The 54128-nt window shown below is 43.4% G+C and overlaps 7 protein-coding genes across 12 annotated transcripts; 3 read left to right on the forward strand and 4 right to left on the reverse strand.

Annotated features, from left to right (window-relative positions):
• Window positions 1-348: 348 nt before the first annotated feature.
• On the forward strand, window positions 349-3765 carry psenen (presenilin enhancer, gamma-secretase subunit). Its single transcript, XM_056286373.1, has 4 exons — window positions 349-482; window positions 961-1051; window positions 2080-2184; window positions 3164-3765. The coding sequence occupies exons 2-4, from the start codon at window positions 991-993 to the stop codon at window positions 3301-3303; spliced, it is 306 nt and encodes a 101-aa protein (XP_056142348.1). The 5' UTR covers window positions 349-482; window positions 961-990; the 3' UTR covers window positions 3304-3765.
• A 1180-nt stretch (window positions 3766-4945) lies between these two features.
• On the forward strand, window positions 4946-6723 carry hspb6 (heat shock protein, alpha-crystallin-related, b6). Of its 2 annotated transcripts, XM_056286371.1 has the most exons (4): window positions 4946-5093; window positions 5346-5512; window positions 5875-5997; window positions 6121-6721. In XM_056286371.1, exons 2-4 carry the CDS (start codon window positions 5357-5359, stop codon window positions 6289-6291), a joined length of 450 nt encoding a protein of 149 aa, XP_056142346.1. In that variant the 5' UTR covers window positions 4946-5093; window positions 5346-5356; the 3' UTR covers window positions 6292-6721. The 2 variants fall into 2 exon arrangements, with proteins under 2 accessions (XP_056142346.1, XP_056142347.1); XM_056286372.1 differs by lacking the exon at window positions 4946-5093 and having other exon boundaries at window positions 5226-5512; window positions 6121-6723.
• Window positions 6667-15664, reverse strand: proser3 (proline and serine rich 3). Its single transcript, XM_056286349.1, has 14 exons — window positions 15563-15664; window positions 15421-15469; window positions 15200-15308; window positions 14746-15035; window positions 14117-14265; window positions 13899-13993; window positions 13259-13344; window positions 12186-12319; window positions 11749-11999; window positions 8151-8659; window positions 7839-8055; window positions 7349-7520; window positions 6943-7024; window positions 6667-6780 (listed from the first exon to the last, which is right to left on the reverse strand). Exons 2-14 carry the CDS (start codon window positions 15429-15431, stop codon window positions 6741-6743), a joined length of 2145 nt encoding a protein of 714 aa, XP_056142324.1. The 5' UTR covers window positions 15432-15469; window positions 15563-15664; the 3' UTR covers window positions 6667-6740.
• On the forward strand, window positions 14658-25924 carry lin37 (lin-37 DREAM MuvB core complex component). Of its 5 annotated transcripts, none has more exons than XM_056286364.1 (10): window positions 14736-14777; window positions 16333-16403; window positions 16759-16834; window positions 16918-16968; window positions 17108-17137; window positions 18436-18521; window positions 18661-18821; window positions 23151-23282; window positions 23412-23515; window positions 25215-25921. In XM_056286364.1, exons 2-10 carry the CDS (start codon window positions 16370-16372, stop codon window positions 25291-25293), a joined length of 753 nt encoding a protein of 250 aa, XP_056142339.1. In that variant the 5' UTR covers window positions 14736-14777; window positions 16333-16369; the 3' UTR covers window positions 25294-25921. The 5 variants fall into 5 exon arrangements, with proteins under 5 accessions (XP_056142337.1, XP_056142341.1, XP_056142339.1 ...); XM_056286365.1 differs by lacking the exon at window positions 14736-14777 and adding an exon at window positions 15646-15711; XM_056286363.1 differs by lacking the exon at window positions 14736-14777 and adding an exon at window positions 15919-16029.
• Window positions 25925-26035: 111 nt separating this feature from the next.
• Window positions 26036-31095, reverse strand: LOC130118052 (chemerin-like receptor 1). The gene is made up of 3 exons (XM_056286356.1): window positions 31064-31095; window positions 30653-30739; window positions 26036-29018 (listed from the first exon to the last, which is right to left on the reverse strand). The coding sequence occupies exons 1-3, from the start codon at window positions 31071-31073 to the stop codon at window positions 27922-27924; spliced, it is 1194 nt and encodes a 397-aa protein (XP_056142331.1). The 5' UTR covers window positions 31074-31095; the 3' UTR covers window positions 26036-27921.
• Window positions 31096-31380: 285 nt separating this feature from the next.
• Window positions 31381-36365, reverse strand: LOC130118056 (chymotrypsin-like protease CTRL-1). The gene is made up of 7 exons (XM_056286361.1): window positions 36244-36365; window positions 35961-36064; window positions 35642-35721; window positions 34022-34103; window positions 33722-33902; window positions 32229-32359; window positions 31381-31850 (listed from the first exon to the last, which is right to left on the reverse strand). The coding sequence occupies exons 1-7, from the start codon at window positions 36293-36295 to the stop codon at window positions 31689-31691; spliced, it is 792 nt and encodes a 263-aa protein (XP_056142336.1). The 5' UTR covers window positions 36296-36365; the 3' UTR covers window positions 31381-31688.
• Window positions 36366-40042: 3677 nt separating this feature from the next.
• Window positions 40043-45171, reverse strand: hsc70 (heat shock cognate 70). Its single transcript, XM_056286350.1, has 9 exons — window positions 45046-45171; window positions 43378-43586; window positions 42950-43155; window positions 42692-42844; window positions 42048-42603; window positions 41704-41906; window positions 40994-41192; window positions 40534-40766; window positions 40043-40344 (listed from the first exon to the last, which is right to left on the reverse strand). Exons 2-9 carry the CDS (start codon window positions 43580-43582, stop codon window positions 40162-40164), a joined length of 1938 nt encoding a protein of 645 aa, XP_056142325.1. The 5' UTR covers window positions 43583-43586; window positions 45046-45171; the 3' UTR covers window positions 40043-40161.
• Window positions 45172-54128: the final 8957 nt, after the last annotated feature.

Here is a 54128-nt window from a genome sequence, read left to right on the forward strand (position 1 = left end):
GCAAATGTGCAGCGCCTCCAGTTCCTCTTTCCATTCATTGCCTTGGTCAGGGGCACAGGAAGGAGTATTAACCCTAACATGCATGTCTTTTTGGGGCACAGTAACTTCACTGTTATGGGATGGATGAAACATAAAAATATACCCTGAGATTTGGGATAGTTCACACTATAACAAAAACACTTTTTTTTAATATATCTTAATACCTGATGTATTCTCCCGGAACCAGTTGTCATAATGGGTGGCAACATTTAACTGCATTCAAAATCCCGCAAACCTAACCTAATTAGACAAACTGGAATATTGGGTCGTTTTAAAAAAACCTCGCATAAATTGCCGTTTGACTTTTATTTTGAAAATTATACACAGGAAGTGGCTAAGTCGTTTCTGCTGACTTTGTGCCGTTCCTTGTGTTGACGTCCTGATTTTGGCGTCTGCGTTGGCTTTCTTCGACAAGTACAGGAAGTTAACTCCGAGCTTGGAAAGTATGTGGTAAAATATTTTGGAGATTAATTTTCCCCTCAACCCATACACATTGTCTAGAGTTAAATGCCTCCCTGTAAAGGCGGTGACGGCGAGCTATAGAGCCAGTTGGGGTTAGTGCAAGCTAATGTTGTTTCGCTATGCTAATGGCAAGCCTGTGTGGCTGGCTGGCGTTGGTGTGGCGAGTCATCTCACTGCTCGTTTCGCATCCGGTCCGTAGCGTTGTCTTATAACGTGAGAATGGCGCTATGGTTTGGATCGCTTCAGCAGCGTTGAGATGGGAAGGCCTTTTCAGTTTTGCATTGTTTTTAGTGCAAGGCGGTGGTGTTGCGTCATTCATGGAGAAAACGCAGCCATGCTCAACACTTTTGGGGGGGGGGGGCAATGTGTAGTTGCATCTATCCAAAAATGCCGTTCAAGATGGATGCTGTTATTGGTTCATACGTTACTATTCCCCCCCCCCCCTTTCTATCTCACCAGGGATTTCAGCTGGGATCATAACGCATCGCCATGAATTTGGAACGGCTCCCCAATGAGGAGAAACTCAGCCTATGCAGAAAATATTATTTAGGTGATGTGTGAATTTAAATCTGTCAAGTGTCAAGTAGTAGTTGTTTACATACAAGATCTTCCTTCCTTCCTTCTCGCCCTTTGTTTTACGTATCAGTGTGAGTAATCTAGATGTCTGGCTATTTTGTTCCTATTCGAGATGTCCCTATCAAGTGTTTTTTGCCCTTGTTACTATCCGATACGAGTATTTGATATCGGGTTTCTGCCCATATCAATTCCAGGAATCAAGAATCCTGATTCCTGGAATTGATTTTGGAATCGGAATTTTCAATTCCCAATGCGGTATTTACATTTTCCTGCACAATACAGCTCCACAGTGCACGTCTCGCGTACAGTAAAGCGAGTAAAACCAGTCCAATGTAGGTAAGATGTGCTTGACAATTTACTCGCTCTGCATAAAGACAAAATAGCATCATTGCTGTCTGTTAATTGATTTCATTTCTTTAACAAAATAAGCAAAATAAACTAAAAAACAATATAAAAACACTGACCAAAAAGAAAGGACACTCCAAAGAGAAACGTGTGAAGTCATTGTATTCCTCCAAATGATTTCTTTTGAAGTGTCTTACCATGTTAGATCATGTTAGTCTTGTTGGAAGTAGCTCAGATACTACGGCCCTGTGAAACTGTCGCTGCGGACATTACACGTGTTTGTTGGGCTGCTTTCATCTTCCAGTTTAAAGGAGTTTTACACTGCAGACTTTTTAGCCTCTTGTGGTTGTTGACCTTTTAAAACCAGGCCTCACCATTTCAAGCTGTGGATAATGTCAGTTTATGACACCTACATAGAGCGCAATTGGGTGTTTACAACACCGATGTAACAGCTGGCATACAAGGCAGTGAGATAAACAAAGGATCGGAATTCAAGGCTTCATACGTCTGATGCTGATCAATTAAAATAAGCCTTGGTTGGCTGTGATACCGATCTCTCATGTCAGATCGGAACATCCCTAGTTTTTGTTATATTCATTATCTTGAGTGTAAAATAAATTACACAGTCTCTGGATTTTTTTTCTCTTTTGTTCACAGGGGGATTTGCATTCCTTCCATTCCTCTGGCTAGTCAATGTAGTATGGTTTTTCCGAGAGGCCTTTGTTAAGCCAGCCTACACCGAGCAACTGCAGATCAAAACATGTGAGCATCCTAACTGCTACCAAAATGGCTTTGTGCTCTTCTAAACTGAGAAAACCTTGTGAATTAATTTTGTATGTGAGAATAAATCAGAAAAAAAAGTTTCTTCTTTTTGAAAGAACCATTTAAATTTGTTGTAGAATAAACCTGTAGTTGATGTAAATTTGACAGTTTATAAGCAAGTAAAGCCTAAACAAATTTCCCATTTTGGTTTCCATGAGATTGGACAAGTCAATCAAAATTTGTAAATATGAACTCTGTAGTGTGGATCATAGTGGTTGGCAGCACACAAACATCAACCAAACATGATTCTAGAGTGGGTCTCAACTTTACTGTCGGTAGAGTAGGTCCAAGTTTTGTTTTTAGACGAGAAAGCTGATTTATTTCTAAGCATAATTAATATGTCAAATTAAGTGTCATCTCCTTAAATATGTTATGATGTCAACATTTTTGATGGGTATTTAGTGGATTAACTTCAACCACACTCGTGGTTGCCACCATTTTTCTCCTTATCAATATTCACGCCAAAGCTCTGGACTCTTAACCAGTTCTGCATACTTGAGCTTAGCAACTCCATAGCACTCTAAAACATCCGCCCACTTTAAGAGATGTGCAGGTGTATTCAACTTTTTGAAAATGTGCATACTTTATAAAATATTTAGCTTTTAATAGTAATTTTTTAGTAAAGAAAAAAATGCTGTGTCTTGCTGCGGGACCATTGCATTATAGGCTGTTTATGTTGATCGTTATCAGGTTTCTGGCAACCACCAAGTCAACACATGTTCTCTAATGCTTTATTATACTTTACAAAGACTTACATTATTGGCTTTGTGCCAGTACTGATAGGCTATAAGGCTAAAAAATAGTTATTGCGAATATCAGATGAAGATAACAGTATCCTGATACAATGCAGCCATTGTTTGCCTAATCAAGACAAGTTTTCTTATATTCATACGTCTAACATGTGATGTCTCTTTTCCAGATGTGAAGCGATCGGCATTAGGATTACTACTATGGGTAGCAGTGCTCACCACATGGATAACAATATTCCAGCATTTCCGAGCAGAGTGGGGGGAGGTGGCAGATAACCTCTCATTTACCATTCCACTAGGCATTCCTTGAAACAGTTTTTGAACACATATCTGCTGGAAATAACAAATGGTCCACAATAGGCCAAAGAATGTCCCCTCTTAGAGGAAAATTGCATTAAGTGTTGCAGGCTTTTAAACTAAATTGATCCAGGACAAAATTAATTTACTGAAAAGATTTGATGGTTATGCTTTTGCTGCAAAGTAAACATTCCAGGACTGGGAAATTGGTAAAATGTTGGATTCATATTTGTACAGCAGACATTATCTACTACTTACAGTACCTCACTCCAGTGGCAAAAGTGGATGCATCAGTTTAGGTTTTTCCAGGAGACCAACAATAGATTAAACAAATTTATAGGCCTATAGTTTTTTTTTCCTTAACACAATGCTGCACCTTTTCTCAAGATATTGTTTAGTATGTAAATGTATGTGTGATGGTATGTTGTTGTTTTGTTTTTTTTGCATTTGAATGACAAATAAAATATACATTAACTTTCTGGCTAGTGCTTTGAATCCATTTATTTGCCTTGATTTTCAAGTGCCAGTGGGCTGATGTTATTAGGTGGCAACTTGACTGAAGAACTGACCGTGACAGGTGTGTGATGTTTGTTCTGAAAATCTGACTCCTCTCGGGAGTCGCGTCTCCCAACATATGGATTCTTGCTGAGTAACTATGAAAGTGCTTAGACAACTAAAGATAATGTGTCATTGTGTCCACATTTACTCCTAATACGTGCCATCGCAGCTGGAGTCTTGCAAAGCCTCTGGTCAATCACTTAGGCGCCTGTTGTGAAACCCAATCCATGTCCCCTTCCCCGCCACCCCGTGGTCCATAGTCATTGCCATTTTTAGACACTCAAAAATAAATGCGGGAGTGAAAGGCCCTGCATATTAGCGGACAGGAAGGACGTGTCCCAAACAGTATTTATCGCTGTGGATCATTCATTGAGTCTGCCAGGAACAAGTCACAAGTGTCAGCAGTTAGGGTGATGATGCTGTTTACAAAACTGATTCATGAGGACTTGGGTGCCTCGACACATCTTGGCACATGTGGAGGGACTGATGGTCTCGTTAAAGTTGGCACCGTGATGAGGTTATGCTCACATTTTGGTGAAAGCTAGTCTGTCTTCCCTACGAATATTGATTGGTCAGAATCCCCCCCCCCCGCAGTGATTTACGTTCTCCTTTATTGGCCGTTTATCGGGATGCCCGTGAAACTCAGCAACAGCGCAGGTCCGGGCACACTTGTGGCTGTATGACAAAATGAGCCGATTCTGATCACACGTGGTCTGGCATGTGAAATGCGATGTCCCCGCTGTCACTGTCTGTTTGGCCCTGGAAGTCAACGTCACCCCACTTTTAAGAGCTTATTTTTGGACGGCTCTGAATGAGTCTTAAAGCCGCCTGGAAACGGGATAACAAAGTGACTTAATGGGCAGTGCGTTCGCCTATAAAAGGGCATTCTTCTATAGGCGCCGTTACAGCGTGCCGGTAGGAGTAACAGCTGAGATGGATCAAATTAACCGGACAGCTGCAGAGAAGCGTCATAACAATGTGCTTTGATCCCCCGACCGCCCGAATACTCGAGGGTGCGCGTGGATTGTGTGGGAAAGCATCGCATCAAGGTGCCCCACCGGGAATTCCCAACTTACGTAACTCCGGTATAAAACATGCGGACCTTAGCGGGGGGGGGGGGTATATATACTGTCCACTTGCGGGATGGAGTGAGAAGGCGCCGGGGAATCGCAGACCAACAGCTAATCCTCACCGTTGGCAGCCAAGACATAAGCAGCGCACTAAGGCAACAAGCATCCTAACACGGTAAGTGCGAATTGGTCTTTTTGCAGGACTTGGCGCAGTGACTAAAAAAAAGAAAAAAAGAAAAGAAAAAGAAAACAGGCGCTCATATTACGTAACGACTGGGTGAGGGGGATAAAAGACGGTTGCCGCCCGAGAGGAAGGCAGACGGACCGAAAGCACCAACCAGACCGGCTAGTCTTCACGTATTGTAGCTGCGTTTGAGCCCCGGGTCTATTCGCCTCGTGTTTATTTGCTTTTTTCCCTCCCCTCCAGTTCGGCCAAGGATGGAGTTCATTCTGCCAGCCACCCTCCCCGCTACTGGCATCCCATGGGAGAAGCTCCTGCCGCCTCTCATCCCGCGGCTAAACGGGATTTATGGACAATACACTCTGACGCCAGAAATACTCATTCCAGACGCTGACCAAACTTGCTTTGCAGAGGTGAGCTACCTGCAGTACGATGTACTTTTAATCTGTAAACCACTTGGGGAAAGTTGTCGAGGGAATCTGAACGGTTTATGCTTTCATTGTATTTTTTTTTTTTGCTCAAAAAAGGTCAAAACATCCAACATCGGCGCTCCAAAATACAGCTGATTGCGAAAAGCGTGCGGCTTGTTCGATGGTGAAGAGCGCGTTACTCCCAGCCGTGTTATCGCGAGAACGTGTGTGGTCATTTCTTTTATAAATAGTGGCTTGTTAGGAAATGATGGAGCAGTTATAACACGTTAAGGTAAACTGTACCACTGGCAATGCTGACACTGTTAACTACAATTATGCTGTGATAATTTGCCTTATGTTGGCAGGTGAACTGTGACCAGAGTGGATTTACAGTTCAGGTCAATGTTAAGCTTTTCAACCCGGAGGACCTCATCGTCAAAGTGACAGGAGACTTTGTGGAAGTGCAGGGAAAACACGAAGAGAAGAAGGTTAGTGTTCTGGGCAACGCTGTATTGCTTTACTCATGGCCTCCTCTTAATAAAAGATGAAACCCCAAACCCCACTAGACTAACTATTTGTTTGCTTTCCCCCCCCTTTTTTTAATCTGTCAGAAGGATGGTCCTGGATCGATAACACGGCAGTTCAACCGTCGTTACCGTATCCCTATGGGAGTCGACACCATGGCTTTGGAGTCCGCCGTCTCTCCAGATGGCATTCTTATCATATCTGCCCCTCTGCTGCCGATCAAAACCGCCACATCGCTTGACCAATCACAACAATAACAAACATATGCAAGCTTTTTCCATTCTTACCACAGAAAGAGAAATCACAACTTAATATGATCATACAAGCACAAAATAGAAGCACATTAGGCGCTACCAACTGCAGTAACACTGTGTGCCAAAACACACATTAGTGATGTTCCTGGCACCATGCAAGAACTCATTGCTCTCCAAAGCGTTTGTATATACTGTCCTGCAAGAATGCCTCCTAACGTTCAAGGAGGTTGTCATTGTAAATATTCTGTACTCACACTTCAAATGATTTGTTTCAATCAGCTCAAGGAATGTAAAATATATTGTAATGTTACTGTTTGAAATGACTGATGATGCACATAGACATGTCTGAAGTTTTTGATGTGAGGACATTTCTGTCAACAGAAGTATAAATGCAGTTTATTTATGTATAAAATAAAATTTAAAAAAAAATTTTCTGATGCCCTGGAAACTAGTTACTCTTCCTGTAATTCATCCAACAGCGAGTCCACTTCACTGCAAAGAAAAAAAAAATTTTAGACTTAAAATGGTGTGTTTTACTGAATCCTACAAGCACTACATTGAGTTAAATGTACAAAATCCTCCCAAAACTAATAACATTTACGTTCAAAGAAATTTACTTGTATGACAACAGATCATGTTTTAAGATTACATTACCTCATTTGCGCCTTCACCCATTTCCTCTGTTTTCGTAGGACTTGCAGCAAAGGGTCATTTTCAAACTCCATTTCATCTGAATCTGAGCAGAAACATATGCATTGTAAGATGAGAAGGTTGGAGAGAGGAAAGGCAGGTTATCCGATAACATGGATTCCAACCAGAATTTATTTAGAGCACTATGACAGACTGACTGATATGCATCTGACTACCTCACATTACTGCACATAAAGCAGGTATGGATCCTAAAAAACAAAACAAAACTGAGTCTCCATTCAATACCTTTAGCAGAAAATGTCAACTACAAGGTTTGGAAATATAGAGATGGCTTCTTAAGTCCAAGAAACATGTTCCCCTCTGTTAACCAGAGGCTAAAGGTCAGAACTCTCCACTTCTGTATCCTCACCTTCCGCCTCTCGCAGCAGTTGCGAAATGACCTCCAAAGGCTGCTGTGTACAGGCTGGAGGAACTGGGGACTGTGGTGGTGCAGGAGTTGTCCATCGAGGGGAGTCAGAGGACATGGGTGTCCCCTGCGCAGAGGATGAATCCAGAGTAGGAAACAATACCTCTGAAACTACCTGCCATGGGGATATGAGAAACTTATCCATCCTGTTTAGGTCATTTTATAAAACTATCCATTACCATTGATTTTGGGTACAATTACAGTAAGCAGAGGGAATGCCAAATAGGACACAAAAGACTGTTCAGTAGTTTCATCTTATTGTAATTTGTTTCCCATCTGTTTAAGCCTGTAACTTTAGAAAACTTTTCTAAATCATTAAGTTATTCATGAGATGCAGCTACATCTTAAACAGAAACAACTATATCCACACTATCTTCAACACTTTAGAAACTGGTACAGGCACTGAAGTGTTTCAGTTTACAAATATGCTGACCTGCCCTAAAGCACTATGAATTGGAGAGGGTGGGGGTGCACGATTGCCAGAGTTTCCATCACAGGAGTACTCCTGACATCTCTCCAGGTGTCTCCCATCCTTGCCAGATAATGGTTCTTTGCATGATGTGAACTTTTTGGGATCTCTGCTTTGATACCGAGAGCTTCTATCTGGAGAGCTAGACCCATCAGCACGGTCACTGTCTCCAGTACGGGTTCTGCAGAAAAAGGTCTTTCAAGCATGTGGACTTAACAACATTAGAACTTTATCAGTGTGTGAGTGTGTGTGTGTGTGCATTTCAATGTACTGCACCTAGTCGATTTCTTCAGCTTTCTGCCAGACAGCCCTATCCTCTTGTTATTCTTCTCTGACTCCTTTGTTTGTACTGTCTCTTTATGCTTCCTTTCAGCTCCCCTGTGGTGAGCAGGATACGCTTCCTCAGTTGAAGTAGGTGGTGGAGATGACTCATGTTTACTTGTAGGTTCTTCAGTGGAACTGTCTGCTGAGTTTATTAGGACTTGCTGGGTTTTCTTTGAGGCCACCTTCATCCGTGACCCTTTGGAATTTTGTGAGCTCTTGTGTTGTGTAGGAAGGGATGATTTAATGGGGCATGGCAAAACATCACACAAGGGATGCGTGTGGGCAGGTACATGAGCATCATTCTGGAGTTTGGAGACTGTAGGGCTGGATATAGGAGGGGACAGGAAGGTGGAAGGGCTCACTGCAGAGGGACACAGTCCAGGGGCTTCTTTGTTTTTTGGATGGAGACTGCTCATGAATGATGGGGTAACTCTTAGTGATGGTTCAGGAGGTTGAAAACTCTGCAGTTGTATAAGAATGTGAAAGCAAACAAGTATGTAATTTCATAAACCTTGAACTATTGAATATTTACTTGTCCATATTAGGGATTGGCATAAAAAGTCGTCTAATCAAGTAGTCGATGTAGACCAGGTACTGACACAGCCCCCCCCCCCCCCCGTGAAAAAAACAACAATTTGCCTATGATAAAAATCACTGGTTAAATTTATATTTTGTCAAATAGAAATCAAATTCCAGTCTGTATTTGAAATAATTCATTAGCTGTGGATTTTGATTGGAATTGGGGATTTCCATTGCTACACAGCTGCTAAACTTGTGTTAGGTGCGGTCAGAATATATTCTGTATGACACCTTTCGTATTCAATTAAAAGTAAAAGTATGTGTGGTCGGTGGGGAATTAGGCTAAGCTAAATGTCAGCTAGACATACTAGCAAAGTCTGAAAGTATTTTTAATAAACTAATAAGACTGAAAGCAAATTATGGCAAGAGTGTTTTCCACTACAGGACAAGTGGTCAACAACCTTCATACACACCTATCTCCTGAACATGTAAACATTCTCTTTTTAATTTGTAAGCATTAAAAACAATGCATGGAAGGACTGATATTTTCTCATCTTCTTGGACCACTCATGTCTGCTGTTGAGGCTGTTATTGCATAGCCACATACAGGATTCTTCTCTCTGGATTGTCACCTTGTGGTGGAGAAGCTTGTGTGGTCCTGAGATCCCAAGAGCAATGCTGTCTGGAGCTATGCTCCTGGTAGGGTCACCCATGGCAGTAAGGTCAAGGGGGAGGCAATTGACAAACAGCAAGACCAAGTCCTTGTACGGTGAAACAGGCAGAGGATGGTGGCTGACTTTAGGGAAGCATCACAACGGCTGGGAAGGTAGATGAAGGCTCCCGGTCATCTTGGACTCCATGCCACTGGATCCTGACCCAGATCTGTCAAGGACCATGTGGTGGCTGTCTGTGCACCAGTCTCCCCACGTTAAACAAAGTCACGCACAGGTGTCCTCCATAAAGGGAATCCACCCTAACATCCCGAATTAAGTCCTATGGTGACTGGCAAGTGGTGACGGGGGCAGGATTGTGAGATCTGGAAGCCCCTAGTCATGAGCCGGCACATCAGGCGGTGGGTGCTAGATTCAGTCACAGGGCTCTTGGAATGAGGTAGAAAGAGCCCTTTGGTAGCTGCACCCATGGCTGAGCTGCCCTCTCTGCTCACCCCACCTGGGGAAGGGGCTAGAAAAGGAACCCTAAAAATAGCCTGCCTCAAATCTGCTGACTGGATTACCACGTCCAGAGGGCTCACCACATGCGGTCAGAAACATAGAAACATGAACTTTGGATCCGGGAGTGTGTGCCCACTGATGGATAGTGCAACCAGTGACAGACCGGAGAGGAGAACCGCGATCATTGCTGGAGAACTGAATAGATGCTGGATTAACATAGCTGCCCTTTCTGAAACCCGACAGGCAGACGAAGGACAACTGAAGGAGGAGAAGGGGAGCTACACTTTCTTCTGGAAAGGAAAAGCTGCTGATGAGCCCAGGATCCATTGCATTGGAAGGAACCAGAACCAGATCATCAGCCACCTGCCTGAAGTTCCTGTGGAGATCAGTGAGCTTCTCAAGACCATTCCTTCGGTGCTTGCCAACAACCAGATGGCAACAGTTGTGAGTGCCTATGCCCCTACTTTAGACTCTGAAGAGGAAGTAAAAGAGACCTTCTATGCTTGCTTAGACAAGACACTGCCAAGAATCCCCAAGGAGGATAAGATTTTATTCTCCTAGAAGACTTCAATGCCAAGGTCAGCCGGGATTAACAACTCTGGAAGGACACTATAGGAAAGGAAGGCATCGGGAACATCAACTCCAATGGAGTTCTGCTTCTTAGCAAATGTGCTCAGTACAACCTTACCATCACTAACACTATGTTTTGCCAGAAAAATAAATTCAAGGCATGTTGGAAACACCCCACTCCAAAAAGTGGCATCTTCTTGACTATGTCATTGTACAAACCAGGGACCGTCGTGACATGAACATCACGAGGGCCATGATTGATGCAGATGACTGCTGGACAGATTATCACCTTATCTGCTCCACAATGTCCATCAAACTCAAGAGGAAGAGGAGGGTTCAAAAGAAGCAGATCCGGCCAAGAATAAACCTTGAAATCTGGAATGAAATTGCCACCCAGCAGCGACTTCAGGCCTCTATTGGGGAAACCCTCCAACAGAAATTTCCCACCCTGCCCACATAACTTCAGAAACTGGTCTGAAACTCATCTGAGTGTCGGCAAAATGAGCCGACTGTCAGACTCAGCAACCATCAAAGGTCTGGTTAAATGAAAAAAGTAATTTTATTCTTGTTAGCTTTTATCTGCACTTGGACGAGTGATCTTCTACCACCAAACTGAAACTAGCCAAATGCATATTGATGACATTCTTCTAAAAATGAACAGCCATAGTTGGCTGTCCCTCTCTTCATTCAATGCCAGCCGACATCCTGTTTCATTCAGAAATACATCAAATTGCAGAACTTTAAAGCGCTAGAAATGCCGTTTCATGGGACCTTCAATTCCACCACAGCAGCACCAACTTCGGTAGGGGTGTCTTGCTGTTCTAAATCTAGCATATTGTCTGTGAGAAAATATTATTGACTAAATTAAATCTTATTTTTGAAATATTTTGTTCTGCTTATGTCAATATTATGGACCTATGGTAGTTGTCATTAGACTTCACAATTTACTTTTGTAATATCTAACTCTGTTTGAGTTCAGTAGGTCGCCATTTATTACCCAGCTGTCAGTTTCAGGCAATGACTGTACTTGATCTATGGGCAAAAAGTTACATTGTTTTGGGGACATCCATGCCATGCGTGAATAAGTGTGTGAATAAGTTGCTCTCAAATGGTACTTGTAGTATCCTACAAGTATTTGTTGTCGAGCATTCTAAAATAGACCAGAAAGATGATGTCTGACTAGCTGATTTGACTTGAAAATTACCTTTACTCTCCAGACTACCGAGAAAAACTGAAAATGCCTATCCCTAGTCCATACATAATTTAAATTGCAAATATATGAGTTTTACCTTGTGAGCCTGTCCATCAACTGGTACCTGGTGAAGATTAGGCATCTGCCAGATAAACGAAGACTGTTGAAGACTAGAGTAAGGCTGTGATTGAGAGGGGGCCCACTGCCTAGCCTGCTCCATCTTCCTCCTCAAACGCCACTGAAACAGAATATCTTCCTCTGGCCGTGTGTGCAGCACCACGGATGGAGTCAAAGATGATTTTTGGGTGTGGCTGACACCGAGAGAAGCTGAGCTTAGATTCACTTCAGCTTAATAAAGATATAAACACACAAATCTGTCACACAATACAGTTACAAATTTGAATTGAGTATGAAGGAGGACTCAACTAAACATTGTGCAACAGAATGTGTCATTAAGTATGTTTAAGTTGGAGGTGGATGACGATAACAGTCCACCATGGTAAACTGCATTCCATTCCACAATCCTTGGCTTACCCGCAGTTGGTTCCATTAGACTGGGAATCAAAGGCCTTCGGACTGGCTCGTCTGCACTGATTGGAGAGGAGAAATCTGAGCACCCCAGGCCCTCTGAGCTGATGGGGATAGACCCACTGCTGACAGAGTATTCACTAATAAAAAGACAAAATGTTACACACAACAAAAGGCAGACCATGAGAACTACACCTTAATCACTCATTTAACGCTTTCAATACATCTAAAGACGGTGTCATGAGAAATGTTATTCGACTCCTTTACCATTTGGTTTGTTGTTGTTCACCTGTATCTGGCTCCTAAGTGTATTTTGGGACAGAAAATTGTTCCACCTTAAGATCAAGCTCATTCCTCCCCATTACCAACATTCAGGCTGACCGAACACCCCTTAAAGGATGTCTGTGAATGTTCTCATTCATCCAAGTCATGGTTATCCAAAGGAATTGAATCAAGTGCAACTGGACTTGGTATATATCCGTGAAGACATTTCGCCTCTCATCCAAGAAGCTTCATCAGTTCATCAGTTCTGACCAAGCTAGTCAGACTAGCTTGGTCTAGTCAGAAAGGCACGAACTGATGAAGCCTCTTAGATGAGAGGCGAAACATCTTCACGGATATATACCAAGTCCGGTTGCACTTGATTTAATTCCTTTGGATACTCCTTAAAGGACAAGGACATATTTCAAAATGTATGAATTTGTCTTAGCATGGATAAGTACTGTATCTATGGGGATAGCTACATAACAGGCAGCTATATTTTACAGGGATGGCAACCTATTGGGTAAGTTGATAAATACTATTCATGGCTATATAAGCCTCTGTGCTCGACATATAATGTCAAGCACCAAGGCCGCTTTGCTCAAAACAAAGGCAGTGCTTGTTGGATTGTGTCATGCAATGCAAAATTGTATTTTGTTGCAGTGAGAGATTGCCCACTCATGTCATGTTTGATGGGGGTGAGGGGCTGGAAATAGGTGATTTAGATCCTTTACAGAAATGACTTAGATCCTTTACAGTATACATTACAGTTTAAACAAACAACAAATGCACCAGTGGTGACTCATTCTTCTTCTGACCTTTTCTGCAGAAGTCTGCTAGCCCTTTCCTGTAGCTGCAATGTCTCAATGTCCCCACAGTCATCTTGGGAGGTGTCTGAAAGAGCCTGAGGATCACACAGAGAAGACAGCCAGAGCACTGAAATAACTCCATGTTTGCCCTCTCCCACTGACCTACCCATACATAGCATATTTAGAACAATTACATTAACATCTGCATATACAAATTCTACATTTGATCATCATGCATCATGTGAATGCAAAACATGGTGTCACCTCAATCCTAACCACATATTTTTCTTTATTTGCTTCTATACTTCACGCTACTGAACATTTGGTATGGCAGGTTGTAGGATTCAGAAATGTATCACTCATAGTTTGATGAACAGTGGCACCCAGAGGATTCAAATAAATGGAAATTCACAGCTGGACTTGTGATGTTGTTGTGGAATGCAAATACAGACAAGCGCATCAGCTTTGACTAAGGTGTCACTCTTCATTAACTTGTATGTGGCTGCATTCATCCAAACTTGACAATCCCATGAGCAAATGCACAATATAGAAACAAGACAGCATACTAGCAACTGCGGCCTGTTATCTGACCTTTTTCCTTTTCATGTATGCAATAAACCATAGGCCTATTATGTTCAACTTAACTCACCAAGGAACTGATGTCAAAGGAAGGTCTGCTTGGGGAAGGGGTGCTGCCATGTCGACATTGTCCGACTGAACTGAGGTTGACTTGTGTGTGGTCATCTTTTAGAGTTCCATCAACATGTTGAGAGAAAGGGAATTCAGTGGGAAATATTATCAAGATGGGTTGCTGCCTCCGTTGTATAAGATGACATCCTCAACATGGAAATACTGCAAGAGCACAACCTTTGTTTGTTGGCCGAGTTGGTGTAGAACTGGATGGTGATGATGATGACATCCACCAAAAAGGCTGCTGTGCCTCTCCAACAGCAGAAGTGATTTGCTGGCGCTCTTCTCTACTCTGCGGTCGACCATGACGAAAGCGCTCTACATACCTGGGAGAGCAGTGCACAACTTGTTGTCCAGCATTTGTTCAAACCTTAAAATAAATGTCCCACAGATTAAATGATTCGTGAGAAATCTAATGAGTTACTTAACTTACAATGAATAAGCACGCCTACAGTTTACAGAGCTTTGTAAGAGCTTAAGGTCATGAAATTGGTTCTGATTTCTATGATGTACATGTAACTTGAAGAAATAATGTAGACTGCATGTTTTTGTTGCAGAAACATTATACTGCTATTGCAACTTCATAAATAAGGCATGACACTGGAACTGATGAGTGATTTTCAATTGGGCAACCGCACCCCAAAAAAATAGAAACACCATGTACTCTATAAATTACTCACTTCACTCACAGAAAAGTAATATAAATATGCTGACATGTACTACATAGAAGAAGTGGAAACATAAGTATTTTTCGACATTATGAATTGAAAGGCATAATTTGCTGTATGGAACATGATGAAATGTACTTCGCCACGACTGAAACCTGCTGATCTTCTTGGTAAGAGGGCGTCATTAATTTTCCTGCAGCTACCGACTGTCTAAACGTCTCTATGTTAGAGACTGCAGTGTTGGTTGGAGAAGATTCAAGGTCGGTAGAGGGCCAGGACTCTGAAAAACTGCGCTGGCCATCTATGGTGGGATGTTGGTTGTTATGAAGGTGGTTAGTTTTCCCAATAAGGTGCCTGCCTCCTGGACTCCGGGAGCGTATTTGCAATGGCGGACAAGCGGACTGCTTGTTACGCGCAGGACTCAAAGTCTGCAGAAAAGCAGTGATCAACATCGGTTAGGGGGGGGGGGAAAGAGCGATAAGAAATTAACAGAATTAATGGCATTTAAAAAGCTAAATAGCAAAATGTCGAGGTAATGGTGGGGGTATGGAATGGGTCTAGTAGCTTATATAAATATGCATTTAAAACTTACAGTTTCTCTCTTTTTCTGTGACAAATTCTGGATCCGGGAAGGGTGGTAGTGCGTTTTTCTCACCGAAGGAACAGGTGGGAAGGGATCCTGTTTTGTGAACACTGCGCCACTGCAAAAGTTAAGTTATTGTAACCGGTTATTTTCAAAAATAGGTTACATTGTTATTGTTATGGCCAAGGGTGACATTTACAGGGCACATATTTATGCTTCCAACTTCTTACCTGGATTTCATAACAACCTCGGCGAGTTACAGATGACTCATAACGGTATCTGGGGATTAAGAAGGAAAATGAGAGAACTAATATCTGACCACGCGGCGGAATACACGAGACACAAGCGGATCAAAACATTTCTCCCACCCACCTTCCGCGTTTGTTTGGCTAACTCGCAACAAAGTTATCACCTTTCCAAACGACAGAACCACTTTACGGGGCGACGAGCTGAGATAAAGCAGGGATGTTTGGGTGGCTTAAACACGTCGCTATCCTTCAAACCCAGTTTAGGATCAAGAGGTTGGTTCAAATACGCTTTCATTCGTAAAAGGTTAGATTAAAAAAAAAACGCGAATTCAACGGAGGGAAAGCCGAACCGCCTCGCTGAACAACATTTAGTGCAAGAATTACAGCCAATGAGCATTGCGTTTCATATGACGGGCATTAGATATGTCCAATCACACAGAGGGATCCAGCTCGGTTTACACCAATCAGTTACTGAAATGTCGACAGCGCGCGGAAGAGGAAAGTCTACAAAACCGGTCAAAACACGCTAATTTAGCTGTGTCTTTGTCGAGTTAACCGGGTAGCCCGCTGAATTACTGGGTAAAATTATAAGTGAGTGACTCGTTATTGCAGCGTATTAATGTATAGAAAGCGTTAGACTCAACCACACAGCTGTATGTTAAAAAAACAAACAAAACTAGAATAGCGTCACCTTAGTCATACAAGCTAGCGTCATCGCTAGGTAGAGGCTAGCTAGCTATGAGACAGTTGCCACATATAACGACGAACGTTAACATTCACTAACGTTCCGAGTAAAGTCATTTGATCATATTTAATCAAAGAGAAGCTAACTTCGTCAGTAACACTGCTATAATTTCATCAGTGTCTTATACTCACTGTTTTCCACTTTGGCAGAGTCAATAACTAGCTAACTAACGTAGAAGGAAAAATAATGCACCACGTCAAGATTAAGACCGAGAAGCCAGGTGAGATCATTTCTTAGCTCATATACGTTTCCCACATGATCCCTTAACATTAACGTGATTCCCTTCCCGCTATACCATTAATTTATTTGAACTAATATGGCCTATGATCATTTCATGAACAGCATCTTCAATGTCAACCCCTGATGTTAATATATTATTTTACAAGTCCCTTATGTATATAGTCAGCCTTAATTTGAATTGTGTGTAGAACCGCCTTTGTTTAAGTAGTTTACATCCTAGCTGTTCCACATTATACTCAAATAAATAAGTCATTCTAAAGCCCTATACCGGGGTTTAATTTCAACAAATCGGCCTGTGAAAAGTAGAACCTCTTATAATTATTGTATTTCTATAGATCTAGAGGGAAGTGGTGCCCGGAGTCGACTCGATGCCGTGTTGCAGGTTCTAGTTGAGAAGAGTGAGACTGAAAGGTTGGTGGATTCATCATTACATTTCGAAAAACTCACCTGGCTATTACTTTATAACGAAGTTGATGTTACCTTGTTCTGTGCAGGGAGCAAAGTGAAGATGATACTGGAAAGATAGCGACTGACTCTTTAAACAAGTATGGGTTTCAAGACTTTGTGAAAATTGATTGAATACAAGCACACACTCCAGACAACGCTATAAAGTAATTAATTGATGAGGTACAGGTTTTTCTTTTATACTGACATGATGACGTGTATCTCATTTCCTCTCCTTAGGGATTTATCTCCATCATCTGCTGGAAAACGGTAAGTCTGTCATGTTTTACGCAGAGTTCACTGTATAATAGAACAAAATTATGATCAAGTAATGCAGCTAGAGCCAAATAAGTAGGCAGAGTTCTCACACATCCTGGAAACATGGAAATTTGACTAATTTTTCAGTCATGGAAAACGCCTGGAAAATGATAAGAATGATCAAATGTCCTGGCAAATTCTGAACTTTGTTTATAAAATCTGTTTTCTGAGATGGCATTTTTAGCATAATTGTATTTGAGATCACATTTGTTTTTTTTGGTACCGAGATCACATGCCTGATGTTTGCAGGGGTATGTTCATCCATCCATCCATTATCCAAACCGCTTATCCTGCTCTCAGGGTCGCGGGGATGCTAGAGCCTATCCCAGCAGTCATTGGGCGGCAGGTGGGGAGACACCCTTGACAGGTCGCCAGTCCATCACAGGACCGATATACACACACATTCACACCTAGGGACAATTTAGTATGCCTGACTCATCTGATGGGGACCGGTGAAGGTGACTGGGACCGTCCTGGGTCGTCCTCTGTGTGGAGTTTACATGTTCTCTCTGTGTCTGTGTGGGTTTCCTCCGGGTGCCCTGGTTTCCACCCACAGTCCAAAGACATACAGGGGTATGTTCAGTGACAAGCTAAAAGTTACAGTCTGTTTGTTTGTTTTTTGTTTTTTTGCTTTTTCTCCCCAAGTGTATCCGGCCAATTACCCCACTCTTCCCGGTCGCTGCTCCACTCCCTCTGCTGATCTGGGGAGGGCTGCAGACTACCACATGCCTCTTCCGATATATGTGGAGTCGCCAGCCGCTTCTTTTCACCTGACAGGGAGGAGTTTCACCAGGGGGACGTAGCACATGGGAGGATCATGCTATTCCCCCCAGTTCCCCCTGCCCCCCGAACAGGCACCCTGACCGACCAGAGGAGGAGCTAGTGCAGCGACCAGGACACATACCCACATCCGGCGACCCACCTGCAGACACCGCCAGTTGTGTCTGTAGGGATGCCTGACCAAGCCGGAGGTAACACGGATTCAAACCAGCGAGCCCTGTGTTGGTAGGCAACGAAATAGACCGCCACGCCACTTGGACGCCCCCGTTACAGTCCATTTAAAGATTGTTTGAGGTTTCCATTGAAAGTTACCTTTTAGAAATGGCTGTCATGTATATCCAAGCAAAAGTCATGGAAAATTATTTCCTAAAAGTGGGAACCCCAGTGGGGAGTAGTTGTCTTGGTATGTGTGAGTGGAAGTTCCCATGCTTGGATATTAACAAACTCCTCATCTCTGTCTAATTTTCTAGGCCATCATCACGGTTCCCACAGCACCGGAGAAAAAAGCGAAAAGAGATGGATGATGGCTTACCAGAAACCAATCAGCATAAGCAAAGTAAAACATCAGAAATGTTCTCCCTTGAAAATCATGTAGCAAAAATCGTTTGTCTCCTTCGTCACTCAGTTTGCTATGACTCCTTTTTTACCTTTTTATATTTATTGCTGCTCTTCTTTCCCTTCCTTCCTTTGCATAGATGCCTATGTTATTAAGTTATTTGATCGCAGTGTGGATCTAGCTCAGTTCAACACTAGCACCCCCCTGTATCCTATCTGCCGTGCCTGGATGAAAAACAATCCTTCAGTTCGCGAACGTGCTGCCTCTCCAAGTCCCCCTCACAGCATAGGAGAGGAAGAAGTGAGTTCATCTAAATTCCTTTTAATTTACATGTTGATTGCCCATATAATAACATTTCATTCATACTTCAGGTTTTCTGTCCAACTAATGAGTATACCAGCTGATTTTACTAATTAGTCAGTCCTGTTTGGCTGAAGGAATGCTAATCAGTGTAATCACCAAGTATAGTGATTGGCTGGATGGAAAACCTGTATACTGATGGCACGCCATAGCACATTTTTGCTGATGCCTAATGTAAACCCTCCCCATAATTTGCTGATTGATCTGGCTTCCAGCTGCCAGGCATGATCAATTGTCAATGCGTCCTTTCCAGACGAATATCTCGTGGTGAAAAAACTGAGCTGGAAAGATGTAGGTGGCTGTGTGAGGCTATAAAATATACAAAAAACACCAGAATGATCCTTTAAGTCTGCCAATGTATGATAATGATGATGATTTATGCCATAGAGTAGGTTTCTTTATGGGGGCAGTACTGCCACCCATTGGTTGTTCAGAGGATGATGGGGGGGGGGGGCGCTGGGTGCAAGGCAGCAGAATGGTGGCCCTGAGCTCCACTACAGCCATTGGGCATCAGACAATCAGGCATTGCCGTCAGGTGTCAACTGTTGAAGGAATATTTCCTTTCAAAGCAATGAAAGGTGCTCCATTGCCTGCATTGCGTACGATGGCTCTGTCCAAGCTAAAACAATTGCCAAGGTTCAATTCTCAATGGTTGATGCGTGCATTCTCTGTGGTTCACTCTCATAGAGTTTGCTGAAATGAGGAGAAATAAAGTTGATACTGGTTGTTTTCTGTAGTATTGACACACTTGAAAAATATAAATCCACACAGGGTATGAACCATCGAAAATTCAGAGGGTTTTCAAAATGAAAAGCTGATTAGCCCTACAAACAGGTCTATACATGGATGAAGCCAGATTTTTGAAAATATTTAAATTTGCTAAATTTAGAAAATAGTCTGTGGCCAAAAGAACATGACATTTACAGGATGTGCCTTGTGGAGCACATAGAAAGTCAGATTTGCATGATGCTAATGGAATTTTAATGCATCGTCTGTAGTGGAGCTACAAGGTAAGGGTGCAAATAGTAGGTGTTCATAACAGCCATTCATTTCAGTCGACACCAGTGAAGTAGGCTGGTATACTGGTGTTCCAATGAGATTGGTTTCCTAAATTCCTATTGTATTTGTTGAATTTCTGGCAAATTCACTCAAAAGCCAAGCTGCTCACTTGCATGCTAAAACAAATGAATCAGAATCATGTTTATTGGCCATGTAGGTATGCACATGCATGGAATTTGACACCGGTTTCGTGGCTGTCTGTGTGCTCAGTGTACTTAACATAGAATGAACACAAGCATCTTGTCTTTGCTTTCATCCTGTTTTCTTTCTTATTTCAAAGAAACAAGTTCATGAGAATCCATACTTTCATCATTGTTTGTTTCCCATAAAAAGTATTTCTCACAGAATGAAAGAAAAGATGCAAGGCACACTTCAAAAAATGCGCTACGAGTCTGCCAACCTCGTGTTTGTTTCAGCATATGAGCAAATTTTACACTCCACAGTTTTAACCTATAGTGTCTTACATTATGATTGCCATCAATTTTTTCTCTTCAATAAGTTAACAAAATTCATTGTATGGAGCAGCTGTGACACAGTCGTACTGCAGCCCTGACATTAGTTAAATTACAGCATTACTATGAAATCTATCTTACACCTCAACTCACTCCATACCTACAACATTCTCCTGTTATTTCATGCTTAAAAAAGCCACCAGATTGCAGTAAACAAACTACTGTTTTTTTCTGGGTGAAAAATCTCCATATCCGAGGTCTCAAGATTAGCAAGTATGATTCACACTGATAATATCATAAGCTTTCAGGGAGCCCCCCCCCTTTGTTCCCCCAATTGTATCCGGCCAATTACCCCACTATTCTGAGCCATCCCGGTCGCTGCTTCACCCCCTCTGCCAGTCCGGGGCGGGTTGCAGACTACCACATGTCTCCTCCGACACGTGTAGAGTCGCCATCCGCTTCTTTGCACCTGACAGTGAGGAGTTTCGCCAGGAGGACATAGCGTGTGGGAAGATCACACTATTCCCCCAGTTCCCCCTCCCGAACAGGCGCCCCGACCGACACTAGTGTGTCTGTAGGGATGCCCAACCAAGCTGGAGGTAACATGGGGATTTGAACCTACAATCTTCGTATTGGTAGGCAACGGAATAGACCACTATGCTACCTGGATGTTCCATATGGGGATTTTTAACTGTTTCCTCATGGGAGTGGGGTCAGCACAGGTCTGGATATGAGATAGGGGGGCGTTCATCCAAAAAAAGGTTGAGAAACACTGCCATAGAGGGTGTCATAACATCCACACAAATTCTATTATCATTAATACTCTGGTTGCTTGAATGCATAGCAGATACACTCGATGGGCAACATTATTGGGACACCTGGCCATTACACCTACAGGAGCTTTTATGACATCCCATTCTAAATCCAGGGGCATTAATATGGAGTTGGTTCCACCTTTGCAGCTATAACAGCTTCCACTCTTCGGTGAAGGCTTTCCACAAGATTTTGGAGTGTGTCTGTGGGAATTTTGGCCCATTCCTCCAGAAGAGCATTTTTGAGGTCAGGCACTGATATTAGATGAGAAGACCTGGCTCGCAATCTCTGTTCTAGTTCATCCCAAAGGTGTTCAATGGGGTTGAGGTCAGGGCTCTGTGTGGGCCAGTCAAGTTCTTCCACACCAAACTCACCCAACCATGTCTTAATGGACCTTGCTTTGTGCACTAGGGCACAGTCATGCTGGAACAGAAAAGGGCCCTCCCCAAACTGTTCCCACAAAGTTGAAAGTTTAGAATTGTCAAATATGTCTTGGTATGCTGAAGCATTAAGATTTCCCTTCACTGGAACTAAGGGGCCTAGCCCAACCCCTGAAAAGCAGCCCCATACCATTATCCCTCCACCACTAAACTTTACAGTTGGCACAGTGCAGTCAGGCAGGTAACATTTTCCTGGCATCTGCCAAACCCAGGCTCATCCATTCATTACACTGCCAGACAGAGAAGTGTGATTCATCACTCCACAAAACACATTTCCACTGCTCCAGAGTCCAGTGGCAGCGTGCTTTACACCACTCCATCCAACGCTTGGCATTGTGCTTGGTGATGTAAGGCTTGCATGCAGCTGCTCAGCCATGGAAACCCATTCCTTGAAGCTCCCGGCACACAGTTTTTGTGCTGATGTTAATGCCAGAGGAAGTTTGGAACTCTGCAGTTATTGAGTCAACAGAGCGTTGGCGACTTTTATGCACTATGCACCTCAGCATTCGTTGACTCCGCTGTGGGACTTTACGTGGTCTGCCACTTCGTGGCTGAATTGCTGTTGTTCCTAAACGCTTCCACTTTTCAATAATACCACTTACAGTTGACCGTGGAATATCTAGCAGAGAAGAAATTTCACAAACTGACTTATTGCAAAGGTGGCATCCTATGACAGTACCATGCTTGAATTCACTGAGCTCTTCAAAACGACCCATTCTTTCACAAATGTTTGTAAATGCAGACTGCATGGCTGGCTGCTGGATTTTATACACCTGCGGCAATGGGTCTGAATGAAACACCTGAATTCAATGATTAAGAAGTGTGTCCCAATACTTTGTCCATATAGTGTATGTCTGATATAGGACCACATATGGAAGTGACCCAAATTTAAAAGATACGTTTCCATCTGGGCTTTATTTATTTATTTATTTATTTGGGGGGGGGGGGCGTAATCTGCCTTATTGAATTCATCTGCAAATCAAAATAATGGATTCAATTTAATTATAGACATTGAGGTTCATGCACGCACTAAAGCCAACATAATTCAAACCCTAGAACTTATTTTGGCATTTCTTCTTGTACAAGGAAATTGGTTCAATTCATTTTGCTGTTGTTGCTTTGTGGCACACGGTGTGTTTTTTTTTTTTCGAAGTCAAATGAGAAGGAGTCAAGAAATTCATCCATCCATCCATCCATTATCCAAACCGCTTCTCCTACTCTCAGGGTCGCGGAATGCTGAAGCCTATCCCAGCAGTCAAAATCTTAACAGTTTTTTTTTCTTCATGTATTTCCTTTGGCTGATTTGTCTCACTTGAGCAGCATTTCATAATATAAATATTATTCATATTTTGCCTGTAGGTTAGTGCAGTGTTTTCTTTTGTTTTTTTTTTACTGATTTCTTTCCAAATTCTTTTTAACCCAGAATGGGGAGTTATAGCAATACTTGACTATAACTGAGAATGGTACAGTTCCATTGCTTGCTTTCCATTACTTTATTTTGCTAGGTTACAGATATGCTCAATGGTAAGGGTCAGAACGTGTATAGACTGCCTCCTCCAACCTCTTGTCCCGTCAGTCCCTCTGGAGAGCCTATCAACTTGAGGATCCCACAGACTGAGAAGCCGACTGTTACCCAAGTACTAATTTCATGGATATTTTTTGTCTTGCACATGAGCACTATAGTTTGTCTTTAATCATAATGTAAAATGATATACATGTCATCACACTTAATGACACTATTGTCCTATTTTTTGTTTCTCCTGCAGCTAACAGATTCAGCTCCTGTATTAGGGTCCGTCATATGTGACCACATAGAACGTGACCACATGGAACGTGACCACATGGAACGATGGAAGAAGATAAGGCAAAAGTATGTTGAATTAAGAATTGTTTTCATTGCACAAATTTGATGTAACACTGCAGGCTATGGCTTGATGATTCATTGGCCTTGCACAGCCATTTCTGATAGATTTACTCCCAAATTAGAATTTTTCTCATGTGCCACCCTGGATTCCTTAGTGTACTATCTATTTATGTCTGGATATATCTCTATATCATTTCTAATTTTCTACTCATTGATGTCAGCTACTATTTAAGCACCTCTGTGGTTTTTGACAGACATGTAAAGTGCCATTTCTTACAATTTACAAAAATCAAATAACACTCAAATTGCTTGAGAAGCACATTGTGCTGGAACAAGTCCCACTTTATAGTAAAAATATTAGGTTTGTTTGGAGAGAAAGTACACTACCGTTCAAAAGTTTGGGATCACCCAAACAATTTTGTGTTTTCCATGAAAAGTCACACTTATTCACCACCATATGTTGTGAAATGAATAGAAAATAGAGTCAAGACATTGACAAGGTTAGAAATAATGATTTGTATTTGAAATAAGATTTTTTTTACATCAAACTTTGCTTTCGTCAAAGAATCCTCCATTTGCAGCAATTACAGCATTGCAGACCTTTGGCATTCTAGCTGTTAATTTGTTGAGGTAATCTGGAGAAATTGCACCCCACGCTTGCAGAAGCAGCTCCCACAAGTTGGATTGGTTGGATGGGCACTTCTTTGAGCAGATTGAGTTTCTGGAGCATCACATTTGTGGGGTCAATTAAACGCTCAAAATGGCCAGAAAAAGAGAACTTTCATCTGAAACTCGACAGTCTATTCTTGTTCTTAGAAATGAAGGCTATTCCATGCGAGAAATTGCTAAGAAATTGAAGATTTCCTACACCGGTGTGTACTACTCCCTTCAGAGGACAGCACAAACAGGCTCTAACCAGAGTAGAAAAAGAAGTGGGAGGCCGCGTTGCACAACTGAGCAAGAAGATAAGTACATTAGAGTCTCTAGTTTGAGAAACAGACGCCTCACAGGTCCCCAACTGGCATCTTCATTAAATAGTACCTGTTAGAGCCTGTTTGTGCTGTCCTCTGAAGGGAGTAGTACACACCGGTGTAGGAAATCTTCAATTTCTTAGCAATTTCTCGCATGGAATAGCCTTCATTTCTAAGAACAAGAATAGACTGTCGAGTTTCAGATGAAAGTTCTCTTTTTCTGGCCATTTTGAGCGTTTAATTGACCCCACAAATGTGATGCTCCAGAAACTCAATCTGCTCAAAGAAGTGCCCATCCAACCAATCCAACTTGTGGGAGCTGCTTCTGGAAGCGTGGGGTGCAATTTCTCCAGATTACCTCAACAAATTAACAGCTAGAATGCCAAAGGTCTGCAATGCTGTAATTGCTGCAAATGGAGGATTCTTTGACGAAAGCAAAGTTTGATGTAAAAAAAATCTTATTTCAAATACAAATCATTATTTCTAACCTTGTCAATGTCTTGACTCTATTTTCTATTCATTTCACAACATATGGTGGTGAATAAGTGTGACTTTTCATGGAAAACACGAAATTGTTTGGGTGATCCCAAACTTTTGAACGGTAGTGTATATCGCTTAAATGTTTGCTCTTTATGAGTTCTTGTGCGGTATTGATTGCGAGTATGCGAGTTTGTATGCCAGGTGGGTGAAAATGTCAGCGTCTGCAACCCACCTTTGTTTGTTGACCTCTTCAGGTGGAAGGAGTCGTCCAACAAGAATCAGTTAAGATATGGTGAGAGCATTAGGATCCTGAAGGAGATGTACGATCGCTAGCTGGCCGGCCACTTGCCATGGGAGTGGAGTCAGCGCGGTATGAGAGGAGCCATGGTGCAGCAGTCCTCATTGGAGCACATGCGTTATCTACGCGAGAAGACTGCCTGACACGATTGTATTATCAGAGCCTTAAGCCTTAAAGCAAGAAACATTCAGTCATTATTTAAGTTTCTGGAATTCCTTGTCAGGAATTACGATCCCAGTGTGTTGTGGGACTGTTTTTAATTTGTCGAAATTGTGTATAGATGTTTTTTGACTACATTGCAGAAATGAATTCAATCCCATGTCTCCTGGTACACTGGCTTGTGTGTCATACTATTGAGAAGTGTCGTTTAAGTTCCTTTTGAAATGTTCATTCAAACTCAAGATTGCTTACTTGTTTGTTAACATACATGAGCTACGTAATACAATGCTTTTGGGATTTCCTGAAAACTTGAAAGCTTAATAGTTTGGCCCAGACCTGAGACAGGTTATGTTTTGATTGTGTTATTGCACCACAGAAAAGTAATTAGTTGTGATGAATAAAAATGTGTTTAAAAAAATGTACCACTCCCAAGTTAACCTGTTCCCAGATGCTGTTAAAAATGGAGGGGTACATATGCAATACCACATCTTGAGACCTGAAAGGATTAAAAACTAATGCTTAAGTGTTTAGAGAATAACTAGATTTGGCGTTTGTCAAAGTTGAACTAGTGCACCAGTAAGCCCACATCCATTTCAATAATCATGCCTTGATTTCAGTCAGACTGCACATACAGCAAATGCTTTATTCAAATGGTCACAGTACCGCAGCACGAGAAGGCATATCACTCAGGCACTTAAGATTGATGGAGTCACCTAAAGCTATCACATACAAAATACCAAAAATATTGAAAATTGTTTCATTTGCTGACGACACGAATATATTTTGTTCTGCGGAGGATTTACAGCAGCTTTTGGAGGCGGCCACAATAGAAATGGGAAAAATTAAAAACGGTGGTTTGACAAAAACCAATTATCCTTAAATCTGGGCAAAACAACGTTTATGTCGTTTGGAGATCACTTCATAAATACCAAAGTAAAAGTAGTGATTGACTGTTACCTCCGGCTTGGTCGGGCGCCCCTACCGACACAGTTGGCCGTGTCTGCGGGTGGGATGTGGGGATGTGGGTATGTGTCCTGGTCGCTGCACTCTGGGCGGTCGGGGCGCCTTGTTCGGTGGTGGTGGTGGTGGGGGGGGGCATGGATGTACTATAATAAATCCATGGGGGTGGGGTGGGGGGGTAGCGTGATCCTCCCACGTGCTACGTTCCCCTGGTGAAACTCCTCACTGTCAGATGAAAAGAAGCGGCTGGCGACTCCACATGTATCGGAGGAGGCGTGTGGTAGTCTGCAGCCCTCCCCGGAGTAGCGGAGGCCGGGGGGGGGGGCGGTGTAGCAGCGACCAGGACGGCTCGGACGAGTGGGGTAATTGGACGGGTACAATTGGGGAGAAAAGGTGGGTGGGGGGGATTCAAAAGGAATTTCTGGGTGTGGTACTGGACCGCAAAATGTGCTGGAAACCGCACCTAACGTGCGAGCGAAGCTGGCAAGGAGCATCGCGGTCACGAGATAAGCGAGACAGATCCCGGATCATACGTCATTGTACACTGTATTGTTCCTTCATTTGACCACATCAGATCTACAGTGCGGAGGTGTGGGGTAACACCTAAAAAACCAACCTACAACCGCTATGCATACTACAAAAAGAGCCACAAGGGTAGTTATCGTGAACACACCCAACAAGCCATTTTTTAAAGTCAAGTGCCTTGAAGTTCAGGGATTTAACTAAGACAGCACCAATAATGTTCAAAGCAAGAAACAATCTACCGAGTAACATGCAACACAAATATTCTCAGCTGGAGAAAGGGGATATCGTCCGAGAGGGAAATTAAACTTGAAGAAATCACGTGCTCGTGCAGCTTTGCAGAGCGTGGGCGTTTCCGCCCGTGGGGTAAAAGTGGAGCAGTGTGAGCGTGGAACTGGGAGCGCAAACGTTACACAGGTCAAGAAGTACAAAGGTCTGATTTCCGAGGGATGCGGGGACGCTGAAGAGACGTGTTCAAAGGTTTACTTATCTCCACACATTCCTAATTTTTTATCATTTTTTCCCCACATTTTCCTCCATATGACACCGAGTGATTTCTGGGTTTATACATATATGTCATATTTTTGTTATATATATATATTATTTTTTTCTTTTTGTAATGTATAGTAGCTGAACTAACTTAGCAGTAGGTGATATGGGGTAGGGGGGGGGGACAAGCGTATACTTCCTCCTCCTCGAACGCGTAACAAATAATCTGATGTATTGTTCGCCGAGTTTGATGTGTGGATCCGTGATTATTGGCAGTGGTTTATCTGAACGCTACATCCTGCTTGTTCACATGTTCCAAACAAAGCGTCATTCATATTGCATTGCATGTGATCGATCAAACGTAACACTCGACATTCTGAATATAAAGTCCTTCTGCAGGCGCAGTAAAACACTCGTGTTTACCGTCTCACAGCGCTGCGTCTCATTGAATCGGGTCACCTGTGGGCCTTTAAGTCCTGTTCGCGCTTGCGGGGGGTCTCAAATCTCTTGGGGCTTTGTGCGTTTGCTGGCGCTCACGGTGCCTCCGCTTGGCAGTAGCTCAGTGCGTGCTCCTCCTCCGCGCTAGCGGCGTTGTCGGTCATGGTGGAGGAGGCCGTGTTCTTTCTCTCCATAGGGGCGGCTTTGCGGGAAAACCGCGATGAGAGATTCAAGGACAAGGAGCGAGAAGACACAAACGACAGCTGGTCCTCCGCCAAGGCGCTCTCCAGGACGTGACATACGGACTGCTTGAGCTTCTTATGAAATTCGTCGCACATGAAGACGTAGAGGATGGGGTTCAGGCAGCTGTTGAGGAAGCCGAGGCACGCGGACAGCTGGATTCCGATGATCGCGATACTCTGCAGGGACGGGTTCTCGCTGATCTTGATCTCCAGGAGCTGAAACGCGTGGAACGGAAACCAGCAGAAGAAGAAGGCGAGGATAATCGCTATTATGATCCGAAGGGACCTAAGTTTCCTGCTTCTCTGGAGGCGCCTGACGCGCACACCTATGGCAGCGTAAGAGATGGCGATGACAAGGAACGGGACGAGGCAGCCGAAAACTAAGCGGAAAACGGCGAGCTTAACCTTGGGCGCCGAACTAGAAAGGCTACAGCTGACCCCTCCGCCATATGGAACAGCTTTCCGGGAAATACTGTAGGGGAGGCTGCAGCCCAGAGCAGCCAGCCAGATGACGACACACGCCACCTGAGCCCTGCACGGGGTCCGCTTGTTCTGCGCCCACACCACCACCCAGGTGGCCAGGCAGCGGTCGACGCTTATGGCCGTCAGAAGGAAAACGCTGGCAAACATGTTTAATGCGCCCACTAAGACGCCGAGCTTGCACATGGCGTCTCCAAAAGGCCAGTGGTAGTTCTTGGAAACATAAATGATCTGGAAAATCAAAAAGGCTGTAAAGAGGAAGTCGGCCAGGGCCAAGTTGAGAAACCAAACCGAGTTGACTGTTCTCTTCATCCGCACGCCGGTCACGTAGATGACTAGTCCATTGCCTATAGTTCCAACCACGAATATCACGCAGTAGGATACCAGTGGAATGATCTTAAAGAAGACGAGACTAATAGCCAGGGGCTTGCTGGCTGATGCTCTGGTGGGCTCCATGCTGCCATATAAGTCTACCAAAGAAGAACACATGCTGCAAATTAGAATAGTAAACATGCTGTGCACAGTTTACCAAAGAGCTGCTATTTGTAATCATCCTATCAATCCCAGGTGTTAGGATTAGGGATGATACAAAACATTATATATATATATATATATATATATATATATATATACACTACCGTTCAAAAGTTTGGGATCACCCAAACAATTTCGTGTTTTCCATGAAAAGTCACACTTATTCACCACCATATGTTGTGAAATGAATAGAAAATAGAGTCAAGACATTGACAAGGTTAGAAATAATGATTTGTATTTGAAATAAGATTTTTTTTACATCAAACTTTGCTTTCGTCAAAGAATCCTCCATTTGCACCAATTACAGCATTGCAGACCTTTGGCATTCTAGCTGTTAATTTGTTGAGGTAATCTGGAGAAATTGCACCCCACGCTTCCAGAAGCAGCTCCCACAAGTTGGATTGGTTGGATGGGCACTTCTTTGAGCAGATTGAGTTTCTGGAGCATCACATTTGTGGGGTCAATTTAGCGCTCAAAATGGCCAGAAAAAGAGAACTTTCATCTGAAACTCGACAGTCTATTCTTGTTCTTAGAAATGAAGGCTATTCCATGCGAGAAATTGCTAAGAAATTGAAGATTTCCTACACCGGTGTGTACTACTCCCTTCAGAGGACAGCACAAACAGGCTCTAACAGGTACTATTTAATGAAGATGCCAGTTGGGGACCTGTGAGGCGTCTGTTTCTCAAACTAGAGACTCTAATGTACTTATCTTCTTGCTCAGTTGTGCAACGCGGCCTCCCACTTCTTTTTCTACTCTGGTTAGAGCCTGTTTGTGCTGTCCTCTGAAGGGAGTAGTACACACCGGTGTAGGAAATCTTCAATTTCTTAGCAATTTCTCGCATGGAATAGCCTTCATTTCTAAGAACAAGAATAGACTGTCGAGTTTCAGATGAAAGTTCTCTTTTTCTGGCCATTTTGAGCGTTTAATTGACCCCACAAATGTGATGCTCCAGAAACTCAATCTGCTCAAAGAAGTGCCCATCCAACCAATCCAACTTGTGGGAGCTGCTTCTGCAAGCGTGGGGTGCAATTTCTCCAGATTACCTCAACAAATTAACAGCTAGAATGCCAAAGGTCTGCAATGCTGTAATTGCTGCAAATGGAGGATTCTTTGACGAAAGCAAAGTTTGATGTAAAAAAAATCTTATTTCAAATACAAATCATTATTTCTAACCTTGTCAATGTCTTGACTCTATTTTCTATTCATTTCACAACATATGGTGGTGAATAAGTGTGACTTTTCATGGAAAACACAAAATTGTTTGGGTGATCCCAAACTTTTGAACGGTAGTGTATATATATATATATATATAAAATCCAGTGAGTCAAGTAAATTCTTTATGAGACAGTACAAGCCTGTTTCATGCCATAAGCAATCTTCAGCTGTTAATATGTATATATATATATATATATATATATATATATATATATATATATGTGTGTGTGTGTATATAGATAGATAGATAAATAAATAGATATATAGATAAATATATATAGCTATATATAGATATATTGCGACAGGCATGGGTGCAAGTCCATGAATACTGGGATGGCATCCACTGCTTTACCTGTGCCCCAGTCCATACGGTTAGAGGTTGTGTTGTCAGGAAGGGCCTTCGACGTAAAATTTTGCCAATTCATCGCTGTAGTGACCCCTGGGAAACAGGGAACAAGCCGAAAGAAGAAGAAGAAATATATATATATATATATATATATATATATATATATATATATATATATATATATATATATATATATATATATATATATATGTAGTCCCAGAACCTGGCTCAAAATCATGTTTGTGCATAGCTCTGTATTTTCAAGTCACAGTAAACAGCCATGTTACCAAAGCATTTCACAACCGTGTGAATTAAATATTGAGTGAAATTGTGTTATTTTTCCAAAATAGAAGTCAAACCATTACATATCACAACCATAATGAGATGGTAGTATAGCACAGAGCTGTAGCTTCTTACCTGTCCCCATACTCTGCTTGTGACCGAGTTGCGAGTTGTGTGACAGTGGGTCTCGCTCTCGTTCTCTCTCTCGCTCGCTCTCGCTCTCGCTCTCGCTCTCGCTCTCGCTCTCTCTCAGAGTTGCATGAAATGAAGCCTCTCCCCACACCATCTACACTCACCCTCTTCTCCAACCCCAGCATCACACCCACAACAGTTCATTTCATACTTCTCAAACTACTTATTCCACACTTTTGTAATTGTTGATCATGTAAGACGTTTTTATTGCATGTTGCACTGATTACAGAATTTTCAGTACCTGCTTTATTCTCTTCAGGTTTCCATATATATATATATATATATATATATATATATATATATATATATATATATATATATATATGCAAAGCACAAAAGCCTGTGGTTTCAGTAGTTTTACCTCAAACATGCTTTAATCAAAATTGCACCAAACATAGCAGCACGGTGGACGTTACCATTGAAAGTTATTTACAATTAATAACAGCGTCCTTGAGGCAGCTTATGTCGAGGCATCATGTAAAACTTCCCCACCAGTCCCGTGAACAGCAGGAAGAGGAGCAGGTGTGAGGTGCACGTAGTCATTACAGATGTCATGCGTGGTGTCAGTTTAGTTGTACGCAACAGTCTGGTCGATCCAGCGGCGCAAATAAGACACGCGGGAGTACACTGCAGGGGCCCGCACGTTGCAGTTACTGGTGCCCCAGGACACGATACCCACCTGGGACCACACTCCTCCATTCTCGCAGACCAGGGGGCCTCCAGAGTCGCCCTTAGAAGAGACACACACGTCATATTTACTTTTCACCGATACCATACTCGGATTAGGACTAATCCGTCACTTGGGAATGACAATAAATAGAAACTTGACGGATATATAAACTTTAAAGTGTAGTGCAGTTCACAACACGCTCTATGATTGCCACTGATAGGTTACTCAATTAACTGTCAGTCTTAAGTGTGACACAAGGAGTGTTACATCATATTTAGGTCTTATGAAAATGTTTTGCTCAGGATTCCATAGCCTTTCACAATATTTTATTTTTTTCTTTCCTTATTGGTTTAATTGGTAAACAGAAACACAATAAGAGCAACACTCCTCCTCACTGGCGTCACTTATCTGTACTTTAGACTGCGATAGTGAAGTTACCTGGCAGGAGGACACCCCAGATGCACCAGCACAGATCATGGCATCAGTGATCCTGTTGTTACCCCAGTGCTGCTTGCACTGTGCAGGGCTGAGCAGGGGAAGGGCTGTCTGCTGCAGGAAACGAGGGCTCGCTGAGAATAAGAGGGAAGAGAAGGCGAGCGTCAGAAACCATGACGCTTTGTGGCGGTGCAGAAATAAGCACCGTGTGTCTGTTTCAGTCAAGTTCCCCCTATGATACACCTTTGGAATGTGTTTGGATTTACTGAATAAACAAGAGCTCTGTCAGTTGTGCACCTTCACACATACGTGTGTGTGTGTGTGTGTGTGGGTGTGTGTGTGTGTATTGGTGTGGTATATTTATACACACAAAAAGATGTGTGGTAAGGGTGTGGTATATTTATACACACACACACACAAACACACACACACACACACACACACACACACACACACACACATACACACAAAACACGGACAAACAAAGCTTACTATATAAAGGACACAAAAAGAAAACATGCAAGGGGGGACAAATTAAAGGAAAAACCCACATAAAGTGTCTTAGTAAGGTGTTGGTCCTCCATGAGCCTCCAGACCAGCTTCAGCGCTCCTTGTCAAAGATTCTACAAGTCTCTGACCTCTACTGGAGGCGTGGAACACCACGCTTCCAAAAGATATTCCCTTATTTGGTGTTTTGATGATGGTGGTGGAGAGTACTGTCTAGCACGTCGGTCCAAAATCTCCCGTAGGTGTTCAACTGGGTTGAAATCTGATGACTGTGAAGGTCATAGCAAATGATTTGCATCATTTTCATACTTGTCAAACCATTCAGTGACCTCTTTTGCCCCGTGGATAGGGGCATTGTCATCCTGGAAGAGACCAGTCCCATCAGGATAGAAACACTTCATCACAGGATAAAGGTGAACACTCGGAATAACTTTGGATTGATTTGCAGTGACCCTTCCCTCTAAGGGGATGAGTGGACCCAAACCACGCCAGGAAAATGCCCCCCATAGCATAACAGACCCCCCCCGAACCCCCTCACTGTAGGGGTCAAGCACAGTGGCGCCCATAAGGGGTGGCCAGGGGTGGCCACGGCCACCCTGATACTATCCCTGGCCCCCCCGCTGGCCCCCCCAGCCATGAGTCGCATATGCAGAATATGCTTCTGATTATGCAGAATATGCTTCTATCTGATATTTTACATTAGGTGCTGTTCATTTAAATCAATAATGTATATTTTTCTTAACTCTCATATTGACAGTTTTCAACTAACCTATACAGTATACTACAACAGCATCATAGAATTCCCGAAATTCAGTCATGGCTTTTGGTTTTGGTGTGCCACCCCAAGATTTTCAGTGACCCCATTTGGCCACCCCTATGAAAAATGTCCGGGGGCGCCACTGGTCAAGCATTCAGGTTTTTCCTTTAGTTCGTCACCCATCTGTGTATATAAAGAGAGAGAGCTAGACAGAGAGAGGCCTTCCACTCACAGGTCTGTCCAGTCCTTCCCCAGCCAGTGGTGACACAACGGGTTCCAGAGGGGATGTTTGTGCTTGAAGAGGCCAGACACACGGGAGATATGCGGGCAGTCATCTGTGCTGGGGAGGACAGCTTCAGCAAGGTGATGTCATTGTTGAAGTTCTGGGCATTGTAGTAAGGATGAGTGATGGCCTTTAATGAGATGAAATGCAGACAGGAAACGTGATTCGGCTGGTTCATCCACGCATGAAAAGAGCTAACCACTCTGTTGACCAAAGGAAGAACTTCAGAAGTACTTCAGTGTGACATACCCTGGCAATTGACTTGACCTGAATTGGCTCGCTGTTGTACTGACGGTCATGCTCTCCCAGGATTACACGGTGACGACCGGCTCTAGAGTAGACCGTATTAAAAAAGAGAGGAGGAGTGGAGCAGAGAGTGAGTTGTCAGCCAGCTCAGAAGTTAGCTCCACCATGGCTTCTCTCAGGTATTTACAGCATCCCGTTTTATCATTTCATCATTTTTAGGCTTTGGTCACACAAAAAAAATTAAACACCAGTACTTATTTTTTAAACACTAGTCACTATTCTGACTGTCACTAGTTGCTAATGTAAAGTCACTTGGTGCTAAAAATTAGACACTAGTTATATTGGAATAAACACTCGTCGCTATTTTAATTATGCCTAGTCATGTTTCTCTTTCACATGTAACAATTCAATAAACACTAGTTCTTTTATTTTATTTTTAGTAACAATCTTAAAAAGCACTAGTCACTTAGTATCTTTTTTAGCACCTATTAACCCAACAATAGTGACTAGTGTTTAAAAAAAAGTACTAGTGTTTCATTATTAGCAACTAGAGCCTAAAGAACCCATAGTCTACTGGCTAAAGGCAGCCCACCATAAAAAGATAGCTGAGGTGATAAGGCGCTAGTCACTAGAAAGTACACACTAGGATTTATTTTAACTACCAGTCACTACTATGGCTGCCACTTGTTGCTGTTGTAAAGTTGCTAGTTTCTAGAAAAATAGATGCTAGGTCTAAAATAACTCATCTCCAAGACAATTCTATCAGTAATTATATATTAGTCACAAGTAACTATTAATGGTAGCTAGTTGCTGTTCCGGTAATGTCTCAGTGTTACTAGTTGCTTTTGAATGCAGCTTTGTCGTTTTTCAAAAGTGACGAGTCGCTATTCAATTTGACACTATCGACTTTTTCATTTTGGCTAGTTAAATCTTAAAATTTTGATAACATCTGGTTGTCACTAGTCATATTATTTCACTAGTGTTAAAAATATATATCAAGTGAAAACGGATATGGGAATGTATTTATTTGGAATTGAAAGGAAATCTCGTTAAAAAGCTACTTGTCAATACTGAATAGGAACTAGTGACCATGTAATCGTGACAAGTGAAACTCACTCTGATAAAACTTGTGTCTAATTTTTAGCATCTAGTGACTTTACAGTAGCGACTAGTGACAGTCCGAGTAATGACTAGTGTTTAGATATTTGTTACAAGTGTCTAATTTTTAGTGCCTCGTGCCTTAAAAGGAAGAAATGGTAAAACGGGCTGCCTTTGGTATGTATGTCTCTACAGGAAAAATGACTGGGCTTTTGGTTAAATGCCTGGAATAAGGCCTTGGGTCAACACAATCTGAAGAGATTTGGAAATGTTTGTTCTATGGGATAATATTTACAAATAAATACTGCATTTACACACTTTGAAGCAAATTTTTAAAAAAAAGAAGGTGTAATGGTAGTTCTTCCCCCTTTTTTTGGACATATGTCCAAATCTTCTTTGCTTATGTTGCATCTCACCAAAACCCCGTTCATGTTTTCTATGACTCAAAATTACGAGATTACTTCTGGGTTTTGCAAATCCAAACTGGGTCATTCTATGTAGAAAACAAGAGGATGGATGACTTACGACACACGGCAGTGGGCAGCAGTGACAACCCAGTACTGGTTGATCAGAGATCCTCCGCAAAAGTGGAATCCGCTGCCATCCTAGGTTAACAGTGGTGAGAGAAAACTTTCTGCAGTCATTTATTTGTTTTTACCAAAACCACACTTTTGCTGACGACACATCAGCTGACCCGATTTCCTCTCGGGGATGAATAAAGTATTCTGATTCTGATTCACATGTCAGTCATGTTAGATTCTTAGAAAAACTGTGTTATGGACTAAATTTTGGTGTGCCTATGCAAAAGCTTTGGTGTGGGATTGTGTTTTGTTTCTCAGACTACCTGAAGGGACACCTGCCAGGGCCAGGACCCTGACACAGCATTCTCTCCATTTACAATCTTGTTGTATCCGCTCACTTGGGGCTTGATGGCGGGCACACCACATCCTAAGACCAAATCACACAGTCAGGAAAGAGGTCTTCCTGTTTTTGACAGACTATCATGACATTCTCTATAAATAACAACACACTGCCTACTTTCACAATGCTAACAACGACAGACTTGATGCAACACTTGAACTGAATAATCTGCTGCAAATGGCAGAGTAAAACCTCCAGTCACTCACCCAACGTGGAGGCCACCAGAGCCAAACAGCTGACGAGCAAGAGCATTGCCATTGTGTTGACTGTGCACGTTGCACCCCTAGTGAGTCCCCTCTCTTATACCTGCACCATACCCCCTAACTCCATGTCTACCACTCCACAGCCCCCCCACCACCACCACCACCACCACCACCACCACCACCAGGTGTCCATGCTGGGAAAAGAAACGGATAACACGTTGGCGTTAACAGCTGAGAGCATTTCACAGCATATACGGACCCACTCATTCTCTCAATCCCACCTTGTATCTGCCCTCCTTGGTGCTGCACATGGGCCGGGGCTTTCAGCAAACAAGTTATTGTGCAATCATGTCAGTGGTATGTAAAGAAACTACACAACCTTTTATCATTTTCGTGAGCTAACAAGATATTTGGACCACGAATATCTGCTTTATCGTATGAAAAGCCAAGGCCAACATAGTTATTTTGGGATGAGCCTCCTCCGTTACAGTTCAATCAATCAATCAAGTTGCATTTTATGTGGCGCTTTTCCAGCTGCAACAGCCACCCAAAGTGCTTTACATTTCTGGTCAAATCTGAATTTCAGTTCAATTGTGCTTTTTATTTCGATGTTTGTATCACAAGGGAACATGTTGTTGCTATCACTTAGTATACTAAAGCCTATACACTGTTATTTGCATGTAACTGCTCCTACCTTAGAAAGCAGAACTAGAATATTTCTGTCAACTGTGCAAATATGCTAAGACAATGAGGTCTCTGCATGTGCAGGAAGATGAAGCTGATCAGTATCATGAAACAGTGGTTTCACAGCGTATGGTTTTTTTTTTCTCTCTAAACAGACGTATCACTACAAGGAATTACTTAGAGAGAGCGAGAACGAGAGAGAGAGAAAGAGAAAGAGAGAGATGGACAGCGAATTAAGCAGGATATAACATACAGATAAACCATTGCCAAAAATCTGAAGTGATCAACAAATCCACACGTCAAACTCAGTGAAAAATAAAATCTCCATATACATCAGATTATTTGTTATCTGTTCAAGAAGGAGTAGGAGGAAGTACACACTTGGGATTTTTCCTAGCCCTTATCACCTACTCTTAAGTCAATTCAGCTACTATACATTACAAACTCAGTTCCCACTGTACTCTACAGTTCAAATTCAAAGCAAGTTGTGCTGCACAATACAAAAAACAAAAAACAAAACACATGGGATTTCTGCCCCCATAACCACTATCATTCCCCTCTGTGATTGATTTTTTTTCCTGCCATTTTTGGACCCACATTTACAAAGAATGTGTTGAAGCCATTGACCACGTCTTCCATGTTATTTATAGTCTTATCATTATCTGTAAAGTATTGAGGGCAGCTTGGGCTTCTAGATCCATTTCTAATAATCTTATTCAACGCATTCCTTATGCCTTTGGTGTTGTTTTTATTGGTCTCTAACTCTTTATTGTAGTATTCCTTCTTGCATATCCTCATTGTGAGCCATGGACTATCTTTATATTTCTGTTTACTGTTGAATTGTTACATTGGGCAATTTTTGCTATCTAAGGATTGAAATGTGTTTTGGAATGGATCGTAAGCTTTATCAGTGTCTTTTTCTTTGTATACTATATTCCAGTTATGCGTTAGTAATTGGCAGCAAGGCGCCGTAATGGTTAGCGTGGCCGCCTCACAGCAAGAAGGTCCTGGGTTCAAGCCCTGGGGTAGTCCAACCTCGGGGGTCGTCCCGGGTCGTCCTCTGTGTGGAGTTTGCATGTTCTCCCCGTGTCTGCGTGGGTTTCCTCCGGGGGCTCCGGTTTCCTCCCACAGTCCAAAGACATGTAGGTCAGGTGAATCAGCCATACTAAATTGTTCCGAGGTGTGTGTGTGTGTGTGTGTGTGTGTGTGTGTGTGTGTGTGTGTGTGTGTGTGTGTGTGTGTGTGTGTGTGTGTGTGTGTGTGTGTGTGTGTGTGTGTGTGTCAGCCCTGTGATGGTCCGGCGGCCTATCCAGAGTGTCTCCCTGCCTGTTGCCCAGTGACTGCTGGGATAGGCTCCAGCATCCCTGAGAGCAAGATAAGCGATTCGGATAATGGATGGATGGTGTTAGTAATTCATTTTTGAAACCATTCATGGATTCCTCTGTTCTTACTCTTACGTATTTAATGTTGTTGGGAACTTTGTTCCTCCTAAACTTGCAGTCATAGACAGTAAAAACTGGTAGATGGTCACTAATGTCATTTATTAAAAGCCCACACGCAGCGTTGCCTTCTTTAATGTTTGCGAATACATTGTCTATTAAGGTGGCACAGTGTGGTGTGATTCTGCTAGGTCTAGTTATTTTAGGATATAACGCCAGTCTATACATTGTGTTAATGAACTCTCCTGTCTTACTGTGCTTATTTGGATTTAACAGGTCCATATTGAAATCCTCACATTTGAACGTATTCCGTTGTGTTGATTTTTGTAATGGGGAAAATACAAACTTATACAGGCTCTGCTGTAACCTTGGTACTGAGACAAACAGAGAACACCCATGTGGGACCTTCCTATGCCAAAAGAAGAAGACCTGGTCCCTGCAGATAAATGGAAGTGCTCCCTTTGTCTTGTGTCAGCAGAAAACCACATTACATCCTGTTTTGCAAGTTGTTTGTCTTGCCCTATACAAAAAAAAAGATATAATTTATGCTCTGGGCCCATTCTTGCCTCGGTGAGCTTGAAACCAATTAAGTGCTTTTTTCCCCTTCGTCTTCTGTGAATTAAACTTACTCAGAGAGACAAGTCTGACTATTTTCTTTTTATCACAAAGTCTGCCACCACAATTTTGAGTATGTTTCTTTGACCCAGTCCTTAAATAGTTCAATATTTGATCCCAGTAATCTGTATATACAATTTACGATTACATTTTTCTTTTTTTATATATCCATTGGGATAAATTCCAGCACATCATCATAACAGCTGTTGACATAACTTCAACCACCTTGTAATTGAGGCTGTTGCTCACATACAAAGCAACCCCCATTTTATTTATTCATTTATTTATTTAGGGAAATTTCCCCCTTTTTCTCCCTAATTGTATCCAGCTAATTACCTCACTTTTCCAAGTCATCCTGGTCGCTGCTCCACCCCCTCTGCTGATCCGGGGAGGGCTGCAGACTGCCTCATGCCTCCTCCAATACATGTGGAGTCGCCAACCGCTTCTTTTCACCTGACAGTGAGGAGTTTCGCCAGGGGGACATAGCGTGTGGGAAGATCACGCTATTCCCCCAAGTCCCCCACTGAACAGGCGTCCCGACCGACCGACCAGAGGAGGCGCTAGTGCAGCGACCAGGGCATACCCACATTCGGCTTGGCACCCGCAGGCATGGCCAATTGTGTCTGTAGGGAGGACCGACCAAGCCGGAGGTAGCACGGGGATTCGAACCGTTGATCCCTGTGTTGGTGGGCAGTGGAATAGACCGCTACACTACTGGACGCCCCTCCCCCCTCCATTTTTGTTCCTCCTGTTCTTAGAAGACAATTCGTATCCAGGTATTTCAAAGTCAACACTTTTCTCAGGGCTAATCCATGTTTCAGATATAGCTATTATGTTGAATGGTTCTTTAAGTGATCTAGATATGATTTGATGTTTTGGAAGTTGGAATATAGGCCTCTACTTCTACTTCTAAAATCACAACACGGCTTGTGTCAGACTCCCATTTAGTGGTCTTTACTGATTAAACCTTGAGAAGTTAATGAGAGATGGGGATATGAGTCATTGTAATACCAAGTTTATTATCATGTGCGTACCCATGTCAGACTTAAAACACTCAGACCTGCTAACATCTTAAATCCCTTTATTCCATTTTTCAGCAAATATTCCATGGTTTAATTCAACATTTGTTGAAAATGTAGCCCGGTGTTGGCATCTGAGATGATGACAGTATTGCCTGAGTGGTTTAATCAACCTCCTCAATAGTTGGGCCAGAGGAGGAGCCACCTCCAGCTCCACCTGGGAAGCCGCCTGGCATTCCCCCGGGCATGCCACCAGGCATGCCACCTTGGTACAGCTTGGTGATGATGGGGTTGCACACCTTCTCTAGCTCCTTCTGCTGGAAATCATATTCATCCTTCTCTGCCGTCTAGGTAGAGAGAACAAAGGCAAAAACCATGAGAGGTGGTATTGCAGGGAGTCACTTTACAAAAAATGCTTGCAAAAATATTAGAAAGGAGCAGTGGTGGGGAAGAGTGTTTCTACATTATGAAACAAAGAGTAACTACAGTTTCTACATTCTGAATGGTTCTCGTGGTTTTGGTCTATATTGTTTCACCTGGTTCCTGTCCAGCCAGGCAATGACCTCATTGCACTTGTCCACAATGATTTTCTTGTCCTCAGGGCTGATTTTGTCACCGAGCTTTTCATCCTCTACAGTGCTCTTCATGTTGAAGGCCAGAGACTCAAGGGTGTTCTTGGATGTGACCTTCTCTCTCTGTTCCTCATCCTCAGCCTTGTATTGGTCTGCCTCCTGCACCATGCGCTCAATGTCTTCCTTGGACAGGCGTCCTACAGGCGGTTTAAAGTCGAAATCATGTAGAGTATTTAATCTTTCTCTTTAATCAGTTATGGAATTCTGTTGCAATGCTTTCTCCCCTTTTAAACACAATGAGGATGATTAACTTTTTACCAGTAAATCCCGGTTTAAGCGTCACAATAAATGTATGAACATTTATCGGTTTTTTTCACAGAAAATCTCAACACTCCAAGACCAACTATTTAGCATGGTACTGTACCTTTGTCATTAGTGATAGTGATCTTGTTCTCCTTGCCGGTGCTCTTATCCACTGCAGACACATTGAGAATGCCATTGGCATCAATATCAAAGGTCACCTCAATCTGGGGGACACCTCTGGGTGCAGGTGGAATACCAGTCAGCTCAAACTTGCCCAAGATGTTATTGTCCTTGGTCATAGCTCTCTCACCTTCATATACCTGGGGGAAATGGATATTATTAAAGATCCAAGAAAAATATATCGTGATTCTAATGTGTTGGGTGAAATGTGTGACGAATGTCTCCTATATCATATTCACATTAATTCTTAAAGTGGCAATCTCGAAGATTTCTACCAGAAAGGAAGTTTTGCCTTACTATCTTTGTTGGGCCGTGCAGAGTTTCTCACTGGTTGGTCAACAAGAGAGGAAGTTCCACGTGTCCTCTCTGGTGGACCAACAACTGCCGACTGAAGTAAAACATGTCAGTTCTTATTATGGTTCAGCTTGGAGTTTTTTGCAGAAAGTGTCGTACCCACACCATTTTTAAAATGCAAAGGCTTTCAGATGCAAAGGCTTTCATGAATTGAGAGGGAGCTGAACCATTATTGTGATAGATAGTGATGAAGCGGAAATTCATTTATGTGAAAAAGCTCGAGATTATCGCTTTAATGTACACTGAAGAATGAACAACTGATCTTTATTCAAATTTGCTTGGTGAATTATGCTGCACCTGAATGAGCACACCGGGCTGGTTGTCTGAGTAGGTGGTAAAGGTCTGGGTTTGCTTGGTAGGGATAGTGGTGTTTCTCTTGATAAGGACGGTCATGACTCCTCCAGCTGTTTCAATTCCCAGGGACAGGGGTGTGACGTCCAGCAGGAGTAAGTCCTGTACATTCTCAGACTTATCACCAGCCAAAATAGCTGCCTGTACAGCTGAGATAAACATACTTTTTTTTTGCAGTTTAAGCAACATTGGAAAAAAAGTATTTTTAAATGTTCAAGATCTCTCATACAAGAGCAATTTTGTGTTGTTTGTTCTGTGCAGATTAGTCTTCATGCAACAGAGATACCCACCAGCACCGTAGGCCACAGCCTCATCTGGGTTGATACTCTTGTTGAGGTCACGGCCATTGAAGAAGTCTTGCAGCAGCTTTTGAATCTTAGGGATACGAGTGGAGCCACCCACCAGCACAATGTCATGGACCTGGGTCTTGTCCATCTTGGCATCCCTAAGGGCCTTCTCCACAGGCTCTAGTGTTCCACGGAACAAGTCTGCGTTGAGCTCTTCAAAACGGGCTCTGGTTATGGAGGTATAGAAGTCAGCCCCCTCGTACAGTGAATCAATCTCAATGCTGGCTTGGGTGCTGCTGGAGAGGGTTCGCTTGGCACGCTCGCAAGCTGTGCGTAGACGACGTACAGCTCGCTTGTTGTTGGTGATGTCTTTCTTGAACTTGCGCTTGAACTCAGCAATGAAATGGTTGACCATCCTGTTGTCAAAGTCCTCACCACCCAGATGAGTGTCCCCGGCAGTGGACTTGACCTCAAAGATGCCATCTTCAATGGTCAGGATGGACACATCAAAAGTACCTCCACCAAGGTCAAAGATAAGGACATTGCGCTCACTGCCAACCTGAATTAAATGAAATAGAGAGTTTTAGATAGAAGCATAAATAGAAGGTACTTGTTTAGAGAAAGCATTTGAAAATGTAACTTTGTACCTTCTTGTCTAAGCCGTAGGCGATGGCTGCAGCAGTAGGTTCATTGATGATACGCAGCACATTAAGTCCAGAAATGGTCCCAGCATCTTTGGTGGCTTGGCGCTGGGAGTCGTTGAAGTAAGCGGGTACTGTGACGACGGCGTTTGTCACTGGCTGGGAACAAAATAGCGAAACACTGAGGGGTATCTCTGGAAATAAAATTCAAATTTGACAATATACATTGTGGTGCCACTCTTCTAATTCCCTGTGATAAACTACCTTGCCAAGGTAGGCCTCTGAAATTTCTTTCATCTTGGTCAGGACCATGGAGGAAACCTCCTCAGGGAAGAAGGTCTTCATCTCACCCTTGTATTCCACCTCCATCTTGGGCTTGCCTGAATCATTCACAACCTTGAAAGGCCAGTGCTTCATGTCGGACTGCACCACAGCATCATCAAACTTACGACCAATCAGACGCTTGGCATCTGCAGTCGAAGTTGAAAGAAAAAGGCATTGTAAGTTATGTGCTCAATGAGTAGAGGTGATGAGGGATCATTTAATGCATCAGACTTCCCTGCGCATTTCACTTGGCCTCGGCCACGATTAATAATTTAATTCAGGAAATCTGCGATATTTGTTAACCATGTATTGGGAGGCCTTCTTCCAAATGATTTTGCCTCAGCACATTTTGGTGTGGGATAACTTACCAAATACAGTGTTGGTAGGATTCATGGCCACCTGGTTCTTGGCCGCATCTCCAATCAGTCTCTCAGAATCTGTGAAGGCCACATAACTGGGCGTAGTCCTGTTTCCTTGGTCATTGGCAATGATCTCCACTTTGCCATGCTGGAAAATCCCCACACAGGAATATGTGGTGCCCAGATCTATGCCCACTGCTGGTCCTTTTGACATCTTTCTTTAACAAAACAAGCAAATCAAGTCTTTAATCCACATCATGCAAAATAATCCATGATCCTTTTGTAATGTTTCTCAGTTGTAAATGTGTTTTAACCAGATAACCGTAGATTGTTTACTCTGGTGGTGCGTTAATAATTAATAATTCAAAACGTGTGTATACGTGCTTGCTGATAAAGGCATGCTTTCCGGCCTGCATGCACATGTGTGCATGGGTCTGCATGCATGTATGCCACTGTCCTTTACGCAATCACAAGTGCTTCACAACGTGAACTGCAAACTGGATGTGTGACCTTTTAGACACAGCTGCTTAATGTTCTAGAAAGTTCTGTAATGGCGCCGTGCCACCCATGGAGTCGTGCCTCAAACAAGCACATGACACTTGATGCCAGACAACCAAACTCCATTTCACACACTGCCCTTCAAGCCCCACTCCTCCACAACAGATCTGAATCACAAACATGTTTGCGAGAAAAGGAAATCTCACCACAGTGGCTTGTGCCTGCACTTAGAAAGTGAGTGTTAGATAAACCACTACAATTTCCCCTTCTCATTATAGTGAGACAGTTAGCAACAGTGATTCATTAGAGATATGGACTATGCACAAGATTGAAATCATTCCACCAAATCTGCTGAAAAAAACCCCAACAACAACAGACTCTTAAAAAGTTGTAGACATGTTTGAGAATTTCATATATACTAACTCATATTGTGCCATTTAGCTCTGGCATGTCTGTAATGTCTAACGGTTGAAACAGGGGGCTTTGTTTTGAGAATGGCGAAATGTTCAGTTGGTTCTGCTTATTACATTATCAGTGGTTATCCAGTTGTGCAACACAGGGTAGTGCCGTGCTGACATGACGCCTTTTCTCCTCCTCAGACCTCCAGCTGCATCTTCTCACATGTGAGCCCTGCCTCGCTTACTTCCTCCAACCCTAATCTGATGAAGCTACTCAGCCGCAATTATTTTCTTTATTTGCCACGTCTTCACTTGCAGATTAATATCTTTATTTTGATCATGAATGCAAATAAAAAATAAACGTTGAGGCATACATAAGTGCAGGACATTTTGGTGTGCAAAAGAAGGACAGCCATTAAAATCTGCTTGTATCAATGCTTTGCATATTTTCTTGGGGAAGCCATAATGTACTCCCTGTTCAAGCTGGCCATGCAGATGAATGATCACATCCAAGCAATAGAATGAAACCTTTTGAGATATAGATACATAGCAAGACAAAATAATCTTCTATGAAGTCTGCTTTTGGGTCGGGCAGACACTGAAATGTTTGCTCACAGGGATTCCCCTTCACACAGATGCATAGCACTTTGCAGAAGACATGCAAGTCTGCTTCTTCTTTTTTTTGGAACTCTCACAATTTGACAGTCACATTGCTAAAGCGGCAAGCAAGACAGACTACACAGCCAGACTTCATCGCAGTGCGTCTCAGAAAAGGTGTTACCTTGCTCTTTTGGATGTGCAAAGCTTGAGAGTTTACAGATTGAAAGCTGTGTTTTGTATTCGCCCCCCACACACAACACCGACGTCTGAGCTCCACTGCACTACTCCTTTCCCTCCCCGGGCAGGCGGACTAAAAGAGGGCGAGAGTCTCTGCTCTTCAGCGTATATAGAGCACCGTCCAGGCAGATTCCATCAGGGGGTCAGGTGACGCCACCAACAAAAAAAAAAGTTCTAGGCCGCTTTCTGCCATTCATATGACATCCTTCACTAAAATAAGTGCCTGTAGCACGATTTCATTAGTCCTCTAAAATTGCAGCAAAGCAAGTAGATCATTATAGGATGAAATGAAGCACAGAAATTACAGTGATCACTTTGATTCAACCTTTATGCCAGTCTGTGCTTGCCATTATTGCACATGCATCCCTCTGAGGAGGTAGTTTCTGGTAAAAGGTAATGTGGCTCACATGCTACACATGGACCTCCGTGCTGAAAATATTCGTTTCAGGCACGAGCATCAGCTTTAATGAGGTTCACACTGAAAAATCAGATTAGGCTGTCAATCTGTGTGCATTCGAATCTAATGCATTTTATCATTTTTGACCATAGACAACTTCAGCACCCCTTTCTATTGTCTGCTTTTTTGTTACTACTTTATTAATCCCCATGGAGAAATTCCTTCTGCATTTAACCCCATCCTGGCTGTGTAGCTAGGAGCAGCGGGCAGCTGCCGTGCAGCTCCCGGGGACCAACTCCAGTTTGTCTTGCCATGCCTCGGTCAGGGGCACAGACAGGAGTATTAACCCTAACATGCATGTCTTTTTTTTATGGTGGGGGAAACCGGAGCACCTGGAGAAAACCCACCGCAGACATGGGGAGAACATGCAAACCCCACACAGAGGACGACCCCCAAGGTTGGGCAACCACAGGGTTCGCACCCAGGACCTTCCTGCTGTGAAGCAACAGCGCTAACCACTGGGCCACCGTGCCACCCTCGTCTGCTGCTTTTTTCTTTTCTTTTTTAAGATTTGGGGGAGGCATTTTAGGATTTGTTAGACAGGATAGTAGAGATTGAGATGGCTTGGGCATGTGTGGAGGAGAGATGCTGGGTGTATTGGGAGAAGGATGCTGAATATGGAGCTGCCAGGGAAGAGGAAAAGAGGAAGGCCAAAGAGGAGGTTTATGGATGTGGCGAGAGAGGACATGCAGGTGGCTGGTGTGACAGAGGAAGACGCAGAGGACAGGAAGAGATGGAAACAGATGATCCGCTGCGGCGACCCCCTAACAGGAGCAGCCGAAAGCAGTAGTAGTAGTAGTAGTAGAGATAGACAGGTAAAACAGGTGCAGATTGAAGTAGAAGACATGCAGCATAGGTCCTGAGGCTGGCTGTGATCAGGACTGAACCAACTGTTTGTGGTATGTGTTGAACTGGCTGAGCCGCCATGACGTCCCCCATTTGCCTGCCTTCAATAGGGGACATTCAAAATGAAAAAAACAAAACAAAACGAAGCATTCTTCACAGTATTAATTAGTTACTGTTGTATACAGTATAAACTGCACTTTTAAGGTGGACTCGTCCTCAGTAAGCAGCGTTGTACTTTGCCGTTGATGCATCTGCTAAATATAACAACTGAAACTCAATTAGTTAAGGAAAAACTAACACATTCAAAACTTACAATAACTTTTAAATCGTGCCTCAGTGCGGAAAACTACATTGCGTTATCCATGTTTTCCATCATTTTCAAACAGTTGACATGAAAATAGTGCTCATTTAACACACACAAGGTGCAAAGTAACTGCAACAAGTACCATAGATTCAATCAGTTTGGAGGTTGCTTTAGTGAGCGTTTACAGTGGTGCTTGAAAGTTTGTGAACTCTTCAGAATTTTCTATATTTCTGCATAAATATGACCTAAAACATCATTAGATTTCACACAAGTCCTAAAAGTAGATTGTGGTGTATTGATAAATGTTCTATCATTCACTGTGGATACGGAACTACTTATTGTTTACATGTTGTTGACCGGATGTAACCCCGCCCAGAAAGGATATAAATACTAGGTGCAAAAGCGTCAAAACCCAGAACTGCGCTCTCCAATGCCTTGACAATCAGGTGGACATGTACAGCCGAGAGATAGCTCCTTTACCTAAAGTCATCTCCGGGTACTTTGTCCATAAGAACACAACACTGGCGACGAGGATGGGATTCGTTTTTCCACGAAAACTTTTTCTTCTGAGACGGAGAAAAAGGTGTGAGAGAAGAGAGAGCTAACCGGAGCAACGCGCTAGCTAGCAAGCAAAGGAGCAACTAGCAACGTCACTGACGACATGGCTGTGTTTAGCAGTGAGTCGGGTTTGTGCTTCAACGAGGCTAACGAAAGCTTCAGCACGGACGAGGATCGTTTTGCACAGTTTATCGAAGCCAACGGGATTGAGGAGGGGAAGCAACGGGCTGTGTTCCTATCCGTGGTGGGTGCAAAGACTTTCGCTTTACTGACTGACTTGGTAGCGCCAAAGACGCTATTGGAAACGCCATTAGCTGATATTTTTAAAGCATTGAGGGACTTTTATGTGCCAAAGAAGAATGTCCTGAGCGAACGTTATAGCTTTCGTGCCCGCAAGCAACAAAGTGGTGAGTCTCTAGCCGAGTATGTTGCCGCGCTAAAAGGGTTAGCAGCCTCTTGCGCATTTGGCGCGACGCTAGAAGAACAACTGAGAGATCAGCTAGTATATGGTATCAGTAGTAAAGAGCTGTGAACTAAGCTGTTGAGTGCTGCTTATGGACAAGAGCTAAACTGGGCTAAAGTGATGGACACGGTGAACAATTTTGAGTGCACATCCACGAGTCTTAGAGCGTTCCAGCAAGCTCCGCTGAGAACAGACATTGTGAGAGCCAGCAGCTACAAAGGGAGCGCCAGTGCGCGCGGAAACGCGGCACACGACATGAAAAAGGGCGCCAGGGACACGGTGTGCTACCGGTGCCTCGGAGAGGGACATCAAGCAGCGACATGCAGGTACAAAGAGTTCCAGTGCAGTGCCTGCAACCGGAAGGGCCATCTGGAGAGGGCGTGCAGGTCCACTGCATCATCGGAGTCGAAGACGGCCAACCACGGCGGCAGCTCCAGACGGGGACCTAGGACGAGCAGGAGGGCCACTCCTGCAGAGAGGCAGACCCGCTACATCTCCAGGGAGGAGTCTCCCCACGAGCAGCAAAGTGCATCGGAGGAAGAGACTGATTATGAGGACTACAGGGCCTCCAACAAAACCCACAAGCTGACCATCATCGAGGTAACAGGGACTGAAAAAGACTTGGGGTTGTTTTCTGTTACCGGTAGGCCTAAAAACGATAATGAATATGTCAGACCAAAAGTTAGGCATTTTATACAGACAGGATGGCCTAAACATATAGCAGATGAAGAATTAAAGCCATACTGGAACAGACGTGACGAGCTCACCGTGGAAGCCGACTATGTGTTATGGGGTTTACGGGTAATCATACCCATGACACTGAGAACCCAGCCACTGAGGATGCACAAGCCAGTGCATCCTTAGTGCCGGTCCCAAGCCCGGACAAATGGGGAGGGTTGCGTCGGGAAGGGCATCCGGCGTAAAATCTTTGCCAAATCAAATATGCGGATCATAAATAAGACTTGCATACCGGATCAGTCGAGGCCCGGGTTACCAACGACCGCCACCGGTACGGTTAAACAGCAGGGTGTCGGTGGAAACTATGCTACTGTTGGGCGAAGGAGAAGGAGAGGGGGAAAGCATGTCCAGAGGCAGCTAGAGAGGAGGAAGGGTAGGCATGTGGAGGTGAGAGTTGGAACTTTGAATGTTGGCACTATGACTGGTAAAGGGAGAGAGCTGGCTGACATGATGGAAAGAAGAAAGGTAGGCATACTGTGTGTGCAAGAGACCAGGTGGAAGGGGAGTAAGGCCAGGAGTATCGGAGGTGGGTTCAAACTCTTCTACCATGGTGTGAATGGGAGGAGTAATGGGGTAGGGGTAATTCTGAAGGAAGAGTATGTCAAGAGCGTGCTGGAGGTGAAGAGAGTGTCAGACAGAATGATGAGTATGAAGCTGGAAATTGAAGGTTTATTGCTGAATGTTATCAGTGCATATGCCCCGCAAGTTGGGTGTGAGATGGATGAAAAAGAAGAATTCTGGAGTGAGTTGGATGACATGGTGGAGAGGGTACCCAAGGAGGAGAGAGTGGTGATTGGAGCGGACTTCAATGGACATGTTGGTGAAGGGAACAGAGGTGATGAGGAGGTGATGGGAAGGTATGGAGTCAAGAAGAGAAATGTGGAAGGACAGATGGTGGTCGATTTTGTGAAAAGGATGGAAATGGCTGTGGTGAATACATATTTCAAGAAGAGGGAGGAACACAGGGTGACATACAAGAGTGGAGGAAAGTGCACACAGGTGGACTATATCTTATGTTGAAGGCGCCATCTAAAAGGGATTGGAGACTGCAAGGTGGTGACAGGGGAGAACGTAGCTAGGCAGCATCGGATGGTGGTCTGTAGGATGACTTTGGAGACCAAGAAGAGGAAGCGAGTGAAGACACAGCCAAAGATCAAATGGTGGAAGTTGAAGAAGGAAGACTGTTGTGTGGAGTTCAGGCAGGAGTTAAGACAGGCACTGGGTGGTAGTGAAGAGTTGCCAGATGGCTGGACAGCCACTGCAGAAATAGTGAGGGAGACAACTAGGAAGGTACTTGGTGTGTCATCAGGACAGAGGAAGGAAGACAAGGAGACTTGGTGGTGGAATGAGGAAGTACAGCAAATTATACAGAGGAAAAGGTTGGCAAAGAAGAAGTGGGATAGTAAGAGAGATGAAGAAAGTAGACAGGAGTACAAGGAGATGCAGCATAAAGCAAAGAGAGAGGTGGCAAAGGCAAAGGAAAAGGCGTATGGTGAGTTGTATGACAGATTAGACACTAAGGAAGGAGAAAGGGACTTGTACCGATTGGCTAGACAGAGGGACCAAGCTGCAAAGGATGTGCAGCAAGTTAGGGCGATCAAGGATAGAGATGGAAATGTGCTGACAAGCGAGGAGAGTGTGCTGAGAAGGTGGAAGTAATACTTTGAGGGGCTGATGAATGAAGAAAATGAGAGAGACAGAAGGTTGGATGATGTAGGGATAGTGAATCAGGAAGTTCAGTGGATTAGCAAGGAGGAAGTGAGGGCAGCTATGAAGAGGATGAAGAGTGGAAAGGCAGTTGGTCCTGATGACATACCTGTGGGGGCATGGAGATGTTTAGGAGAGATGGCAGTGGAGTTTTTAACTAGATTGTTTAACACAATCCTGGAAAGTGAGAGGATAGCTGAGGAGTGGAGAAGAAGCATACTGGTACCGATTTTCAAGAACAAGGGCGATGTGCAGAACTGTAACAACTACAGAGGTATAAAGTTGATCAGCCACAGCATGAAGATTTGGGAAAGAGTAATAGAAGCTAGGTTAAGAGGAGAGGTGATGATCAGCGAGCAGCAGTATGGGTTCATGCCACGAAAGAGCACCACAGACGCGATGTTTGCTTTGAGAATGTTGATTGAGAAGTATAGAGAAGGCCAGAAAGAGTTGCATTGTGTCTTTGTAGATTTAGAGAAAGCTTATGACAGAGTGCCGAGAGAAGAGGTGTGGTATTGTATGAGGAAGTCAGGAGTCGCAGAGAAGTATGTAGGAGTGGTGCAGGATACGTATGAGGGAAGTGTGACAATGGTGAGGTGTGCGGTTGGAATGACAGATGGGTTCAAGGTGGAGGTGGGATTACATCAAGGATCGGCTCTGTGCCCTTTCTTGTTTGCAATGGTGATGGACAGGTTGACGGACAAGATCAGGTAGGAGTCTCCATGGACGATGATGTTCGCGGATGACATTGTGATCTGTAGCGAGAGTAGGGTGCAGGTTGAGGAGAGCCTGGAGAGGTGGAGGTATGCACTGGAGAGAAGAGGAATGAAAGTCAGTAGGAGCAAGACGGAATACCTATGCGTGAATGAGAGAGAGGACAGTGGAATGGTCAGGATGCAAGGAGTGGAGGTGACAAAGGCATACGAGTTTAAATACTTGGGGTCAACTGTCCAAAGTAACAGGGAGTGCAGTAGAGAGGTGAAAAAGAGAGTGCAGGCAGGTTGGAGTGGGTGGAGAAGTGTGTCAGGAGTGATTTGCGACAGAAGGGTACCAGCAAGAGTTAAAGGGAAAGTTTACAAGATGGTTGTGAGACCAGCTATGTTATATGGTTTGGAGACAGTGGCACTGACGAAAAGACAGGAGGTGGCGCTGGAGGTGGCAGAGTTGAAGATGCTAAGATTTTCACTGGGAGTAACGAAGAAGGACAGGATTAGGAACGATTATATTAGAGGGACCGCTCAGGTTGGACGGTTTGGAGACAAAGCAAGAGAGGCAAGATTGAGATGGCTTGGACATGTGTGGAGGAGAGATGCTGAGTATATTGGGAGAAGGATGCTGAATATGGAGCTGCCAGGGAAGAGGAGAAGAAGAAGGCCAAAGAGGAGGTTTATGGATGTGGTGAGGGAAGACATGCAGGTGGCTGGTGTGACAGAGGAAGATGCAGAAGACAGGAAGAAATGGAAACGGATGATCCGCTGTGGCGACCCCTAACGGGAGCAGCCGAAAGTAGTAGTAGAGATACCCATGACACTGAGACCTACACTCTTGAAAGAGTTGCATGCAGAGCATTTGGGCATTGTGAAGACAAAAGCAGTAGCCAGAAGCCATTTTTGGTGGCCACGCTTAGATCAGGAAATAGAAAATATGGTAAACAATTGTATTTTATGCCAAGCAAACAGACACCTGCCCACCACAGTTCCCGTACACCCATGGAAATGGCCAGAGCAGCCATGGGAACGAATCCACATTGATTTTGCAGAAAAAGGGAAACAGCAGTTTCTTTTGGTTAGTGATGCATACTCGCGCTGGCCAGAGGTCAAGCTTATGACCAGGACTACAGCTACAGCCCTAGTAGATGCAATGAGGGGCCTCTTTGCAGCGTGGGGGCTCCCCCAAGTGGTCATTTCAGATAATGGCCCACAGCTAGTGTCAAGGGAGTTTGAAACCTTAGAACAAAATGGTGTCAAACACATCAAGTCCGCTCCTTACAATCCAGCTTCCAATGGATAGGCAGAAAGGTTGGTCCAGACTTTTAAACAGTGTTTAGAGAAGCAGAAGGAATATGGGTATCCCGTGCAACAGTGCATTGATAGTTTTTTGTTTAGTTATAGGAACACTCCATCCACAACCACAGGGAAAACCCCAGCTGAGCTCTTTCTGAAAAGACAGGTTCGAACAAGGTTGTCACTGATAAAGCCAAAATTCTCAGCACAGATGCAAGAGAAACACGCAAAGGTTACAGGCAGTCCTAGAACCCTCCAGCCCAATCAGAAGGTGAAGGTTAGGGATTTTCGGGGAGGGGATGGGAAGAAATGGAAACCAGGGGTGATAGAGCGAGCTCTAGGGCCAGTGACTTACTTAGTCAAGGTAGAGGGGCAAACCCTCAAGAAACACATTGACCAGTTGATCACAGATAAGACCACAGACAACACAGGAGACCCATTTGACATTGCAGAACATGTGTTGGTCAGGGCTCCAGAAACAGAGGTGGTACCCAGTGGTGAACTGGAAAGAGATGAAGCATCTGCCTCTACGGGAGCACCACGCACCAGACCACAGTGAAACAGGCGAGCACCTGATAGGTTAACTTTATAATCTGCTTAGGAGAAACATTGATTGTAAACAACTGTTCATTGAGAGTTGACTGTAATAGGAAAAAGAATGTCACTGCTGTGGGTGGAAAACGGGTTTTGTTTTTTTTGTTATTGTTCAGATGAAAATATGAGAGGTTTAAAGTTTCTGGGGAGGAATGTGGTGTATTGATAAATGGTCTATCATTCACTGTGGATACGGAACTACTTATTGTTTACATGTTGTTGACTGGATGTAACCCCGCCCAGAAAGGATATAAATATTAGGTGCAAAAGCGCCAAAACCCAGAACTGCGCTCTCCAATGCCTTGACAGTCAGGTGGACATGTACAGCCGAGAGATATGAATAAAAGCTCCTTTACCTAAAGTCATCTCCGGGTACTTTGTCCATAAAAACACAACATAGATAAAGAGAACCCAATTATACAAATGAGCCAAAAATATTATACTTGGTCATTTATTTATTGAGGAAAATGATCCAATATTACATATCCGCAAAAGTATGTGAACCTCTAGGATTAGCAGTTAATTTGAAGGTGAAATTAGAGGCAGGTGTTTTCAATCAATGGGATGACAATCAGGTGTGATTGGGTGCCCTGTTTTGTTTAAAGAACAGGGATCTATCAAAGTCTTATCTTCACAACACATGTTTGTGGAAGTGTATCATAGCAAGAACAAAGGAGATTTCTGAGGACCCTGGAAAAAGCGTTGTTGATGTTCATCAGGCGGGAAAAGGTTACACAACCATCTCTAAAGAGTTTGGACTCCACCAATCCACAGTCAGACAGATTGTGTACAAATGGCGGAAATTCAAGACCACTGTTACCCTCCCCAGGAGTGGTCGACCATCAAAGATCACTCCAAGAGTGAGGCGTGTAATAGTCGGCCAGATCACAAAGGAACCCAGGGTAACTTCTAAGCAACTAAAGGCCTAATGTGAGAGAGGCCCTTCATGAGTCCACCATCAGGAGAACACTGAACAACAATGGTGTGCATGGCAGGGTTGCAAGGAGAAAGCCACTGCTCCCCAAAAAGAACATTGCTGTCCGTCTGCAGTTTGCTAAAGATCACGTGGACAAGCCAGAAGGCTACTAGAAAAATGTTTCATGAATGGGTGAGACCAAAATAGAACTTTCTGGTTTAAATGAGAAGCGTTATGTTTGGAGAAAGGAAAACACTTCATTCCAGCATAAGAACCTTATCCCATCGGTGAAACATGGTGGTGGTAGTGTCGTGGTTTGGGCCTGTTTTGCTGCATCTGGGTCAGGATGGCTTGCCATCATTGATGGAGCAATGAATTCTGAATAATACCTGCGAATTCTTAAGGAAAATGTCAGGACATCTGTCCGTGAACTGAATCTCA

The sequence above is a fragment of the Lampris incognitus genome, chromosome 9 (assembly GCF_029633865.1).
Source record: "Lampris incognitus isolate fLamInc1 chromosome 9, fLamInc1.hap2, whole genome shotgun sequence".
NCBI classification, from domain to species: domain Eukaryota; kingdom Metazoa; phylum Chordata; class Actinopteri; order Lampriformes; family Lampridae; genus Lampris; species Lampris incognitus.

Bases quoted from the DNA above. Each gene is read 5' to 3' on its own strand.
- hspb6 (XM_056286371.1), top strand. From the start codon at position 5,357: ATGGAGTTCATTCTGCCAGCCACCCTCCCCGCTACTGGCATCCCATGG. The intron at 5,513-5,874 runs GTGAGCTACCTG...TTATGTTGGCAG, and splicing joins ACCAAACTTGCTTTGCAGAG to GTGAACTGTGACCAGAGTGG. The intron at 5,998-6,120 runs GTTAGTGTTCTG...TTAATCTGTCAG, and splicing joins GAAAACACGAAGAGAAGAAG to AAGGATGGTCCTGGATCGAT.
- lin37 (XM_056286362.1), top strand. From the start codon at position 14,732: ATGATGAAATGTACTTCGCCACGACTGAAACCTGCTGATCTTCTTG. The intron at 16,835-16,917 runs GTTGGTGGATTC...TGTTCTGTGCAG, and splicing joins GAGAAGAGTGAGACTGAAAG to GGAGCAAAGTGAAGATGATA. The intron at 18,522-18,660 runs GTAAAACATCAG...TCCTTTGCATAG, and splicing joins AACCAATCAGCATAAGCAAA to ATGCCTATGTTATTAAGTTA.
- LOC130118052 (XM_056286356.1), bottom strand. The intron at 29,019-30,652 runs GTAAAGCAGTGG...CTTCTTTGGTAG, and splicing joins CCGTATGGACTGGGGCACAG to ACTTATATGGCAGCATGGAG.
- LOC130118056 (XM_056286361.1), bottom strand. From the start codon at position 36,295: ATGGCAATGCTCTTGCTCGTCAGCTGTTTGGCTCTGGTGGCCTCCACG. The intron at 36,065-36,243 runs GTGAGTGACTGG...ATTTGGTCTTAG, and splicing joins TCTGGTGGCCTCCACGTTGG to GATGTGGTGTGCCCGCCATC. The intron at 35,722-35,960 runs GTAGTCTGAGAA...CTGTTAACCTAG, and splicing joins CCTGGCAGGTGTCCCTTCAG to GATGGCAGCGGATTCCACTT.
- psenen (XM_056286373.1), top strand. From the start codon at position 991: ATGAATTTGGAACGGCTCCCCAATGAGGAGAAACTCAGCCTATGCAGA. The intron at 1,052-2,079 runs GTGATGTGTGAA...TTTTGTTCACAG, and splicing joins ATGCAGAAAATATTATTTAG to GGGGATTTGCATTCCTTCCA. The intron at 2,185-3,163 runs GTGAGCATCCTA...TCTCTTTTCCAG, and splicing joins GCAACTGCAGATCAAAACAT to ATGTGAAGCGATCGGCATTA.
- proser3 (XM_056286349.1), bottom strand. The intron at 13,994-14,116 runs GTTGTGCTCTTG...GAACTCTAAAAG, and splicing joins AACTCGGCCAACAAACAAAG to ATGACCACACACAAGTCAAC. The intron at 12,000-12,185 runs GTAAGCCAAGGA...ATCTTTATTAAG, and splicing joins TCTAATGGAACCAACTGCGG to CTGAAGTGAATCTAAGCTCA.
- hsc70 (XM_056286350.1), bottom strand. From the start codon at position 43,582: ATGTCAAAAGGACCAGCAGTGGGCATAGATCTGGGCACCACATATTCC. The intron at 42,604-42,691 runs GTACAAAGTTAC...CATTTAATTCAG, and splicing joins CCTACGGCTTAGACAAGAAG to GTTGGCAGTGAGCGCAATGT. The intron at 41,193-41,703 runs GTGCAGCATAAT...CATTTCCCCCAG, and splicing joins AGCCCGGTGTGCTCATTCAG to GTATATGAAGGTGAGAGAGC.